Raw genomic sequence first — 72,089 nt, 5'->3', positions numbered from 1 at the left:
GTGATGAGTGTGGGGACAACTGGTGTGTGGTGTGGTGATCAGTGTGCGGGACAACTGGAGGATGTGTGGTGTGGTGATGGTGTGAGGACCACTGGTGTGTGGTGTGGTGATGGTGTGGGGACAACTGGTGTGTGGTGTGGTGATATAGTGTGAGGGGACCAACTGGTGTGTGTGTGTGGTGATGGTGTGGGGACAACTGGTGTGTGGTGTGGCGATGGTGTGGGGACAACTGGTGTGTGGTGTGGTGATAGTGTGAGGACCACTGGTGTGTGTGTGTGATAGTGTGAGGACACTGGTGTGTGTGGTGTGGTGAGAAAGTGAGTGACCACTGATAGGTGAGACAACTGGTGTGTGTGTGTGGCGATGGTGTGCAGATGGTGTGTGGTGTGGTGATGGTGTGAGGGACCACTGGTGTGTGGTGTGTGACAACTAGTGTGAGGACAAATTGTGTGATGGTGTGAGGACAACTGGGTGTGGTGATAGTGTGGGGACAGCTGGTGTGTGGTGTGGCGATGGTGTGAGGACACTGGTGTGTGGTGTGGTGATAGTGTGAGGACTACTGTGTGTGTGGTGGTGATAGTGTGAGGACAACTGGTGTGTGGTGTGGTGATAGGACAGTGTGTGGTGATAGTGGAGACCCAGCTGTGTGGATAAAGAGGAATGGGTGTGTGTGTGGGTGGGATAGGTGAGGACAATTGGTGTGTGGTGGTGATAGTGAGGACCACTGGTGTGTGGTGTAGTGATGGTGTGGGGACAACTGGTGTGTGGTGTGGTGATAGTGTGAGGTGAACTGGTGTGTGGTGTGTGATGGTGTGAGGACCACTGGCGTGTGTGTGGTGTGGTGTGAGGACAACTGGTGTGTGTGATAGTGTGAGGACAACTGGTGTGTGGTGTGGTGATAGTGTGAGGACAACTGGTGTGGTGATAGTGTGAGGACACCTGGTGTATGGTGTGGTGATAGTGTGAGGACAACTGGTGTGTGGTGTGGTGATAGTGTGAGGACAATTGGTGTGTGGTGTGGTGATAGTGTGAGGACCACTGGTGTATGGTGTGGTGATAGTGTGAGGAGAAATCTCTTTGTTGTGAAGAAATACTTTAATGTTGATATTGACTGGCCTGCGGTCGACGTTAGTTGGTTATGAAGAAGCTTAAAAGTGTGAAGATGAAATTCCTGGTCAAGTGATTGAAGAAAAAGTCCATGAGAAAGTTTACATTTTCATATGAAAGTTTATGAGTCAAGGGCAGATGATTTTTTTAATTTATTCCTTGTTTTTGTTTTTAGTGTCATGGAGTTTGCTGCAGCAGTAACGAATTTTACACTAATTTTGGGTTTGGTCGAGAAGAAAAGACACTCTTTTGAGCTGAAGTTTAAAGAAAGAATTCTGTTCACCTGCACTTAATCACTCACTGACCAGGATGTAAAAAGGAAGCGCTGCCAAACTCACCCCTCCGCCTTCCCTTCCTCCCTCCTACCTGGTTGGCTGTTTGCCCTTCACCTATAAATTAAAATTATATGAAAGCTTGCTTACAGCAGCTGCCGAATAATTAATTTCTTATTTCTTATCATTAGTGTATCTAAGCTGAAACGTGAATAACACACATGCCCTGCATAAAATTTCCTCCTCTAGCCGGGAACAAGGGCAACACGGAATTAGACATAATTTGAGTCTGCACAACTCGGCAGCGCAAGCAAACAAAAACAGGTCTCTCAGTGAGTGAGCAGTCATTAATAATTGGAATTCATACGTCTGGCTCTGAACTATAAGGAGGGCGTCCTCTTAGGGTTATAGGTTATAGGTTTAACACCCGAAAGTGTCTCTCACAGTGAGTGACACCTTAAGGAAGAATCTCGTGTGCTGCCTTGTGGGAGGTGGTATGTGACCCTTGCAGTCACCTACATACTCCACCAAGGAACGGCTCTATGCAATGTTGTGTGGGGTAATAAAGAGTTCTCTATCACAGCTTGTAGTCATTTATGCCTTGTTAAATTTGCTTGCATGGGTCGTGGTGTAAATGATTCTTAAGCCTTTGTCATGTGAACCCAGGAGGTGCACCGGGGGATGAACAAATCCAGGATGCTGATTCTTAAACGTTCATAGGTTATTTAATATTCCGCGTAACTTAAAATGCACCGAGATTCTGTCCACGCCAGATACCTTAATTTATTGCCACAAAACTCGCATTTTTTTGTGTGTGTGTGTTTTAACTTCAATTAACAATTTAGGTTAATTCCTGCATCATCAGTTCAAAGTTCATCGTTGGAGCTTTACTCAGACCGCTAATCACACCCGAGTACATTATAGGGAAAACGAAGAACTCAATTGCAAGTGTTGCCAGCTCACAGTGGTGCCTCTTTGGTATTTGTCAATCTTATTTTTAGATTTATCCATTTTTTTAACTATGTTGCTGCTTAAGGTTTAGTAGACATTTGTGAGGAATAGTTCACAGGTTACTTTTTCAAAGGACTGGATGATCTGAAACAAAATATCACTTCGGTCACGCTATAGTTCGTGATTTTAGGGGAAAAAATAGCGGTCTTAACTTGTCACAAGGCAATTTTATTACAATACATGTACGTTAACATTTTAGTTGAACATTATTCTCACAACATTACTATGGGTTGTTTTCTGCTCAGTGTGTCCCAACAAATGGTGTCATTGTCTGCACATTTCCAGTGTACAATTGCTTTAATTAAATTCTGGAACTCTTAAGTGGCAATGCTTGATGTAAACACTTCTTGGCGTTTTTTTGTTTTATTGCTGAAGCAGGTATATACACAGGCACAATCTGAGATAATATATTGTGAATTCTCTCGTGGGAAGTGTTGTGAATAACACTTTGAGATAACACTTGTGTTAAGTGCCCAGCTTCCCTGTCCAGTGGTAGTAAATGAACACCACTGCCTGAGCAAGAGAGAGCGAGCGGGTGTTTGCTAAATCAGTTGACCCTGGCTCACCCCTTACGAAAGATGAAAACCAAGTGATATGTCGTGAATAACATAGTGAATAACTTGGTGAATAACTTAGTGTCATTCATTTGGGTATATTTATATAAAGCAAAGGTGCTGTTACATTGCTCGGCCATAATAAAATCACTCAAATGAAAAACAAAAGGCTTAATTACTAGTTATGCACTAACGAATATATATAGAAGATGTATTTTAAATTTATCTTTCTTTTTTTTATTAAAAAATATATTTTCATCTTCATGAATCTTCAACATCAATTTTCAAAATGACTAACATTTCAACATATTAATTTTCAATGTCAATTTACAGAACTTCTCAAAACAGATTTTCTTCACTTCTTATCTTAATTACTTAAAATTCTGGTTTTCATTCTCTTAGATGACTTCACACATTTTTGTACATTACATACCCTGGGATATCATGGATCATATTTCACACACACACACACACATACATAGACACACACACATACACAGACACACACACATACACAGACACACACAGACACACACAGACACACAAACACACACACACACACACACACACACACACACACACACACACACACATTATACATCTTCTTTCTGTTGTTCAGCTGGTCTCATCTCAGAGATACAAAGTTAACATTTGCAGATAGAAGGTCGCCCACAGACACTTACTTACTGTTCACTAACTTTCGGCTTCCATCTACTGTGAGTGAACAAATAGTTTCTGGAGACGTGGAGTTTCTTGACTAAATTATCCACTACGTACTAACTGCCTAGAGTTGCTGGTATTGACCATATCGATTGTCCCTCCTCTATGTTAACCGATTTCAGAGACATAGCCTCACTCCGCAATGGCGGTTGCTTATTGAGTGGCCTAGATCCAGTACTCGTAACGGGAACGGGAGCTTTTCTAATAGTGGAGGGACAATTTTCTACACCGGGAATGTCCATCCCACAGGACATAGGATCTCTTTCAACAATTCCACAAGAATCTCTTCCCCAACTCCAATCAGGACACACAGCATCGATCATATCCACAGTGACCACCATCCCATCCATATTAACAATTCCATAAACATTTTTTTTTTTTTTTTTTTTTTTTTAGGTTAAGGTGGGGAAAGGATGGAAGGCATGCTGGGGCTCAAGGCACAGCCAGACATGAGGGATGGAGAAGTCACAACATATAGTCGTGGGGGGAAAGGTTGGAAAAGAAGTTTAATGAGTTAAACAGAGGGGGACGACACCCCTTGTTTTACATATTACAGAGTTTGTTGGCTAACTAAGCTAACCTAGGATTTAGAATGAGGTTGCACAATGGTTATTTTAGTAGACAATGACTAGATTTATTTTACACTCACAAGTTTATTAAAATCTTATACTGTATTACGTTATGGACCCACTTGATTGTGACTTGTTAAATGTGAATTTATATCATCTAAGTTTTAATCTAAGGTGGATCACTGTGGCGGACATAGATGGGTCGCGGGTTGGGTTGTTGTAGTGCGGGCAGACTCCGGGGCCACCAGGCGTGGGGTCTCCCTCCGTTGATGTCTTCCCCGCGTAGGTGGTCTGGGCTGTGAGGGTCATCCAGGAGCTTGTCCCAAACCTTCTTCCCTAGGCGATGGAACCTGAAGTTGAGGGCCTCTGTTTTATTTCTTAGGTGGATGGTTTCCACTGTCTCCTGGTAGGGTGGCGCTTGGCCACTGGCTGATCTCAAACACTTGTTTTGGAAGCTCTGTAGTTGTTGTAGTCTAGTCTTCCCGAGTGTGACGAGTGGTATAGATGGGTACTCCAACACAGACCTCACCAGCGCCTTGTACAGGTGAACTTGTATCTTCTCAGGCATCAGTTTAAAACGTTTTAATTTGGCTGCGGCGACTTTGGCTTTATTTAGTCTGTCCTTCACGTAGGGAATGATGCCCGTCCGAGAGATGATGAGGCCGAGCAACCTGCCTTGTTTAGAGTACTCAATCTCTTCGTCGTCGATCATCAATGGCGCCGGCTTGAATTTGGCTATGGGTATGACCTCAAATTTCGTTTTGTTTGTTTTATTTTCCATTTATTTTCATACTCCGAGATATCCTCTATTGCCCGAGCAGTGAGTCGCGCCATCCTTGCTGTGGACCTTCCTGGGCAGGTGACGATCTGTGTTACATCGTCGGCATACATGACGTATTCGCTGCCGACGATTGGGGGTGGCAGGCTGTAGGCTGTTAGCCCTCTGGCGGACGCTCAGCCGTTTTGGCTGCCTACCAAAATTCATCGCCATTGTGAGGCAACTCTACGATGGCATAAACAGCAATGTCCTGTATAGTAGCACCCAGTCTGAGTTCTTCCCCATCCAAACGGGTGTAAAACAAGGATGTGTACTAGCATCAACTCTCTCTTCAATTTTCTTGGCGGGGTGGACATCCAGTACCGGATGAAGGGTCTTTTCAACAAAAGACGAATCCAGGCTGGAACAAAGGTGGAGGCAGCTTTCATTACTAAACTTCAGTATGCAGACAACCTCACCCTAGTCACTCACATTGAACGCGGCCTACAAGAGATCCTGAACACTTACGCAGATGCGTATGCATACTTAAGCCTTGAATGCATGTAAGACTCGGATTTTCTTTCAGACTGTCCCTTGTTCAACTACACCTCCACCATCCATCCAAATTAACGGTACTGCCCTCTCTAATGTTACCCACTTTCAATATTTCGGCTTCCATCTGTCCACCACCGCGGACAGTCATGAAGAGATTCAACATCAGATCAGATGTGCATCTCAAGCCTTTGGCAGGCTCTGTACCCATGTCTTCAGTTGTAGGGAGCTGAAATTATCTACAAAGTTGCACGTATATCAAGCAGTGGTCCTCCCCATCCTGCTATATGGCAGCGAAACATGGGTCACATTCAGGAGGCACCTTAAGGCACTTGAAAACTTTCACCAACGTAGTCTACGTTCTATCCTCTGAGTTCACTGCGAAGACAAAAGAACAAATGCCAGTATTCTCGCTGTCACCAACTGTAGGAGCAACGAGGCTACCATTATCCATGAACAACTTCATTGGACTGGTCATGCAACCCGCATGGACGACATTACACTGCCAAGTCAGCTACTTTACAGTCACCTAACGAATGGTAAACGTAACGCTGTAGGGAAACGGAAAAGGTATAAGGATAGTCTTAAGAAAAACTTGAAAAAATGCCAAATCGACCACCTCACCGGGGAGACGATCACACTGTAACGCTTGGAGGAGCACCATGTGAGTAGGTATCAATACTTTCGAATTAGTCCGACTGCATACCGAAGCAGACCAGCACCAACTACGGAAAGACGCTCCCGCCGCCCCTCCTGCACTAGATGTAGCCCTCCACACGTGCCACATTTGTGGATAGTTCTGCCGGTCCCGTATCAGCCTCTCGAGTCACCTCAGAGCTCACCAACGAAGGTGACATCCTTAATAACTCATATCATTGTATTATAGCCGGATGATCGTCATACTCGATTCCGAGTATGGAGGTGCTATCCAAACAGAAGCAGCGATTCCCGGGCCGGCGGAAAGTTGTTTGGACACTCTTCCTAGCTCCCTTAGTCTCTGTTCACCTAGCAGTAAGTAGGTACCTGTTGTGAATCGAAAAGTTGCGAATTCGTATTCAGGGAAAGTTGTTGGAGCTTCTACTACTTGTATCTAACACAATCCGGAGGAGTGGTGACCCGAGGATCACACACCCAACACAGACAAAAACCCAATTCGTGCTCTCTGCGCTAATAAATCAAATATAACGCAGTCGTGTAAAGCCACGGCTCTATCTCTCCCACTACAATTCCCTTCCTAACCCCCTGCGTCTTCCTCTGTCATCTTCCCCGCTCTGACTTTCGCGACCAACAACTTTTTGGAGCTTCTATTACTTGTATCTACTTGTAGCAGCCCAGAAGTTATGTTACAACCTGGATGAGATGTCGACTGTCCTTCACTCTCCTTAGGTCGACTTTTCTCTGCCTCAGGGGAACGTGAGCATCGGCCCCAAAGCCAACAACAGTTGCAGATATTGACTATGAGGCAACAGTCACTGAATGCCGCATAGATCTGCGGCTCAACAACTCAACACAGCTATGATAGCTACTTATGTATTTGGATATTTTATTTTAAGGTAATAAAATGGCGGCGAAGGTAGGGCTATAAGGGGAGGATGGAAGTCATTAAAAAAAAAGTAGTAGTAGTAGTAGTACTAGAGCGTGTGCGCGCGCGCGTGCGTGCGTGTGTGTGTGTGTGTGTGTGTGTGTGTGTGTTTTCTGGTGGAGATTCAGTTGGATGGAAGCCAGCATAGTGCACTCTCCCTCAAGCTTACAAAATATGGTACGAATTAATTAAATGCCAGGGTAGAGAGGTACAGTATGTAGGGGACAGTGAAAGTGAACGAAAGCTAGTCTAAAATGCACTGCTCTCTGTTCATGTGGAGGGAACTGTTATTATAAATAGTTACTGTCAAATTACGCATCTTCATAAAAGTTGAAACTGGTTCATGATTATGATATATGTTTTTTTTTTTTTTGCAATTTTAATGCTGAGTTGGAAATTTTGCAAGCAGTCTGAAGGATGGTAGTGTCCATGGCTTACTTGTAAGTTCTCGTGTCATTAAACGATAAATTGTTGAACTAGCCTTGGGTGTGTCAACAAAAGCATAACCCTAGAGCTTCATTTTTCTGTGTGCGCATGACATGTCATCAGATTATTGTTGATATACATTTTCATCATACAATTTAAAAAATAACATTCTCTATAATGCCTTGCATAATATTTAACATAAGTTATATACAGGGTATGTGCTCAAAAATTCAAAAATTTGCATGGACCTTTGTGGTTTGTTATTTTATAAATGTTTGGTACTGACTCAAAGCCCATGGACAAATGAAATAACGTAGAAAAGGTGATATGATTAAATCGTAAGCAAGTATGCAAAAAAAAATCAATGTAAGGTAGTTCTGGTGGAAAAATAGAAGTGGTGACTGATGTCATGGCTGCCCCGGACGAATAGATCAACAGCCACGCAGCCGTACAAAGTGCAAAACAAAGTGTGCATGTAAGGGTGCAAGTTTGTGCTACACATCCGGTGATGTAACTCCATTTGTAAGAGGCAAAACAGTTATGTTGTTTACTAATTATCTTAATTCCACCTTATTTTGTCTTTATATTCTGTTCTGTGAGTTAATCTGGGAAAACTACATCATTGTACATTGCTATGCCTCCTTTCAATTATTACTTACGTGTCAGAGCTGCCACCACCCAGACTTATATTTAGAATATAACACCAACAATAAATCCTCTCAATTAACATGGTAGCGTGGTATGGCATGAGAGGTTAGGCAGGTGAGTGTATTTTCAGGGATGGCAATTATTAGAAAAAAATGTGCGGTGATACACTTATTATGCTGAAAGATTATTTATTGAATATAAATATTAATACCGTGACATTTTTAACCATCACTCATAACTAAAAGAACGTTAACTTAGGTTCAATTAATACAGGATAATTTTACTTTAACACTGAGACAAAATATAAACTGACCAATGGGTCTTACTTTATGATTAGAAAAATAGATATTTCAGCTAACAGTTACAACACTCAATAATGGTACCGACTTAAGGGTAATATTACACAACAGTGATACCAGAATGATGGTTACTCTTTACACTTTTCAATAGCACATAATAATGTTATTGCTTATTGCATTATCAAGTACCTGGGCTCTAAATCACATAGTAATTAATTAGTACACGTGGAAATAATCAACAAAATATATCATCTGCAAATTCAGTTAGTTCATTCAACATCCATAACAAACACTCATCCTATCTGTTGTGATCTGTACGGCTTCAATAAGACCTGGGACAGTTATACTCCTGGTAACCCACCCACCATGATACATTCTAGAGACTTAACACATACCAACACACAGCTCAACTTCACCACATGAGAGTTGGCCTATTCTGTAGAACACACCCAGGGTTCAACATTCCTAGTCATCTCAGACTTTCACTGTAGGTATAATTGGTTATCCTACATCGGTTTTCGTTATGGATACCTCTGGGGCAGCTCCAATCTTGCATGCAGTACCTGTGAGGCACGGTGAGGACAGCATTCAGAATGACTCTCTTCTCGTCATCCACTCTGGCGCTGACACGGAATGTATCAAACTAGAACTTAAAGGGGTAATTATTGACGACTTCACCGCCTCTCATTTTTTTTCGAAAACGAATTTAAAGCCGCCGCAATTTCACTGTCTTATAAAATACACTGCAATATATGATGTAAGTAGAAGAGCTGGACAAGACTGTGACTCTTAAAGTATAACCAAATATATTCTTGTTAAATTACTGGGACTACAGAGTTGAATGGATTAATAATAACTGTATTGTGCACGTAACATAATTAGTAAACACAAAACAAAATACATTGGAATCTCTCGAAAAATATATTGCTGGATGCTCTCTAACCAGCCTCCCCCAATAGCCATACCTTAGCCACCATTATATTACCGTAATATTAAATATCCTAATACATAAGTTGCTATCCTAGCAGTGTTGAGTTAGTTGGGCCGCAGATCTATGCGGCATTCAGTGACTGTAGCCTCATAGTCAATATCTGCAACATTTGTCGGCTTTGGGGCCGATGCTCTCGTTCCCCTGAGGTACAGTAAAGCCTACCGAAGATGAGAGAAGGACAGTCGACATCTCATCCAGGCTGTAACATAACTTCTGGGCTGCTGCTTCTGTTCGGATATCACCTCTGCTAGTCTGTCGTAGAAGCAACTTGCACTTGGTCCCATCCCACCAGAGGTTGTGAACACTAGAGGAGTGAAGCTGCCTTGCTCAACGTTCTGAATTCTCTACCCGTATGCCCTTAACTTGTCGTTTAGTTCCTCCTCTGTTCAACATCGAGAGAGCTAAGCTATGCTGACATGGGGCCATGGGATAAAAAATCCTGATGTCGAAGAAGGCTCGCTGTCCCTGCGTCCACAATCCTCGAGCACTGACGTCAACACGGGCTTCGTTGGATGTGTTTGAAGTCCTATGTTGGAAAATCTCACCGTCCAATGGAATGAGGGTCGGTTCTACCTTGACATCACGGCAGATTTCCTTCAACATATTTGCTGTGAGATCCCTTACTTCGTCATGCCGCATGCATATGAAGCCCCCTTTCTTACACACAATGGCGTGATCGACGTCATAGGAAGAGCGACACACGCATTGGAAGGGCAAGCCTTCTACTAGCCTACAGTACCCTAGAGCATTGGCATCTGTAAATTCTTGTTTATTGAGACTGAAACCATTTGCCATTATCGGTAATGCAGTTAACCAGTTCGAGTCGCCCACCTCCTGCGCTATAGCTACTTTTTTTTCTTCAAATTCTCTGGTACTTGCAGCAACAGTTGCTGCAACTTAACACTTTGGCCGTGCTGTCGTTCTATCATAATGGACCTTCGAATCTTGTTTACTTCACTGGTAATCCATCTCCCCTATTGCGTTCTGAGCTATTATGTGGTCCATGAGGGCTGCCGTGAGCTTAACTGAGTTTTATGTTCGGTGGCAGCAATCTCCCCTGGATTGGTCAGTCCCATTCCTCCCAGTCTCGGTGGTAGTGAAAGGAGTGATCTTTCTGCTGGGGTTAAGTGAGGGTGTTTCACTAATTTGGGATTGAAATTGATGCTGATAGCTTCTTCCAGAGGGTGGAGGAGGGGTCCGATATCAGGGATAGTGCGCATCAGGTAGTTCCAGCGATGCTTGGCTCCATGGGTGAATGCTGCAAAAGCCGGATGCGGCTCTGTTTTAGCAATCTGAGACAGAGCTTGGATTTCCCTAACCCACTCATTCACTTTTCCCATTACGTACTCGGTCTTGAAGTCCGTCGTGACGATTTCTGGGCCTAGGTGTCTTTGGCCATCCTTTATTATTTTGGCCTCACTTCCACCGAACACTTCCATTGCCCGTTCATAATGATCTGGCTTCACAATGAGGAAGGACTTGCTGGCGTTTGGGTGGTACCCTATTTGTGGGCCTCGTGATGTTACCAGGTCCCACCACTTTTTGATGTCCTCCACTTTTCCTGCTCCTGTAAGGTCATCAGCATACGCCACTTGCTTGACCTCAGTTGTTTCAAATTTTATTGTGTGTTGCAGCACGGATAGGCCTATTGCGTACATTGTCATTGCAACAGGGTCCCCCTGCAATGTTCTCTCGGTTGACTGTATGATGGTATCACCTCTTAGAGCCTTGTTGTTTACTATATAAAGGTCTGATGGATTCCTATAGGAGTTTTCAACTTACATTGCAAAGCTTGGACACTTGATCTTGATGTTGTGCAGTGCGGCCTTGTGGTTAAGTATGTTGAATGCATTTGAAGCGTCCACCAGGAGAACGGCCTCACAATCGCACTGCTCATATATCGTTCTCATGGCGTGAATGGTAGCTTCCCCTCGAGCCTGGTGGCCAGCACAAACTTGCAGGTTCCCTGCTGCTGCACTGACATCATCCTTTACTACCTCCATTATGCATTTTCCGATGATCCGCCTCAGCACTTCTCCCACCCAGTATAGGCCTACATCCTGGATTCTTATCCAGGGGAATGAGGCAGCAGGCCGTCAGAGCATGGAGGTGTTAGCAGCACGAGGATGCCAGCTTTCTTGCAAGGACGGCAATGGCCGTGCAGAGATCACTTGCTACGGGGCCAAACTTGTTAGTGCTGAGGATGACTCTCCAACCGTTTGCATCCAGACCTGAAGGGCCGGCACCTCCCTGAGCCTTCAGTGTCTTTTTCCACACCATCCCTCCTGTTATTTTCTCGAACAGGACAGCATTTGGTGGGATATAGTCACCCTGGAACCTGATGCCTTCGTCTTCACTTGCAGGGGGATGTTTTTCTTTCAGTTGTTTTAATGTCTCTCTGTTTATTGGCAGAACCCCACCTGAGGATTCCTCTGTGAGAGATCTTGCCGCCAAAGACACTTTTCCCACACGCATTTTGTTTCCAAACTTTCCTGCAACGTCATCGATGTTTTGCTTTCCGTCTCCTATAAATTTTAGTCTCTCCTGCAGTGTTCTTGCTTCACATAGGAGATCATCAAGGGCTCCATTCTGCCACATTGTCAATCTTCTCTTCGTTGCTGCCGCATTTTCTTTGTGCTTGGTCTTTGTGTGTGTGTCCTCTGACAGAATAGATGTGGTATTATTGCCAGTATTTGAAGAGCTAAAGGGGCAAGGAAGCAGTCCAGAGTGTTCTCAGTTATGAGGCGAATCATCTCCCGAATCATTTCTTTGGTGGCCGCACACTTGGGTGGTTCAAACAGGTTAGCTGGCGACCACCTGACAATTTCTGAATAAGTTTCTTTAACCCATTTGTCAGCATTTTCCATCGACATGCCATTCCACTGTGGTGGTTGTCTCTCATTCACCTCTTGAACATCTGATACTATTGGAGCAGCGTTTATTAGTTCTACATTTTCAGGTTGAGTAGACTCACTGCTATCATTTAGGATATCATTGGGTGGTTGGGTCCCGGCGATATCCACTGTGGCCTCCTGTGTCGGCTCCCTGCCTTGTGGGTTCCGGCAATTGTTTCCCTTTCTGCAAACCACACATGGTCGGTTGTTTCTCGCACAATCACAGCTGGTGCAGTTTTCGTACTGGCTAGCACAGACGCAGCAATGTCTGCTACCCGGCATAGTGTTCCGCACCTTGGGCGACAGTTACGTCCGCCTCTGACATCTGCTTTGGTCCCACACAGAAGAAGAAACTAGTTCTTATGAGTAAAAGGCAGAGAGGTGACAGGCTGGACTGCTGTGTCCGGGCAGTAGGGGCATACGTGCGTGCGCGGGTGTGTAGGCCACCCCAGTGTGGGCGATAATCCACACATCAGAATGATACACTGGGAGCAAGAATTGTCACACCTAACACTTGTTTATATATCCTTGGCAGAAATAACCACTATTTCTATGGTCGCACTGATGTAATATTAGTTATATATACTCACTTGGTCGGCCGACACTACATGAAGTGACCGTTACTTGGGGGTGGGGCGACCGCAAGCGTAGAACACTTGGCCCCATAAGGGCGAGAGTCTTGATGCCACCCCTGCCAAAGTAGGCCTATCGACAGTGGCACTGGCACCTGGCACCTGCAGTAGCCGTCCATCCAAATACTCACAAACTCGCTTGGCGATCGTCGGTGAACACATGGAATATTTGCAATTAATGCCGTAAGAGATGGGAAGAACCTTAGGTGACGATGCTTAGGGTGACATCCAATATTCACCAACACACTGAAATTCTCGCTCCCACACTCCGAATGTGTCCCCTCCAATAACACTTTAGATCAGGGAGGACACTCACCCACGCCGCGCTGGCCCACTGCTGCTACTACTACTACTACTACTACTACTTTTTTTAATGGCCTACATCCTCCCCCAATAGCCATACCTTCGCCACCATTTTTATTACCTTAATATTAAATATCCTAATACATAAGTAGCTATCCTAGTTGTGTTGAGTTAGTTGAGCCGCAGATCTATGCGGCATTCAGTGACTGTAGCCTCATAGTCATTATCTGCAACTGTTGTCGGCTTTGGAACCAATGCTCTCGTTCCTTTGAGGCAGAGCAAAGGCGACCGAAGGAGAGAGAAGGATAGTCGACATCTCATCCAGGCTGTAACATAACTTCTGGGCTGCTGCTTCTGTTCGGATATCACCTCCACGAGTCTGGGGTAGAAGCATCTTTCACTTGGTCCCATCCCAACAGAGATTGTGGACACTAGAGGAGTAAAGCTGCCTTCATGAACGTTCTGAATTCTCTACCCGTATACCCTTATCTTGTCGTTCTCGTTCCTCTTGTTTGCAGCATCGAAAGCTAAGTTACGGTGAGATGCTGCCATGGGATAAAAAATCCTGATGTCGAAGAAGGCTTGCTGTCCCCGCGTCCAGAATCCTCAAGCACTGACGTCAACACGGGCTTCGTTGGATGTGTTTGAAGTCCTATGTTGGAAAATCTCACCGTCCAATGGAAGGAGGGTCGGTTCTTACTGACATCACGACAGATTTCCTTCAACATATTTGCTGTGAGTGCCCTTACTTCGTCATGCCTCATGCATATGAAGCACCCTTTCTTGCACACCATGGCGTGATCGACGTCATAGAAAGAGCCACACACGCATTGGGAGGGCAAACCTTCCACTAGCCTACCGTACCTTAGAGCATTGGCATCTGTAAATTCTTGTTTATTGAGACTGAAACCATTTACCCTTATCGGTAACGTAGTTTACTAGTTCAAGGCGCCCACCTCCTGTGCTATAGCTAATTTTTTGTTGTTGAAATTCTCTGGTACTTGCAGCAACCGTTGCTGCAACTTATCACTTTGGCCGTGCTGTCGTTCTGTCGTAATGGACCTTCGAATCTTGTTTACTTCACTGGTATCCACCTCCCCAATGCGTTTTGAGCTATTATCTGGTCCATGAGAGCTGCCGTGAGCTTAACTGAGTTTTGATGTTCGGTGGCAGCAACTCCTCTGGATTGGTCAGTCCCATCCCTCCCAGTCTCGGTGGTAGTGCACAGAGTGATCTTTCTGCTGGGGGTTAAGTGAGGGTGTTTCACTAATTTGGGATTGAAATTGACGCTAATAGCTTCTTTTAAAGGGTGGAGGAGGGGTCCAATATCACTACTACTACTACTGCTACTACCACTACTACTTCCCTGTCACTCGGAATCGAGTATGACGATCATCCAGCTATGATACAATGATATGAGATATTAAGGATGTCACCTTCGTTGGTGAGCTCTGAGGTGACTCCAGAGGCTGATACAGGACCGGCAGGACTATCCACAGAAGTGGCACGTGTGGAGGGCTACATCTAGTGTGGGAGGGGCAGCTGCAGCGTCTTTCCGGCGCTGGTGCTTGTCTGCTTCGGTATGCAGTCGGGCTTATTCGAAAGTATTGACACCTACTCACATGGTGTTCCTCCAAGCGTTACAGTGTGGAGTAATCGTCTCCCAGGTGAGGGGGTCGATTTGGCACTTTTTCAGGTTTGTCTTAAGACTATCCTATACCTTTTCCGCTGCCCACCAGCCGTACGTTTACCATTCATTAGGTGGCTGTGAAGTTGCTGTTTTGGCAGTTTACTGTCGTCCATGCGGGTAACCTGGTCACTGGCCACTAAAGAAATGATTCGGGAGATGACTCGCCTCATAACCGAGTACACTCAGGACTGCTTCCATGCCCCTTTAGTTCTTCAAATACTGGCAATAATACCACATCTATTCTGTCAGAGGACACACACAAAGACTAAGCACAAAGAAAATGTGGCAGCAATGAAGAGAAGATTGACAATGTGGAAGAATGGAGCCCTTGATGATCTCCTATGTGAGGCAAGAACACTGCAGGAGAGACTAAAATTTATAGGAGACGGAAAGCAAAACACCGATGAAGTTGCAAGATAGTTTGGAAACAAAATGCGTGTGAGAAAAGTGTCTTTGGCTGTAAGATCTCTCACAGACGAATCCTCCGGTGGGGTTCTGCCAATAAACAGAGAGACATTAAAACAACTGAAGAAAAACATCCCCCTGCAAGTGAAGACGAAGGCATCAGGTTCCAGGGTGACTATATCCCACCAAATGCTGTCCTATTCGAGAAAATAACAGGATGGATGGTGTGGAAAATGGAACTGAAACGTCAGGGAGGGGCTGGCCCTTCAGGTCTGGATGCAAACGGTTGGACAGTCATCCTCAGCACTAACAAGTTTGACCCTGTAGCAAGTGATCTTTGCACTGCCATTGCCGCCCTTGCAAGAAAGCTAGCAACCTTGTGCTGCCAACAGCTCCATGCTCTGACGGCCTGCCGCCTCGTTCCTCTGGATAAGAATCCAGACTGCAGGCCTATAGGGGTGGGGAAGTGCTGAGGAGGATCATCGGAAAATGCATAATGGAGGTAGTAAAGGATGATGTCAGGGCAGCAGCAGGGAACCTGCAAGTTTGTGCTGGCCACGAGGCTGGAAGGGAAGCTGCCATTCACGCCATGAGATTGATATTTGAGCAGCGTGATTGTGAGGCCGTTCTCCTGGTGGACGCTTCAAACGCATTCAACATACTTAACCGCAAGGCCGCACTGCACAACATCAAGATCAAGTGTCCAAGCTTTGCAATGTATGTTGAAAACACCTATAGGAATCCATCAGACCTCTAAATAGTAAACAACAAGGCTCTAAGAGGTGATACCATCATTCAGTCAACTGAGGGTACAACGCAGGGGGACTCTGTTGCAATGGCAATGTACGCAATAGGCCTATCCTTGCTCCAACACACAATAAAATTTGAAACAACCGAGGTCAAGCAAGTGGCGTACGCTGACGACCTTACAGGACCAGGAAAATTGGAGGACATCAAAAAGTGGTGGGACCTGGTAACATCAAGAGGTCCAAAATTAGGGTACCACCCAAACTCTAGAAAGTCCTTCCTCATTGTGAAGCCAGATCATTATGAACGGGCAACGGAGGTATTCGGTGGAAGTGAGGTCAAAATAACAAAGGATGGCCAAAGACACCTAGGCGCAGTAATGGGCACGACGGACTTCAAGACCGAGTACGTACGGGGAAGGGTGAATGAGAGGGTTAGGGAGATCCAAGCTTTGTCTGATATTCCTAACACAGAGCCACATGCGGCTTTTGCGGCATTCACTCATGGAGTCAGGCATCGCTGGAACTACCTGATGCGCACTATCCCTGATTTCGGACCCCTCCTCCACCCTCTGGAAGAAGCTATCAGCGTCAATTTCATTCCCAAATTAGTGAAACACCTTCACTTAACCCCAGCAGAAAGATCACTACCTGTACTACCATCGAGACTGGGAGGAATGGGATTGAACAATCCAGAGGAGATTGCTGCCACCGAACATCAAAACTCAGTTAAGCTCACGGCAGCCCTCACTGACCACATAATAGCTCAGAACGCAACAGGTGAGGTGGTTCCCAGTGAAGTAAACAAGATTCGAAGTTCCAGTACGACAGAACAACAGCACGGCCAAAGTGTTAAGTTGCAGCAACTGATGCTGCAAGTACCAGAGAATTTGAAAAAAAATAGCTATAGCGCAGGAGGTGGGCGCCTTGACCTGGTTAACCACGTTACCGATAAGGGCATATGGTTTCATTCTCAATAAACAAGAATTTACAGATGCCATTGCTTTAAGGTATGGTAGGCCAGTGGAAGGTTTGCCCTCCCAATGCGTGTGTGGTTCTTCCTATGACGTCGATCGCGCCATGGTGTGCAAGAAAGGGGGCTTCATATGCATGAGGCATGATGATGTAAGGGATCTCACAGCAAATATGTTGAAGGAAATCTGTCGTGATCTCAGGGTAGAACCGACCCTCCTACCATTGGACAGTGAGAATTTCCAACATAGGACTTCAAACACATCCAACATCCAACGAAGCCCGTGTTGACGTCAGTGCTTGAGGGTTCTGGACGCGGGGACAGCGAGCCTTCTTCGACATCAGGATTTTTTATCCCATGGCCGTATGTCACCGTAACTTAGCTCTCGATGCTGCACACAGGAGGAACGAGAATGACATGATAAGGGTATATGGGGAGAGAATTCAGAACGTTGATCAAGGCAGCTTCACTCCTCTGGTGTTCACAGCCTCATGTGGGATGGGACCAAGTGCAAGATGCTTCTAAACCAGACTCGCAGAGCTGCTATCCGAACAGAAGCAGCAGCCCAGAAGTTATGTTACAGCCTGGATGAGATGTCGACTGTCCTCTCTCATTAGGTCTGCTTTGCTCTGCCTCAGGGGAACGAGAGCATCGACCCCAATGCCGACAACAGTTGCAGATATTGACGATGAGGCAACAGTCACTGAATTCCCCATAGATCTGCGGCTCAAATTACTCAACACAGCTGGGATAGCTACTTATGTATTAGGATATTTGATTTTAAGGTATTAAAATGGCGGGGAAGGTGTGGCTATTGGGGGAGGATGGAGGCCACGTCTAAAAAAAGAAAACAAAATTAGTCCACTACAGGACAAAGGCCTCTCCCAACCTTCTCCATGACCATGTATTGCTGTTTATGACCAGATAGTCTTTTGTTTTTTTGACCATTTTGATGCAGTTGACTGCATAAATATTATGTACTGAGACAAAGGTTGATGTAATAGAGTGGGGGTATTGCGTTTTGTGGCGTGCAGAGGCGAGCGAGAGCCAGCAGGCGCCTGCAGGCGAGTACAAGTATGTGCCTGTCGCCGCTGGGGGTGGAGTTACCGCGGTGGTGTTGTGTTGTCGCAGGATGATGACAGATTTTTGCAGGAATCGGTTGGATCCTCAACACTACATGCGAGTAGCGCTCAGCACCAAGACGCCAAGGTTCGATGCCACCATGGAGGAAAAACAATAGCATCGAAGTCACTTAGAAGTGGTGCGCAAGCATAATCAATTAGATTCATCCGCAACAGACCATGCAAAGTGCTAGCAATTGTAAAGTAATTTTTGCACATTTGTAATTATCTGAATTTTTACAATGTATCATTTAGTTGTCAATTGTGTATTTTTTGCATTTTGGTAATTCATTGCATTTTCACTTTTTATTTCCGAGTTGTTAATATAGATAACAAACCACGATGGATCTGTTATTAATTCCCACGACAATATGTTCTTTCATCAATTGGGGGGAGTGGTGCGAGAACGGCTTGGCGGTTTGGAACGGGTGCGAACATGGAAAAGGTTAATAATCACTGCACTAGCGTGTCATCCCAGCAGGTTCTTGTGCGAATCCTGTTGAATGCTTCTATGAAATCCATGTCACACTTAATGTCCCTATCGCTTCAGTTGATCTATCGCAGTGGTTCCCAAACTTTTTCACATGACCCCTTCTGTTGTTTTTTTACCAAACCTTACGCCCACGCCCACAGTTTTTTTTAAATCAATTTTATCAACTTTTAATCAAATTTACACCGTGTACTAATATTTACATTACTTTCAAGATCAACTAACACGTGCATATGGGGAAAATTGAAATATACTAACACAACAAATTAATGTTACATAATCATATTGAAAACTTCTTAAAAGGGGAAAAAATAATATCAATATACACGTTTACACACGGAATAACCCCCCCCCCCCATTGGTCTCCCCAGTTTGGGACCACTGATCTATTGCATAGAATACTATACAGTATTTTTTGTCACTAAACAGGTGATGTTGCATCATAGTATCATAATTTTCAAACCATGTAAATGAAAGTAATATTCGTTGGGTAGTTTGGTAATTCTTAACCACGTGCTAATGATTATCAGTAACGTTTGCTCATAAAAAACCGTCTCTTTCACTTGCCTAAGGCGCGAGTATGAGGACCCAGATAAATTAGTCTCGATCTTTATACTGTAAGCTTCTCACTGATGAAGTGGTTTAGTGCTTCCTCAAGGTGTTTGGACTCTGTCAGTTTGGCTCCGCGACAACGACACAGTGTTACCGTTCAACTTATTCAATACAAACTTTCAAAATGTCCTGAGATTTGATTTGAAGGATTCATCTTTCTGTCACCATGTAAATTTTGTTTCTATGCCTTGTGAATTATTTAAACTTTTTTCTAGGTTCCTCGTTTAAGTATATTTCTGGTTATATCTGCAGCTCTCTCTGGTAACTTGAAATATCTGTTTATCTAAAGAGGAAATATCTTATTCATGGCGTGGTGTTATTCCAATGAGCGAAGTTTCAGCATATAGCTATTCCCTGCGTCTCAACATTCTACAGTACGTGAGCTCACTTGGTTGTCCTGATCGATCTCTCAAGTTTATCCTAAGTAAATCTTAACCTCTTAATTCGTTGAACTTCTTGTGCAGCCTGTCTTTTGTGATTGTTAAGGGATTGAATTTAACCACAATCACATAGCTGTCACTCTTGCCCAGGGATGAGGGAGTTGGGGGGGGGGGGATTAGTAATGCTTCTCGTCTGATATCACTTCCTCCCTCCTCGTTATGTCAGTAAGAGCTCCAATAATTCGGCTAATTTATACCTCTGCATATAGTATTCTCAGATAATGTACTGTTGTTCCCTTTTGTATTTATAGATCTGAACTCGCCACTTTCTGTAGCGACACGTGTAAGGTTTTGTTATTTGTGGTCCTTGTCGGTGAGTTGTTCTTCTGCTGCTCACACTTTTTGTTAAAGATGAGGTTGACTGTACTGGTGGCTGAAGGTGTAAGGCAAGTTGCTCTACCTCACATGTTACTCTTGGTTCAGGATTTTGATTTAGTTCTATCTTCTCTTGGCATTGTCTCCTCTCTTTCATTCACCGGAATTATAGTCTCTTACTTATAGACTGATTTTATCTGGGGGAAAACAGCAAATTGTTTTCACTAATGAATACTTGTTGAAAGTATATATAATTTCTTCCACTTTCAGTACACGATAATAATAAAGGAAATGGACAATTGGATGGATATGAAAATACAATATTCCCAGCCATATATTTATTAATACAATATATTCTGTTACAGATCCATACATACACTTTGCGACATTTGTAGTACACAAGGAATTAAAGTAATGAGCTCGGGTGTGAACTAAGCTAAACAAATCCACACATTAAATATTCTTTCCCTGTTAAGCAATAATGATGAATGGTCAGCAGTGGTTGGTATTGACTAGGTGAAAGTACAGTGGGAAAAAAAAGGTCCAATTTGGTGTGTGTTACCCCATGGCCCGTCACCACGTATCCCTCTACAGTATATTATTGATGTAACCCACGGCCGCGTTAGGACTCACCCCCTCTGGAAGGTTAATCCCCAGTATGGTTGATTGTATTAGGTTTTGGCATGTAGTGGCTGGAGACTAACATAGCCTGATCGAGTGGGTGAAGGAAGTAACATGTGACAATTATTACCCGAGCTGTTTCATGTTAGTGTGTGTCTGACTTCATCGCTTCGACTCGGTAGGATGGGCATCGAGTGACTGTACAGGTAATAATATGGGACAATATTACTCCCGGTCAACCGCTCCTCATCTCCTTGTGATACTACAATAACCCGTACTAAGATTATAAAGCCTCATACAGATACACAACAAGAAGGAAGAAAAAAGAGAATTAGTTGATAAAAAGATGATAAACAATGATCAGGATGGAAATATTGAGGGATAGTGTAATTTGTGGTAACAAGGGTGTTATGATGGCACTATGTTCACCAGGAACATAGTACCGAGCCACAGGTGTTACTTGTCGATGTCGGCAGGTTGTTGGGTCATCCTCTACATGAGCATGTTGCGGCCGAGGGGCTGTAAAGTCACCAAGCACATACGTCAGTCGTCTGCAGTTTATTGATGAGTATTTATATCACATGTCAGAACAGTTTGAAAAGTCTGATATTTCATTTGTTTGAAGCAAATACATGTGATATGTCTTAGTAGGAAACGTTCATAGAGAAGAATAGTAATTTGTGTCTCATGGAAAAAGGAAACCAGTGTATTTCTATATTACGACCAATACTTACACTATGTCACTAAGTTGGTACTTAGAGCTGCTGAAACAGAGGGTGGAAAAGTATTAGCTAACATGCTTGTCTAATGTAGGAATGTGACGATATAAGAGAATATAGATTTTTCTCAGTAAGCACAGTACAGTACATGTAAGAAGAAACATATGACTCAAGTACTGGATCACATTCATCTAGCAGTAAAAATCTAGTAAGAGACGGTAGTAAAACTGATAGTCTACTCGAAGTTGAACTTTAAGGGCAAAGACAAAATGAAATAAAGTTAAAAGTTTCAGTCGAGTAAGAATGAAAGCCATGCGAGCAAGCGCGGGTAATCAGTGAGCGAAGTAAACAAGTGGTCGGTTAGTGATACAAGCTGCCACACCTCACTCTGGTAGCTTCCCACTTAATCATTAACACGGTGATGGTAATTTTCTTGTAAGTAATCTGATTCAGCAATTGCAATGATTATTTATGAAACTGATGAGTTTGGCATTGACTGTAGGTGTTATAAGTAATTTCTGTATTAGGTTTTGGATTAGTATGTATTCGTTTAGTTTGTCAAAATTATTGGTGTTATATAAAAGTACAATTATGATTGTATTGTGAAATTATCTTTGAGCAAAAATTATTGTTAAAAAAAATCAATGAAAAATTAAAGCTGAAACAATCCTTTAGGTTGTGGTGATTGTCCATCATATCCTGTGTGTTATTAATATTGGTATTGTGGGTACGATGACCTTACCTGGGGGGACATTCGGGCCACAGAACCGGCACGTCCCTTCGCCTTTGCCTTACTAGCGACTTGTTCCGCATTGTCAGCGCGCTCCTCAGCTTCCTCCAGCTCCTGCTGGGCCTTGCGGAATTTGGCCAAGTTGAGGGCAGCGATCTCTTCAGCCTCCTCGATCTGGCGTTTGTAGGTCTTGATCTTCTGCTGGAGCTTGTCGACAAGGTCCTGCATCCTCTCGTGGTTCTTTTTGTCCTCATCAGACTGGAAGGTGAGCTCCTTGATGCGCCTTTCGCACTTCCTCAGGTTCTTCTGGGCATCAGCATGACGGCGAGCCTCGTCGTCGAGCTGGGTTTCCAGTTCACGGACGCGGCTCTCCAACTTGGCAAGAGCCTTCTTGGTAGCCTTCATTGCATTACCCTCAACTTCTTCGAGGCGAACCTGGAGCTCCTTAACAGAGACTTCCAGAGACTTCCTCATCTTTTCTTGATTCTGTGCGTGTTCTTGTTCGGCGCGGAGCTCGTCAGCAAGGCGGGCAGCGTCAACCATAGCCTTCTTGGCCTTTTCCTCGGAATTCTTGGCCTCATTCAGCATCTCGTCAAGATCAGCCTATGGGAGGAAGAAGAATGCAAGATAGGATGTATGCATGTATGCATGTATGTATGTATGTATGTATGTATGCATAATAATTGGAATATAACCTTTGCAGCGTATTTCTGAATTAATATGTGTATAACGAGATTTGGGAAAAATCTTACATGCAATGTCTGCAGCTCTCCCTCGAGCTTCCTCTTGGCCATGGTGAGAGATCCGTTCTGTGCATTGAGGTCATTGAGATGGTCAGTGGCCTCTGCAAGATCAGCCTCAGCCTGGCGACGACCACGGTCGGACTGCTCAAGAAGAGTGCGAGATTCTTCAAGCTCTCCATGAAGAGCATTGGCGCGACGCTCTGAAATTCCGTACTGCTCGCGGTACTCTGAGGCGAGACGCTGTTCCTCCTCCACACGAGTCTGGAGCTCCTTCATTTCTCCTTGAAGCTTCTTGATGTGTTTCTGCAAGTCTGCATTGGCCTTGTTGGAGTGGTCAAGAGCAATTTCTAACTCATTAATGTCGGACTCGAGTTTCTTCTTCATACGAAGAGCCTCAGCCTTGCCCTTAGCTTCAGCCTCAAGGGAAGCTTGCATGGAATCGATGGCGCGCTGGTGGCACTTACTGCAAAACAAAATATGATAAAAGTCAATTAAAGTATATATATATATATACTGTATATATATATATATATATATATATATATATATATATATATACTGTACATTAATTATTGTTTTAAGGGGTGAATACACATTTCAGGATAAACAAAACATTATTTACCGGGTGTTGTCAAACTCCTCTTCCTTCTCCTGGATGCGCCTGTCAATTTCTTGCCTAACTTGGCTGAGCTCAAGCTGAGCACGGAGCACCTTGTTCTCTTCCTGTTCAAGAGCGGCCTCAGCTTCCTCGAGAGCAGCTTGGAGTTCTTCCTTTTCAATTTCAAGGCGTTTGCGGTTCTTTTCGATCTCGTGAATGGATCGTCCACCCTCGCCTATCTGGTCCATCAGGTCCTTGATCTCGTCAGCAAGGTTCTTGTTCTCGCGACGAACAGAGTCAAGTTGCTCAAGATTCTCCTCATATGCGGCCTTTACGCGGAAGAGCTCAGTGGAGTAGTTCCTACATTCCTTCTGTGAAGCGTCAAGCTCAGCAGCGAGGTCATCAACCTTCATCTTCCATTCGGAGATGATCTTGTCAAAGTTCTTCTGTTTCTTTTCAGCAGCGTTAGCGAGAGTCTGGGCACGTTCAACCTCAATTTGCATATCCTCAAGCTCAGTGCAGATGCGCTGCTTGGTTTTTTCAAGGTTCATGTTCTTGACATTGAGCTGTTCAATCTGTTGTTCAGCTTCTTCAAGGCGGGCAGCAAGTTTCAAGCGGGCAGCCTCTAGCTCTTCAGCACGGGCGACACCCTCTGACTCGTATTTAGCACGCCACATCTGGGCCTCTGCATTGGACTTGGAAAGCTGGCGCTGGAGATCAGCCTTTGCTTCTCCTTCTTCGTCAAGTTGTTCACGGAGACCATCGATGTCATGCTCCAAGTTACGGAACTTTCCAAGAATAGTAGCACGTTCCTGTGTGGGGTAAAGAGAAGACAGTGTAATTGTGGTAGAATTGCTAATTGTATCATAATATACCATAATAGATTTAATACCATCCGAAATTATAAACAAATACTATCATAGTACTTTTACAGATAATCTCCCTAGTTACCCTGCACTCATCATCCGCAAGCTTTCTGGTGTCTTCGAGTTGATTGGTGAGGGACAGTTTGAGTTTGGATAGCTGGCCGATACTGCTTTCGGCTTCTTCAACTTGGCGCAGGAGGTCAGCATTTTCAACAGCGAGTTTCTTCTTGGTGGCATCAAAGTCGTTGAGGGTGCGGTTGGCTTCATCAAGTTTAGACTGGATTTCGTTGCTCTGATGCTGGAGCTGTTTGTTCATCTTCTCAGCAGCAGCCTGGCGTGGGGTGGGAGGATAAGAGGTCATGGTGCACTCCTTACCTTATATTTTGCTTTTAAATGGTTATTGCTTTATTGCAATGCAACGATATATCATGATATGTGAGGAGAAATTTGTAATTACAATTTAATATTTCCTGTTATACCGAAATAATTTTATTTTAGGATATGCCGTCAAAATATATAAGAATTCTGCAAGAGACCACAAGAAAACAACTATCATAGACAAAGAAGACATTATTGTTGATGAGTAGTGAAGAAGTAGCAGGTAAGGAGCCGATTTAAGGTTTTGTTTACCTGGCCCAAATGTGCACTCCACCACTCACATCCAAGTATATTCGATGAATTTGAATATTAGTGGACAAGAGTCAGTTGTCAAAGCTACATATTAGGAGACACTATATGTGACCTGACTGTGTATACATTTTGTTGATCAAAGTTGTACACGGTAAGTGCAGTATAACAGTGCACTAAGTACCTTATAATCACCCTTTACAATATATACTGTACATTTGCCAGTCTGGTCACATAGAGGAAGATACAGTTGTACTTGGTGTGATGTAATAGGAGATAAAACATGCAGTTTGGTTACTAAGCACATCGCAGGTGATTTAAATTTTCTCAACTTTGAGTTGATTGTTGCGGCAAATGTGATAATCTAGTTATTAAACAAATCCTCAACAACTGGGACAACAGTCATGTGCTCAGGTTCCTTTGTCAACAAGAGAGACATTTTCAGAACACGTTTTACATATTTTTAATTCGCTTACTAAACATCACGGCGTAGTTCAACAGTCTAGAACAAATATTCACATATTCTTGATTAGCTCTATACCTAGCGGATTGTTCAACATACTGAACAATCATCTCACATATTCTTGATTAGCTGTATAGACACGACGTTTATATGTCTAATAGTAGCAGTACTGCTAATATACAAATGTGTTTTACCTTGTCTGCAGTCATATGATCTGTAGCAAGCTTAAGATCATCACTCTGATTCTTCAACTGATTCTTTTCCTTCTCAAGCCTGTTAGGATAGTTTGTGTTAGCAGTGGCAGAAGTGGCACAGAAATCAACAATTTAGAAGTGCTTAGTTAATTGCATAATTTTATGGATGGCATCTGCTGGTTCATACTGGTTATTTGTCATCCATAAAACTTGAAAATGGCCGAAACCGCACGAGAAACTGTAGTAATCCATTAGCTGAATTAGTGTGTAGAATGTGTGTGGTCAGCCTTGTGGTTTACCTTCTCGTTACTGAGAATATCTGCAGCAGATCGAGCATCATTGAGTTCCGAGGAGAGTGTTGTCTTTTCACGCTCCGCCCTGTAGTGGTTCAAGAGTAACAACTAGATATTCTTCAGGAGGGGCTAACTCCGAGGAATATCCAGATTTACTTGGAAAGGGAAGGAATAACTAAATAAAAGGTGAACAAAATCAAAGAAAGCAAATCCAAGTCTATGAAAAGCGTCCCACAGCTTGTAAACCAGAAAGTATGGGTAGGGAACTGACTGTCCGGGTGTTGCACACGGCAGCGGCCCTAAACTAAGGAAAATAAAGAGTAGGTTGATGGTGGTCAATTGATTTTACCTTATCTCGTGCTAGACCGTCCATGGCAGCCTTAGCATCATCAGCATCACGCTTCAAGGAGTCCTTATCCTTCTCAATCCTATTTATGAGAGGTTATAGACCACCAAATGAAAAACAAAATAAAAATCAGAGTATGAGCAGCGCTTGGTTATCAGTTAGCAAACCAGAGAGAAGAGGAAAGTATGCTGATTATTGTTCTACAATTAGCATGATTAGTTAACCTATAAAACTTGCTGATATCTGGAGACTCATAAGAAAGTAAACTGATTATAAATAAAACAATAAAAGTTGGCTAGTTTATAGTTGTACATGATTAATTATTTGCAAGAAAGTATACTGTACTCACAATTATGAACTTAATGGAAAAGCATAATAATTTCAGTTTGAATCACCATTGCCTTATCTATTAAACCATTTCATACATATGTATTACTAACCTGGCCTTCATCTTGTTGAGGTGGTCGATCTGTTCTGACATTTCAGCGACGGCATCATTGTGTTTTTTACGGAGGTTAACGAGAGCACCTTCATGCTGGATGTTGGACTCCTCTAGATCACGGCGGAGTTTGGACAACTCAGCTTCGCGCTTTTTGTTCAATTCAATCTGGGCAGCTGTGGCACCACCAGCTTCATCCAGACGCTCTCCAAGTTCTTCAAGCTCACGGCCAAGATGAGCCTTTGACTTTTCAGCCTTAGCACGAGCCTGGCGTTCATGCTCGAGCTCTTCTTCGAGCTCCTCAATGCGAGCCTGAAGTTCCTTGATTTGCTTTTGAAGCTTGGAAACAAGACTCTGTTCATCCTCAAGCTTAGAGGCAAGGGATGAAACTTCCTTGTCCTTACGCTGAATAGTCTGTTCGAGTTCCTTCTTGTTGCGCTCTAGATCTGCAACGGCTTCTTGTGTCAGTTTCAAGTCACCCTCAACCTTCCTCTTGGCCTTGTCAACTTCACCACGCAGCTTCTTCTCTCGCTCAAGAGAATCTTCGAGCTCATCAAGAGTCTGTTCCAGTTTAGCCTTAACTTTGTTGAGGTGATTGCATTTGTCCTCAATACCTTGAAGGTCTTCAGCTGTCTTCTGGTTACATTCCTGAAGGTGTTTCTTTTCCTTATTAATCTTATTGATAAGCTCGTCTTGGTGGGCAATTTCGTCATTGAGGTTGCGGATCTGGTGGTCCTTGGTTGCCTTGTCCTGCTCAGCCTTTTGAAGTGCAAGTTCAAGGTCCTCAATATCCTTCTTTAATCCACTGATTTCCTGATCTATCTTCTTTTTATTCTGGAATAGCTGGTTGCGGGCTTCCTCCTCCTGCTGTAGGCGTTCTGTGGTTTCCTGAGGGTGGGTAAGATGCCTTGGGTAACCATTCCATAATTATAATCAGGACTTATTTACAAAGAACACGGTCACATAACACTAAGACACAAACACTGCTAAAACTATCCAACACGACACTAGGGTTTAGGAAATCGTGGTAAGTCCTACCTCCACGATGGAGTGGGGAGCGTATAAGGAACCCATGCTGGCTACACCTATAGTTTACAAGGGAAGTGAACAAGGGGAGGGGTAGGGGCTACTCGTTACAGATCGTACACAAGACCACAGAGAGAAGCTGGGTCGTTCGTATGTCGCTGCCTGGGCCAGACTGGATGTAGAGACTTCCCTCAACCCCACCTCAGTGAGGTTGAGTCACGAGGCCACACCTGGCCCAGCTCATCACCACTTACGTAAACAACCCACCCACATCAAAGTCTAAAATTATACCCCCATATTTTTGCAAAGATGAGTTCCGCGTTTTACAAAAACTTCAAGTTAGCAAGTGAGGGCAAATGCCGATATTAAATAAAGAATTATATTATGGTATTCAAAGGTGGCTATGGGTGCAAAATTAAACATGACTTCATACTCCCTTCAACGCTGTTTACCAGGGGAGCTAAATAAAGCAAGGAGTGTTAAACCGCGAGGGCGTTGACGTGACGAATGTCCATGGTGGAGAGCTTGTGTGGGGGTTAATGAGATCTTACCTCTTAAGGGATTGCTTGTTATATACATTAAGGAATTATTGAGTATTGGAATTCTGCTTTAAACAGGTATTCTTCGCTATACTTACATTGAGTTGAGCTTCGAGATCGGCCTTCTGGCTCTGAAGTTTTGCCTGTTTGTCAAGGAACTCGGATACATTTCCTTTGGTGGATTCGAGAGCGACCATGAGATTGTTCTTCTCTTCGAGGAGAGCGAGATTTGCAGCTTCGAGCTCCTTGCGAAGCTTAGCCTCACGTTCGTAGTTTTGTTCAGCCTTTGCTGCCTTCTCCTCGAGAGCGCGGATCTCGTCCTCGATGCGGGTAACGTTGAGAAGGGGCTTGACCTTCTGCCAGAGACGGTACCAGGGCCAAGTGCGGAGTTGCATGAACTTCCTCAAGTTGCGCTGGACGACAATAAGGGCAACACGCTGTTCCTGGAGCCTCTTGTATGCCTTGCGGCTGGTGTAGCCTCGGATCCAGGACTGCAGCCAGGAGATGATTTTAGCCAGGCGGTCGTCACGAATTTCCTCAAGAGCACCGAGGACACCAGCACGGAAGAAGACCTGAGATAGTTAAGAATATTTTCAGACAAGAACTTGGGAGATAAAAATACTACTTAATATTTTGAAACTTTTATCACTTTATTACTGAGCAGAAGAGAAGTTACTTTACCTCTAGCGTACTGTTATTTACACTGGATTGCTGAATATGAAACTGAAACTTGACTTACCAGGTGAGTTAGAAAGCGAGACCCAAGATACAAGCGCGCGCTTCAGCTGAGATGCACGAGAGCAACGTACGCAAAAATATATATGACCATCAACACAGAAGGGAGGTGCACAGGGTATACAGTACATGCGGAAGGGAGTGTTGAGGTGGACATAACCAATGCCTTGTATTCACCGTCTTAGAAGAACTTGGTCATTGATCATTGGTTTAAGAATAGACAAATTACTATTAATGTTCTTGGTGGAGTAGTTTGTATCACCGAGTACAGGGAGGGGCCAATGAAAAAACATGCCTCCATAGTGGTGGCTGGAGAGGTTAAGGTGAAGGCCAACATGAGGAGGGCATCTTACAATGCCTAACTTTCCTTAGGCCGTACAGGGTTGGGAGATACATGGATAAAGAGGTGTTTAACAAAACGGAACACCTGGAACGAACAGGAAGTACATGTATGGCGTGAAAGTAAGACTTAGAAGGTAATAACTCCGGGCAGGATCAAAGTGTGTATCAGAAGACAAAGAAAGACGGACGCACATTAAAGATCCTTGTTGGCATTTTGCTCCTCTTGATACTAAGTCTAATCTCATAATATTCTTGGCACCACATTTTGTCTTGATACTAAATCTAAAATACTTTAATATGCAACACCACATTTTGTCTGTTCATCTACTCTATTATCACACTTCATAATGCTCACTAATAAATTCTATGGGAAAGTCGAGGTTGCTTTGATTGTATATGCATTGGCTTCTCGTCCATCTTAACGTAGAGGGATTGTTAGGTAATTTGGGGGATAATAGGTGCTGACGATACCACTAAGATAACTTTGATACTCAGCAAGTGGGCGTCCCGTCAGCACCAACCAAAGATCAGTTAATCACACCGACAACATGAAGAACAGGACACAAAGAGGGTAAGACAGATGATTACTACAAGGAACAACGAAGATACATGACTGTTCGAAAGTGACTCATACAAAAATTACAAAAAAGAATATTAGGAAGAGTTTCAACTCGGACTAATAGGATCTACTCTAAGCAAAGCTCCTTCTTCGGTTGAGATTCCGTAGAAGATGAAGATAGGAAGGAGAACATGCCTTGGTGTGGCCCATGCGGTATTTCTCTGCTTCCAGGGACACTTCGGTGAGCAGTTCTTGGGTGGCTTGTTTGTAGTCTTCCCCAAGATTTCTGGTTACTTTAGGATTGAGGATGTTGTATCTAGGGATTTCGAAGAGGAGGCAGTGTGAGTTTTCATGTCACTGTACAAACTACGAAAAAAGAATTTGGCCTATCGAGAGACATGCTAGTCAAAATTATAATAAAAACACGAGGTAATCAGACTTCAGGGCAGGGTCCTTCCAGCCAAGTCTTAGGAATGTGGGAGTATAATACAGGAACTTGTCTTTCGAGTACCTTATAAAACAGTGTAGGGGCAGATGGAGAGAAAAAAATAGATAGGGAAGATAAATTTCCGGTCTGTATTCAATCCAGAAAGGAGAGAAGGGAGAGAATGAACACACTGGAAATCAAGATGGTGAGTGTTTAGGAACTAAGTTAAGACACTTATTACAAAAAACACCATTCCCTCGTTCCCTTCTGTGGGTGAGGAGACATGCCTTGGTGTGGCCCATCCTGTACTTCTCGGCCTCCAACGAGATGACGTCAAGGATGACCTGACTCGCTTTCTTTTCATCTTCGGCGGCAGCTGCAGCCTTTGAGGCAAGGATGGAATATCTGTTGGACAGATTGTTGTGCTACAATACGCCCCAGAAGTATGTTATCTAGACCCTTGTTCAGTGGACCATACAACGTCTACACCACTATTCACAATCTCGTTCTGGTGTCTATTCTACTTCCGGGAGCGTGCTAATTCTTAGGGTATACTACAAATGGGTAAAATCTGACTCATCTAACCGGGATGACTGAACCCGTTTGACAAAATACAACATGGCAGAGTCACTGGCTGCCCGGGGATGCAATACACCTGGTGTAACTTACTCGGCTCTGGTCTTTGTGCAGGGAGATATAACTGGGCTAGAGGAATAAAGACTATTGAGCAAATGTATTCTCTCTTTAACTCGACCATGCACCAGGGAGTGGGAGGGTACAAGCAAACCTCATCCCCAACTATTCAACCTAGGGGAACGTGCCTTCGTGTGACCTATTCTGTATTTCTCAGCCTCGAGTTCGATGATTTCAAGGATGACCTTAGCTGCCGCTTTTTCATCTTCTGCTTCCGCAGCGGGTTTGGAGGCTAAGATACAATATCTGACAGGCGGAAAAAGCAAATGTAGGTTAGACAAGCCATTAGTAGCTGTGTAAGGAAGGTGATTCGTGAGGTAGTGTCCAGCGATAAAACTCTAATTTACCTTATTACAAGCTTTTAGTTTAGTCAAGGGACGTATTATAGTTCAAGGAATACAAACAATTTGACAATGAGACTTTAATATGGCTTTAATTAACTAACATTATATATATATATATATATATATATATATATATATATATATATATATATATATATATATATATATATATATATATATATATATATATATATATATATATATACATACTTATGAAACTATAGCTAAAGGAGACATTTGGTTCTCGCTGGACACAACACTTGGTGACCTCTCAGACACATGAAGTTACCTCACGAGATACATGTTCATGTTATATCAGGGGGAACAGTTGATCTCAGGAGACATTGTTTATTGAGGGAACACTTGGTTACCTCAGGCCACTTACAGTTACTGTAGGGGACACTTGGTTACCTCAGGCCACTTACAGTTACTGTAGGGGACACTTGGTTACCTCAGGCCATTTACAGTTACTGCAAGGGACACTTGGTTACCTCAGGCCATTTACAGTTACTGCAGGGGACACTTGGTTATCTTAGGCCACTTACAGTTACTGCAGGGGACACTTGGTTACCTCAGGCCACTTACAGTTACTGCAGGGAACACTTGGTTACCTCAGGCCACTTACAGTTACTGTAGGGGACACTTGGTTACCTCAGGCCACTTACAGTTACTGTAGGGGACACTTGGTTACCTCAGGCCACTTACAATTACTGTAGGGGACACCTGGTTACTTCAGGCCACTTACAGTTACTGTAGGGGACACTTGGTTACCTCGGGTCACTTACAGTTACTGTAGGGGACACTTGGTTACCTCGGGTCACTTACAGTTACTGTAGGGGACACTTGGTTACCTCAGGCCACTTACAGTTACAGGAGGGGACAATTGGTTGTCTTGTAAGACGTATATCATGGTTATTAAGACAGAAGCATAATATTATAGTATAGGACACAGTTATCTTGCAGAACATATACAAGTAAACATATATCGGACGTACACAATAAAATTTCAAGTGTAGTACGATCAACCCGGCGCCATAAGTAAAACAACTATAAAAACAAGGAAACCGATAATCGTAACTTCGAGTAATCCGGTTAACCATAGCCAAAGGGCGAAGCAATAGCAGTAACGTAGTGAACCTGTTAAGTGAACTGTCAAAGGAAATGTCGTGCGCCCGACCCGGTTAGGTGAAACATTCAAAGTGAAATAATGGACTGGGCAACCGAAATGACCAGGGCAACGTTGTGACCCTGGCATCGTAGGAGAGCCAAAAATCTTACAACACGAGAGGATAGAACAATACTGTAGTATGTAGACTTATCACCTGTATGCACCGGCAGCCAGCCATCCTAGTTTTCCTGTACTGCTTCACCTCTGATCGACAACAGTGATTAGCAGTAAACGGGTCTATTTATTTAATTCCTTCGGTTCTTCACTGCAAGTCATCTTTTAGGAACGTAGTTCGCACAATATTTGGTCTGCCTTCTTGCTGCTTAAAGTAGTCATTTAGTTATAAAACTCCCAAAGTTTAGGTTAACCTAATTTGGTGACGAATTTTAAAAAGCACAAAGGAATAAGGTAAAATCCTAAAATGTCTACAACTGACCGAAAATTACTTCAAACAACGTCATAGCGAACTCATATTTAAAACCAATTGAAATTCTTGATATAAAAAAGATTTCTTTTTGCTCCCTCTCACACGGGTGACTGCATTTATAAGCCTAAAAGTGTAAATAGGATGCCAAGTGATGTCAGTAATGATTAAGGTAAACAATTTATATTTACTGGATGTTAATTTGATCTTTGGTATCGTTTTCTATAGAAAACATATATTTGTCATATTAATATACTAAAGTGTACTTGGGTACTTGAATATGATGAACTGATTTGCATATTAGAACTTTAACACCTTTAGCCAGAATATAAGCGTCGAGTGATTCCTACCGACACCGCTATTGAGGTGAAAACAGCAGTTTACGAATAAAAGCAAGAACAAGGTTACTGTACTAGAGGGTAAGAGTGCATCACTTGTTTCTCTGAAGACACAGTTAAATTGTCAGTGAAATAAATACGGTATGTAAATTATTTGTGTTATAAACAAAAGCAACTATTAACTAATAATTTATCCTAAGCACAGGATTTTCAACAAATCCTAAATTCACAGTATTCAAACATGCGTGCGTATACTGTATATTTTAAACAACTGAATAGTGGTTATCGAAAATTTAAAAAAATCGTCTTGATGATATTAAATTGCATAAAGGTACTAATCTTATTTCACAATATTTCACAAAATGGCGGTGCGCCTCAGCTTGTGACAAAATGGTTCATCTTACACCTGATGCGTCGTAGGAGAAGCGCGCGATTCTTCAAGAAACCAAAAGACTTTAGCGTAAAATTATTTTGAGTGTAAAAACGGTTCAATATCCTCTCTTTCTGTTGTAAAACCTTAAGGCCGAACGACAAGAGAAATACTGTATATTACCAGGACAAAAGACGGTTTACCAAGGAAGAAATTGAACACAAAGAAAAAACAAAGATAAAGGAAAATGGTCACTGTCGCTCGCTTGTCTGGTTTATCACCTTCAGGTTCATCAGCAACTGAACACAAAGTTGTACAGTACCTACCCGTTCAAGCCCTTTGTCAACATCTTGGGCAAGTAAATGTTATATTAACATGCAAAAAGTGTTAGAATATAGGTATTATAAAAATTAGATATTGGAAATTGATATAGGAAATCATAAACCGAAAAGAAATAATAAATAAAATATAACAGAATTAGGTGACGATATTGTTGGGGCTAGAGAACGTGTTGCTGTCTTTATATTTTAAAACTGATAAAGTGTTGCTGTAGTATGTTTCATGTTGACTAATTTAAATTACTTTATCTAAATTAAACATGAACCGAGTAGTCTGTTAGAAATTACACCAACTAGAATTTTGAGGAGGTAAGTCTTGATGCATCATTTTGGTGAAGTATATGGTCATCTGATCTTGCATTTTGATGTTGTCTGGGTTGCAATAATCTGAGCGTGTTGGTAAATGAAAATGAAGAAAGCCAACTGTTGATTGTGGATGTTTAAATGAAAACCGAGGGAATAGGATATATATATATATATATATATATATATATATATATATATATATATATATATATATATATATATATATATATATATATATATATATATATATATATATATATATATATATATATATATATCACATTCTTCCACAATCAAGCATTAAAATCATTAAGTGTTTGAGTTGAGAGCATGTTACTTTTTCCAAAGATCTGATTATCACTTGTCAGTAAACGAAGAAAAGGCCTGTGTAATAACTCAGGTTGGTGAAGATAGAAGATGACCACACGAGAGATCGAACAGTCCCTGTCTCCACTGGGACTGATGAAACACGAAAAAGACGAAAAATATTTTAACTTAGTTACCAAATCCAGTCATAATGTTAGTGAAACACTTTCTGTCTTCCATGGCGATAAAATGGCCATGATGTGGTATTTTAAGACGGAAAAACATAAAATAAAATTGTTTAGACGATAAAATGGCTTTGGTATGGCCATGATGGGGTAGTTTAAGAAAGAAATACAAATGAAAAAGCAATGTTTAGTTATTCTGAAAATGGGTTGCATCTGTGTGAGGATGACCCACGCCAACATGCCTTGGTGTGACCCAAGCGGTACTTCTCTTCATCCATCTTGATAGAGTCCAGGCAAACCTTAGTGGCATTCTTTTCGTCCTCAGCGTTATCCATGGCCCTGGGAGCCAAGATCTTGTAGCTGAAGAAGTATCATGTTAAGATGATGATGGGTGGTGTCACAGGACCATAATCTCACTACCTTCACCTTCCTCTGCTCTAACACTTGTGTGTTTAATATTATATTGTCGGCACTGTGGTAAGGTATGTACTTGCCTTCGCTTTGTGGATATTTCTTACTGACAAGCAGTTATCCATGTTCTTACTTCGTCTATATGAGTACACAAGTTGTTGGTCATAAGAGATCACTCTTTCTACCATACCCTTTTCTTAATTGTCTCATTAATATAAATCTTAGCAATTTATTTTATAATTTATCTAAAGACAACTTTTAATAGAAGTCTCCTAACGTAGTAATAATTGTGCTGGCAATGACGGGATCACTCATTTGGCCGTGAGGGAGCAACTTGTTATAAATATTTCGCATCTTAAACAATATAATTATGAATTAACCATGTTGAAATATTGACAAGAAAGTTTAGAAGCTTGAAACGGTTCATAATGTTCCAGAGTAATGCGACTCAGCTCTAAGCATCTGTACAATAAACAAGACCATGGAGGTACTATAAAGATGGTATAAAAGAAATTGGCCTTAACGGAAAATTTCACAAGAAGCATTTAAAGAAATTTCTCATTGCTTTTAAGAAACAGTAATATCGAAACTTGGAGAAATTATCCATCTGATAATCTGTAAACATGAAAAAATTGTGTTTCATTAGAGTAACTCGCAAGAGCCTGAAAAAAAGTACAAAACTCATTGATTATGGTAGTGAGGTGTTGTGAAGCCTGAACACGTGAACATAACGTAGGAAATAACGATAAAGCCGCGGCCTGGAAAAAAAGTTTCATTTATGGTTTCATAGTACAAGAATTTTGTCTTATGTTTATATAATATTTTTTAACATAATATTAAACGATCTTGGTATAAGATGTTTATTATTCTTACACAATCTCCCTATCAATTAATTACTCTGAGAGCAACACTCTCATTAACATTGAGTTTATATATATATATATATATATATATATATATATATATATATATATATATATATATATATATATATATATAGACTGAAATTATTATTGTTTATTTGTTATTTCTTTTTCCAGGAGTATCTGGTGAACTTACCGATGCTTGAAGTCGGGATAGACCATCCTGTTAGGGAAGCCCTTGCGACAGATACGGATACCCTCAAGCACGCCGTTACAGGTCAGCTGATGCATGACCAGTGCAGCGTCGATCACACCTGTTATGGGATAAGAAAACGGCATCACTTGTATGTGCTGGAGCCCCTGCTGAGCCCAGTAACGCCTGAGGACCAGGAGATCACCTTCTAGTTCAAACAACTAGGTGGCCCAGCAGGGGCGGTTCATGGATGTGAACTGATGGCAGCACCAGACGGCGAGTCCCAACACAGGATACATTGACGCCAACTGTTACTAGTCTGACAGAGGAGTGTGTGCAAAATACTACGATATATTCAAGGTAAGACTGGATAGGAAATATCTGATAAAATACATTAAGATTAGATGCTTAATTGTCTCAGCTAGATTCTTTAATCTGTAAGCAAAAAACAGCTTTTATGACTACTAATTATGACAGAAAACTTGTGTCACTCAGACGTCAAATTTAAGCTTACGGAGTAGCCGAAAGGATGAATAAGAATCTTGTAAGAGAATATTAGTAAGACGGAGGTAAAGTGAGTATTTAGTGAAGTTGATTTTTTACCATACTGAATGTAAAGAGGGAAAGGGTGGCAGGATGGTATGTTGGTTGTATGGCCAGTGGCGGCATATCTTACCAGGTTCCTTGATTTCGTTAGGGATGATGCAGCGCACGAAGTGTGGTGAAGTACGTCTCAAAACAGTCATCAGGTTGTTAAGCTGTTCCTGAAGAATGAACGATAACACAGACTAAGACAGGACCTACAAGGACACCAAAACCCAATAGCCGGGAGATGGGACACAGCGGGTCACCTGTTGCGTGGTGTGTAACCGCTCTACCACACTGCACACACATTAAACTGGGGTTTGTATTAGGATGCAGCAACATCACATTGCATACATATTTAGATGTTGGAATGAACAAGATCAAGGCTGGTGAAACGAACAAAACATGGGAAAGGTATCAAGAACTAGAGACTGAAGGCGACAGTAATGATTAACATAGTTTAAGTGGAAGACATTCACAGTAGTTTAGATTCATATAAAGGGAGACATTCGGGTATCCACTCCAGTTAATGTGGAGTTAAGAATACTCTGGTGGACGAATAACAAGACATTGATACAGATTCGGACCAACTAGGTCCTGTTCAATTAAGTGTTTGGGTTTAGGCAACACTGGGACCTTACCAGGTGCCTTAATTTCATTAGGGATGATACAACGGATGAAGTGAGGTGCAGTGCTCCTGAGGACAGTCATCAGGTTGTTGAGCTGCTCCTGGAGGAGGGAAGGGAAGGAAATATTTAGAAAGGAAAAGTTCATAATACCTCCTTTTCCATTAGGGTTATAATATTACGTGGTGTCGGGTCAGTCTCAGGTCCCGTTGAGACAAATGGAGTTATACAGTTTGTATACAATAGTTCATGGTTTTTTTTGTCCTGTTGAACTATGGAGGAGGCGAGTTTCACTTATCCATTTAAGGGGCAGGTTGAAGGGAGGATGGAACCAGTTGTCAGATGTAAAGACAGTGGGAAACCGACCGTCAGGTTAAGGTAGACGGGAACATAACACCAGATAGACGGATGAAGGAACAATTTGGACAGAAAGGGCTACTTAATTTGGGAGATTCAAACTTGTTAATACGTGTGTCTGGGATAACCTTGTTCAAAAAGGTGTTGGGTAACTGTGTTTAACTTAGCTCTAATTAGGGACCTTACCAGCCGCCTTCTGTTCATTAGGGATGATACAACGGATGAAGTGGGGGGCTGTTTTCCTTAGCGTTGACATCAGGTTGTTGAGTTGCTCCTGAGAAGGACCACAGGGGGCAGTTAGGAATATGATTTTTGTGATGGACAACATGAGCTAAGATTTATGGAAGTCCTTTTTCCAGTGTTGGGAACGGCATGCGTGTGGATGATTATAATGATAGTGCTACTAGGAAACATGTCATGTTCCTTTAGAGGGTGATGTACTGGGCTCTACGAACCTTTGTTCCATAACGGTTCGAGATAGAGTAATATTTCCTAATCTAATATCGGAAGAGGGTTTACCACATTTCAAAGTGGATTATATTTTCAATGGCCAACAACTAATTTGCCAGTGCGGCCAATTAAATCCGTTTAAGTATGGATTTTGTAGAGGTGATGAAGGGGTAGAGACACACATATACAGGCAGCTCTCCTTGCAGGTTTCGTATCTCAGCTACCCTTGTAGAAGATCACGTCAATGGTCGTATACTGGTTGTAGAGGGGTAGTGGTTTAAATGAAAGAAGGACACAAGATATACAAAACAAAACTTTACAGGGAATCAGAAAACGTAAAAAGTCCTCCGGGAGGTACTAGGGAGGACAGGGGGTGCACGGTGGGGAGGGGAGTCATCAATCTTACCAGACTGCTTCATTTCATTAGGGATGATGCATCGGATGAAGTGGGGAGAGGTGCTCATCAGGGTGGTCATCAGCTTATTTAGTTGCTCCTGGAGTTAAATCGGGTAAAGGAAGAAATGGCACCAATTAATTTATAGAAAATGTGTGAAGAAAGGATCCCCAGAGAGGGAGGTGAGTGTGAGGGGGCTCATGGTGAGTGTGGGTGTAGTGAAAGAGGTGAGTGTGAGTGTGGTGGTGGTTGGGGAAGAGTGAGTGTGGGTGAAGTGAGAGAAAAAGAGAGTTGAGTGTGGGTGTTGTGAGAGAGTAAGTGCGGGTGTAGTGAGAGAGAGATGAGTGTGGGTGTAGTGAGAGAGTATGGGAGTGGGTGTAGTGAGAAAGAGTTGAGTGTGAGTGCTAGCAGTATTGGCATATGCAAAGTTTAAGGATATCGCAGCTCTTATAGCAGGTTGTGAAAATGAATTACAAAACTGATCAAAATATTAGTGGAAAAAAGGTGAAGAATATTGGCCTTAAAGTAATGTAAAGACGGAATTAATGGTTATCCACAACTTAAAAAATAAATCAATTATTGACTAAAATTAAGGCAGCAACGGGAAATTGAACAAGTGGGATATTTTTGTATTTTTTGTTGTTTCCAGAAGTACTGTACCATAAGAAGTAAAAGTTAAATTAAGTCAAGAATAAGTCAACCGAATACATTAATTAATAATATTAGAGATCTGCTGAAAATAGATATTAACTTTGATATAAATGATAGAGTGGGGGGGTTGCTGAAATGTAACATATGGTCAGTACTGTACTTTCCTAAGGGTAAAAAAAGTGGACACTTTTAGGAGACACCAGACACTTCGAATGTGGTGCAACAGAAGAATGCTAAAAACAATTTATAAAGATAAAATAAAACAAACTAAAAAGAACTTTGATTGGTTAGAGCAACGAAATTGATGCTGGAACGCTATTGAACAAGAAAAATGAGATACTTTAGTAATATAAGTAAGGTTGAGGGGATAATGGTAGGGATACTAACAGGTAAAACTGAGGGTAGGAGGGCCAGGGGAAGGCAGAGACTGGAATGGATAAATGAAATTAAATGTTGGGTCCCCGGAGAGAAGCAAAACCTGGAAGGGTTGGTGAAGACTTTAAAAGTAGACGGCCAATGTCACCAACCCCTGACATAATGATAAATATTAATTATTGATTGGCAGAATATCCAGTAATGATAATAAGAAGACTTTATGCTGTAAATGGGATAAATAAAGCCAACAGGGGTGTAGTGTTGCTGTGAAGGGACGCGTGTTGTGGAAATACATCTGTGTCAACCAAAGATATTAAAACAGACATCACCATACATAATCCTTTGATAAGTTAATATTATTATTCGCATCAAGATACTTGATATGTTAGATGTGGGAAGATCAGCCTTCTTATGGGTGTTGGTGGAATGGTAAAAAAGACAGGCAGTTACTTGTAACGGGGATCAGGTGAGGACTGCCAGCGTCCCAATGGGTGTGTATGAGGGCATTTTTACCTATTCGAAAATGCTGGTAACAATACAACCGACTGTAAAGATGTTTAGTGATGCGCAAGTGAATGGTTGCTCACGAGGGAGACGCAGTAGGTCAGGTCATGTGACATCACAGCTAATTCAGCTTACATAACAGGTTAAAGATTATCAGAGGACACTATGCTGAGATGATGTGGTTGGGTTTATCACGATTAATAGAAAAGGGTGTGATACAGGCGCCGCGTGCTTAATTGGTTCCAATAACGCCCGTGGAAGTACTACTACTGGAGAACAGGGGATGGCCTTCCTGCAGCCTTCTTTCTCTTTGTAACGCTTTACTTTTGCCTCAGTTACATAATCACTCTCAAACTTAAAAAAAAATCTTCAGCATTTATTATATTCCCCTTTTCTTTTTCTCTTCATTCACATTCTCGTATTATCCTTGCACTTTTCCGCCCAGATGAAAAGTATGTGAGCTGTACTGGCAGAGGGTGCAGATCATAAACATGACTCTACAGCACACCTGTCTCATAGTACAGTAAGTTTACCTAAACCTCGTAATAACAGACAGGGAGGCGGTCCAGACGGTAGACGAAAATACTATAACAGGTTTCCCAAGGCCTCTGCCTCAGCCACACCTTATTCATCAATCGATCTAGCCGCTTGGTTTGTATTTTTATCACACATCTTTCCAGCCATTTAGCGTCATAACGACAGGAAACATCATAAGAAAATCATCAGTGCAACAAACATTATCCTCGGTCCCCAGCCATAATCCTCAACCACCTTCAACAATATTATTACACTTTGGTAATATATGACACAGCCACACTAATAAATTATATTCATTTTCAAGTTTCCATATTCTGTTTCTTACAAAATCTCAGCAATTTTCCATCTAATGACCCCAGTAACTCTAATTCCAACATACTCGTACGTTCATCCCTGTCTTCTTCCACCATCAGAGCACCTGTGCCTTCATCCGAGCACCTAGACCTAAACAAAACCAGGGAACCTGACGTCATCCCACTCCTCAATCTCAAAATTTGCTGAACTTGTTTCTCATCTTACTAAACTTATAAATCTCTCTTACTCCTCTTATACTCTCCCCCCATCTTGGAAACCCATTCCTTACAAAAAGTTGTTCCACCTTTTAACGCCATCCACCGTCCTACACCGTCCACCGTCCACCGTCCTATAACATTTACTTCAATTATCTCCAAAATAATGGAATCTGCCATAAACAGACAATTTACTCCAACAACTTAAACATTACCAACTCCGGACTGACATTCACTGCGGTTTGCGCACCACCACACGCCTGCTTCCTTTCCCGACCCAGAACCTTATCTGTTGCACTTGATAGTTTTAAAATTTCGATAGGATATGATATGAAGTTCTCCTCGACAGACTGTCCTCATTTGGCCCTCCTGATTCTTTACTATCTTAGATTTCCTCCTTACTCTCCAACCACCACCTCCGTGAAGTGGTGGACAGTTCACATTGTCACTGCCTGCCGTTGAGTGCTGAAGTACTCCAAGGGTCAGTTCTTACTATTATCTTGATATTACTTCAAGTGTATGAACTATTTGCCATTCCTACGGCAGGAGATACTCCTTTACTGTCGATCAAAAAACCTACACGAAAGTTTATCTCATCAATATTATCGTGACCCAGGCAGTATTTTAACAGATCGCCTAAATATCACAACTACTATGAAGATTGTTGTTGTTGTTGTTTGACAGCGGGGCCCAAGCAACTGAGCTAAATTGCTCAGTGCTGTCAAAATTTTAACTTTTGTTGTCTATTATACGCAAGATTACTCATTACCAGCTGTCACTTTCCTGCAATTATTTCTACACTAACTTGTAACCTCTGCCAGAATCACCTCGTTTCTAACATTACCCCCCCAAAAAACCTAAACAGTTTTAGGTTCCTCTTTCTAGTTCACCTCATGAGACCTTCTTACTCCTATAAAAGCTCACACATCGAGTCTGTCTGAGAGTGCTGCAGGATGGTCACCTTGTAACAAGTTTTTACACCAAATGGTTGCCTCAGTTTGTCCATTAATGGAAAAAACAAAAAAACAAAAACAAAATTAAAACAGGACTGGAGTTGTCCTTTAAGGCTGTGATATATAGGATAAGCTGTAATACATTATACTATACATGAAATACTTCATCAATTATATTATGTGCATTAATGTATTATTATAAGCATTGTATACATGTAATACATAACGCGCAGCAAAGGGAAGGGACAATGGGGGGGGGGGGAGTATGGCCTTTATATTTGTCCAACAATAGTGAAAGGTGGAAGGGCTGCGTTAAAGTGGGGAGTGACTGTGGAAGGGGGTGCCTCCATGGGTCAGGCATGAACATTTTGAAGACGCCTGCCACGTGGAAGGAGGAGGGGAGGTTGAAGGAAGACGGGAGGTTACGCAACACAGCACTAGTGCACCTAGACACAGCATATTTACCTTGTACATGCCGGACACTGTCTGGAAGCCGGAACCCTTTGCGCGTTTGCCGCCTGCAGGAAGAACACAGACGAGGTTCATCTAAGGCGTATTAGCATTATTTTATCACAAGACAAACATACAATTTAGCTTTTATGGATTGTGTTAGCTGTCAGGCGGATCAGTGTGGGTAACTACGGGTTACTGTATTATTCTATGATCTCTAATTTTATTTTTGGAGAAAGGAAACTAACTACGAGACACTGACGTGGACGACACCCAACACGGAGGCGTTCTACCTTGGCGTGGCCACCTACGCGCTTTCTGCAATTTGCAACATTGGGAAATATTTACCCTGTAAAGCCCGGAAACTGTCAGGAACCCAGAACCCTTTGCACGCTTTCCACCTGTAGGCAGACAACACTCTCATTATCCGTGGCTTAGGACGAGAGATTCCAACCTGGCTCTTGAAGGCTGTCTACTCGGGCTGGATGGTCATGCGGCCCCGCCACTCAGTAACCCTTTACTCGACTGGCGTCGCCTCAAGTCACAAGTGAGACGACTCCAAAATGAATATATAATGACATACTCATCAACTATATAATAGTTATATACAGTAGATAGGGTGTGTAGGTAAAAATATATTTACTGTATAGTTGTCAATCAAGGTAAAAACTAATTGTTGGTTGCAGGCGACATGCAGCAGTGGCAACAATTGCCACTGTAGGGAACAAGCATCTTTGTCCTGGCAAGTTATACTGTATACAGGATTCACCTTCACTTAGGTGTTTATTAATATTTTACGTCTTAATCCCTAACTATATAAAATATTGAGTTTTAAAATTTTTAGCATTACTTGATTAAATTGATATACTTCTAAGAGAAATGATGACAAATCTATAATAAATGCTATATAATCATGAGGAAGTTTTAGAAGGTACAGGTGCACATGTTGCAGCAAGTTAAGACTTGTTGCACCAGTTATTTATTGAACTACTCTTCTCGTTAATATTGTTATAAAATTCACGTTATATGTCATCAGAAATGCAAAAGGAAATTCATGGTAAAGACATTACTAGTAGAAAATTATGAATGAGAAACAAAAGCGTAAAATGAGAGTCAGAGAATATCTCAGTTCCTTCATCCCCTACGTGAACTTCACTGTGAAAAATGTAGGGCGTCAGCTAGACGATAGCACGAGGCTGCAGCCATACTCTGTGGGGGAGACACCTCTTGTGAGTTTGTCGGCCCTTCATTCATGTTTATCACAATAGTTGAAATAAATAAAATGGATATTGCACAACGTGATCTTAATTTTGTTTTAATGTTGATAGTTCTGTCTGGCAAGAATGTGAACGTATAAGTACAGTATTTAGCCAAGTACGACTCCTGGGTGTCTTATGTACATAACCTGTGTCAGTATTCTGTACTCACCACCTTTGCCGCCGCTAACATCAGCACCACCGGACTGGCCGGCGTGATCGAAGAAGATTTCAACAGATAGAGTGTTGTTAGCCTTCTTGAGCTGGTCGACGACGGTGTCGTTGAGGGGATCCTTGTTCTTCTCGAGCCAGCCAGTGAGGTTGTAGGGTACGGTGCCAGCATAATGAACAATGGCGAAATGAGCCTCGGCTTGACCTGGCTTGGGAGGCTTTGGCTTGATGAAGTTGGGAGATTTGCCAAGATGGTTGGTCTTCAGCTTTTCCTCGAAGGACTTGTCAGTAGCCTTAGGGAACATAGACTCCTCTTCAAGGATGGAGAGGATGCCTAGAGGCTAAGGGGAAGCAAAGAACACAGCATTAGCTAAGGCAAAGCGGGAGACGCAGGTCAATTCCGTACATAAGAAATAACAGTCTTGGAACTACTGTACAGTACATTGGATTTTGCATTTTAATACGTACAATCAAGTATTTATGTCATTAATTACTTTCATAAGAAATACATTACGGTACATGAAGCAATGCCAGTGATAAAATTGTGTTGAGCTTACCTGGGAGTCTAGTTCTGAAGGGGAAATACACATAAGAATTCTTAAAATTAAATTTCAGCTATTGGGTTAAAGTAGCAATGATAACAGGCTAAGTTGTACCAAGAAAGAGTGCATGGAGATTGAAGAACAAAGCGCTTGAGATGTAACAACATTCAGTGCCAACCTATGTATCTTACGTTCCATTGCATACACTGGAATCTGGTAGCATGAGTTGGCAGACGAGCCAGCAGATAGGAGTTGGGGACGCCGGGTGGATACAAGTAACAGTGAAGCACAATAATTAGTTAGTTACGGGTGTGACGGTGAGACAGCAGTGTGACGCGCTCAGTGATAATGATTCTAGCATGATTACTTGGTCACGTCTGTTGGATAGTAAATGGGATGTACAGATGACCATGTAAAGGTATATTATCACCAAGAGCATCACGGGGAGATGGATTGCGCACATGGACATGTGTTCCCTCTTACTGTTTTGTGGTAGAGGTTACCTTCTCTAGGAGGTCAATACAAGCCTGGAGGTCAAGACCAAAGTCAATGAAGGTCCAGTTAATTCCCTCCCTCTTGTATTCCTCTTGTTCCAGGATAAACATATGATGGTTGAAGAACTGTTGTAGTTTCTCGTTTGTGAAATTGATACACAGTTGTTCAAAACTGTTGAACTGGAGGCAAGGAGAGGGACTTCACATCAGTATTGTACTATGTAATGTAATATACATAAAGGAAAAACAGAGTTAGGTTTGGGGACAAAGAACAGTGGCCGTCGTTGGGCAAGTTGTTCTGTGACAGTACACCGAAGAAAATCATGGGGGGTCACGTCACGTTCACAGGGGTTATAATTACGAATCAAGGTAAACTATGGGACACAGGGATGGTGTCATAGTCACCACTTGACCTGGTACACTGAGGGGAATATAGGATGATAACGGACAAGATAGATAACATAGAGATCCTGCACATCCTGGTGAAGACCTAACAATGGACTCTAAGATTGGCACTGTCGTTTTACCTTCTCGATTAGTTCAATGCACGCCTGAAGGTCCAGACCAAAATCAATGAAAGTCCAGTTAATGCCCTCTCGCTTGTACTCTTCTTGCTCGAGGACAAACATGTGATGGTTGAAGAATTGCTGCAGTTTTTCGTTGGTAAAATTGATGCATAACTGCTCAAAGCCATTAAACTGGAAGGTGGTAATAGATGTACGGGGATTAGGAAAGTTAAGCTACAAGATGCAGACGGGAGAGATGGTGCCTGGCCTCGTCATAGATGGCCACTGGGTAGGGGGAAGCTGGGAAAGGATTAAAAGTTATAAGTTCACAGTGGTATGGGGTCCTGTAATGCGGATAGAGACCGTAGATCCAGAATTATTTTTGTTTTGCGGAGGATTTTGTTGTGGTTCTCCATAATATGGGAATCCACGAAATTATAGAGGATAAGGAAAGCTATAGTGGACAAAAAGAAACCAGTCGTACACGGTTCTCTGTTGTGAGATCCATGCTAAGGAAAAATGCTGAATTTGTAATTTTTCAGTAAGGAGTACATGCGTGTGAAGGTAAGGTGCCCGGTAGTTACCTTCTCAATAAGCTCAATGCAGGCCTGAAGATCTAAGCCAAAGTCAATGAAAACCCAGTTAATGCCCTCTCGCTTGTACTCTTCTTGCTCGAGGACAAACATGTGATGGTTGAAGAACTGTTGTAGTTTCTCGTTGGTGAAATTGATGCATAACTGCTCGAAGCCATTGAACTAGGGAAGTCGAGATCATACACGAGTGTAAGTTTATACACACAACTCAATGATATCATACCGAGGGAAGATTTGGTTATTCATGTCCTTTCACCAAAAGGGGAAATGAGTAAATGGTATAATAAGGGCCAGGTTAATAAATCTAAAACCTCCATGTAAGAGAGACTACAAATCATGGGAGTCATGTGTGATGGCCGTGTCCCAAGGCCAGGGAAAACACTATGGTACATTAAGAAAGTGGAAAATGGTCTGCCAGTTGAATACGCAGGGTGGGAATTATACATTGAAAAGAGGGGTTTATCACTTCATATAGAGGGAAAGTCGTACACGCATCCTGGGAACACGTGCCAGGTACTGTACATCAACAACCTGAGACAATCTGAGGGTGAGGGTAGGCGTTCACTAGATACCATTTTCCGTAAGGTTCTATTGCTGGAAAATGGCGTTGGAAGAGGGAGATACATTGTCCTTCATATACGAGAAGACGTAAAAATGACCGAGAGTTGTTACCTTCTCAATGAGCTCAATGCAGGCCTGGAGATCTAAGCCAAAGTCAATGAAAACCCAGTGAATGCCCTCTCGCTTGTACTCTTCTTGCTCGAGGACAAACATGTGATGGTTGAAGAACTGTTGTAGTTTCTCGTTAGTGAAATTGATGCAAAGTTGTTCAAAGCCATTATACTGTTGGGGAGAGTGAAAGACATAATCTATACTGCGTTGGGATCTTCCTGTCTCGAGTGCTTTATCCTCCCTCTTCAGTAGTTGGACTATTATGCTTACAGCGACACCCAAATCATTAATGGTGATGGACTGCCAGTAAAACACTGCAGTTTAGTGAAATTCCTATTTAATAGAAATAGTTCTTAAATTAAACGATTCGGTCAAAATGGAAAATACTTGAAGTATTATCGAATTAAATCAATCCTCGTAGACATTGTATAACAGAATATATCAAAGGGGACATCCTAACGTACGGGGGGGTGGGGGGGAGGGTTGTTGAGACCAAGAAAATATATGTTTATTAGTCAAAGATATTAAATACACGTATAAAGAAAATGACAGACGGACCAAAGCTGGAAAAAATTATCTCGTTGTATTGGATTGTTTCCAGTTTTTTTCCCAATACAATACAATATATGCATTAAGATGAGGGACTAGTAGGGAGTAGTGGGGAGTGGTGGTGGCGTGGCAGGTTAACAACAACATAAAGAACAAAACGAGGGAAACAGTGTTGATGCTGCATAGTCGGCTGACCTCCGCCTTCGCTGCTCAGAAAAAAGGTTATTGTCATGCAGTGAGGGAGGTGGGAGGGAATACTCAAATCCTCGAGGGCAATACATTAAAATGTTAGTATCATGGTAACTCCCGACAGTGAGCCTTCCGGATGCGTTTAGTATATGGAAGCTTCTGTTGACTGTACTTTATGTTGGGAGTTGAGTTGGAAGTCTACTAACGGGAAGAACTATGATACTGATATTTTCTGAGGAACAGTTCACACAAAAAGTTTTCTCCAGGATGGTGCCAACTCTACCTAACAAGAAGCTGACTATCTATACGACCTGGCCAGCACACGTCTTGGGCCACACTTCTCATGAAAATATTTTAGTGGAAATTTTGTACATCTTATGGAAGTTTCCGTAAGTCCACTTTAATTATTTCGTGTATTTATTAGTCGAGCACAAACATAAGGTGATTGAACACCTGTTTATTTGTTTTATAAATATATTTGTTTAAATTTACTCGAACCTGTTTAATGTATGAAAAAGGAAAGGCAGAAGGAGAGTGTCATGGTAGGGACCGGCAGAGGAGGAAGATTGAGGGAGTAAGGAAGAGAAAAGAAAATGAAGATGTGTGGCAAAGTATGGAGGGGGAGAGAAGGAGGGAGGGCTATGACCAATTAGTCTCTCTAGAGATTCAATAAAAGCCATCCTCATGGGTCCAGTGCTATTTAGTACGGGAGGAAACCGCAATGCACGTGCGATGTTCGGAAGGTAACTTTCTTACATATGGTGTAAGCGGGAATTGAACCCGCATTGCGTTGGCAGGAGGCAAGGTGTGTGCGACATAGTAATGACAGTATGAGGAGGAGGAGGAGGGTATGTGATATATTGGGAGCATTGAAAGAAAGAAGAAGAGTTGTGACATAATGGGGACGGGGAGAGGAAGAGGGGGAGTAATAAGAGAGCTAAACCTCTCATCTCTGGTTTCTTCACCTATCGACACCGACTACAGAGAACTTATGTATTAGCAGGGATAAGTAAGATGGGCAGAAGGTATCACTCGGAAGATGCTGCAGCCTGGAAGAGAAGGGCGCTGGGCTGGTAAGGAGGTGGGGGATCATCCAGACTGTACTGTCTTTTAAAGTCGGAATTAGAGAGCGGAAACGTTGTCTTGGCTCAGTATAAGGGTGGTATCAAACTGGAGCAGCTAGTGGTGGTAAGGAGATAAGTCACTTCCAGGTGTGCAGTACTGGAAGAACACACTGAGGGACGTGCGTGAGGGGGCAGGGGGGACATCTCATTAGCCTTTGGGGTGAACTAGTACCTCTCAAAAGCTTAATACAAAACTTCAGATCCAAACAAACTCAACAGAGATACAGTATGTAGAAACTTGCCGAGAATTCTCATTAGAGCAGCTGGTTCAGATCTGCTCCAAGTCGTGGTAGTGTTTACGTTAAAACGGGGAACATTGTCATCACTGGTGGGGAGGGGCAAAGAATGGGGGTGTCAAGAATATCAGAGAAAAGTGAGGGGCGGCGCCATGTGTGGCGCCAAGTCTGGACAATCTTGCCTCATTCTTTGAACACTACACTGACCTGACGGGTCTTACAAGGTGCAGCTGTTGGCCAAGTTTGTCCATGCTTACAAGTCTCACAGGATCACATCAAATATTAAGTTCTCTAAAGTTCTGCTGAAAACAATATCACGATTTTATATCAAAGAGAAAATATGATTAGTTATTTCATGGAATCAAATGCCGTAGCTTGTGATCTATTGCAGTATTCAGAGTATATCATAGCTAAAGATGGTAAGGAACTTACGTCGAAGATCTCGAAGCCGGCAATATCAAGTACACCGATGAACATGACACGCTTCTGTCCGGTCTCCAGTGTGACGTTACACTTCTTTACCAGCCACTTGAAGGTGCGATCATAGATACCCTTCGCCAGGGCACCCACCGAGTACGTCACCTGATCCTTGTTCCTGCCCTGGGTCACGAACTCGTTACCGACCTTGATCTTGGGCTTGGTCAAGTTTTTGTATAGGTCAGCACCTTCCACACCCATGAGCTTCGCCACATTTTCACCTTCCTGTGGGGGATTAGGAGGTCATCCGCTGACTTTGCACGACCATGTTATCGTGATTTTTATCTTACCAGCACACCACTCGTATCTTATCACCAAATACGTGTTCAAGATTAAGCGACACGAAACTGAAGTGTGACCTTACCGCTGTGCCGTCGGCCTCAGCCTGCTCCTCGCGACCCCTCTGCTTGAACTTCATCTCACCAAAGTGCATCACAGCGGCGGTCACCTTGTACACGTTCTCTTTTTCTTCGTGCGAGAAGCCGAGCACGTCGAAGGCCTCCTAGGATATGGGAATTAAGGTGTCAGGAGGAGATAATTAAGGACGGTAGTCTTCTTCGTTATTTAATTTACTGTAAATTTACTTGCAAAATATAAAGCGATCAAGAAGTATTTCCATAAAAGAAATGTTAACATTGTCAAACATTACCACTAAATTATTATATATATACATATATATATATATATATATATATATATATATATATATATATATATATATATATATATATATATATATATATATATATATATATATATATTTATATATTACAGAAAATATGTACTTGCCTGAGTGGAACAGCCAGTGGTTGTAAGCATGCAGGATTACTTATGAAACTGGACTACAATAGAATTAGTGCATCAATTATGTATTCTTAGTGTAGTTAGAATGTGGATGAGTATTAATACAAGAGATAGGTGGTGAGAAGGACCAGTATGATGAAACAGTGTGAAGGTGGCGGTAGACTCTGCAGATGCTGCTGGCGAAGAATTTAGTGGATAAGTCACTGGCACTGGGACAATAAATGATACCTCTACTGAAGGGACAAGAAACTGAAGTTAAACAGTTTATCGGTGCTTATAAAAGATGTCTATTTATGGAAGAAAGAAACAAGATTCGGGGGTTTTTGTGGTGATGTTCACACATGCTGCGATAACCCTTAAAGTTATGGAAAGATTATTAGAAGCAAACAGTACAAGTCAGCCATAAACTTTTAATGTGACAATACATTTAATATGTATATTATATAATGGATTAAAAATTGCAGTAAATATATAGGAAGAAGATACTAAGCAGATATGAAAAGTGACTCGATATATGCATTTACTCGAGGTGAGATACATTAAGCAGGTTGTTGTGGACAGTCAGACTTGGATAAAAGGCTGTCCTGGACGGACCTTCAGCCTGGCCAAAAAGCTCTTGTAGGGGAACGGTAATGACAAGAAGCTTTTGAAAGGGTTAACAACGTAGCTCAGTAAGCCGAGAGAAAGAGCTTTATTTAAGCAAATACACTAGCATGGCTGCTAATTTAGCTGTAATATTCAAGAGTGAATAACAATCTATAATTCTGTCGGAAAAACTGGGTTTGGACGCTTGGTGTTACAATCGTTACCTTAACTATAATCCATCATTCTCACATCTACAACTGGTCACTTGAACAAACGAACCAACCCCAGATTTTCATTAAAGACAGTGTTCCTGCCTGTCTGGGTATAACAAGAGTCGCCACTTACATCAGTAAACTGCATGTCCTCTTTGTCATCAATGGAGGCAACAGTAACCTTGCCTTGTGATACGAAGTGATAGTCGTGGATGTCGTTGGACAGTCGGCATATTGCTAGAAACAACAAGGAAGTTTATTGATAAATAGAGTCGTCATACCGGTGACCTGGGGAAGGGAGAGACAGTGCTTTCTAGTGACTAAACCGCTATAGGTCTGCTTGAAAAAGAAAAATTAGTAAATATGTGGAAAATATGATGTGAATAAAGAATACAGAGGATGTATGATGTGTTTTTAAATACGAGGACGGGGACAAAGGTAATTGATTGGATATTCGTATAGAGGAGATAAGAGAATACTGGGAGAGGAAGAGTGTAGGTCTCCGTTTGCCTCTGTCATCCCAGTTAACTTGAGGTTTGGGAAAAGGGTGTCGTAACTATGTGGTAGATACGTATGGCCCGCACCAATGAGGTATAGCTTGGGGCTAGGTCGTAAGGAGTTGATGGTGGGAAAGATGCGAATGAGATGTACTGTACATATCACGAGTTGAAAGATATGCTTAACTGATTTATAGGTGAATACAACCTATGTCGCGATTAAGACTATTCCAAATATGTGTATATTAGTAAATGATAAGGGCTCGTGTTGTCCTTGTTGAGCCCGTGGGTTTTAGAATATCATCTAAGTTAATTTTTACCTCTATTTCTATATTCTGTAGGAGAACGTCTCTGTAGCTCTTTGAAAGGTTGTTAGAAACATAACACAGTATACTGTACTACTGAATAATTTAGATATAATATTGAAGAAGTCTAGATTATTTCCTCGTATGAAACAAGTTCTAGATCTTCAACGAAATCGTAAAAAGAAAAACGAATGATTGCAGGCAGTAAACGACTGTTGTCTACGAGGGTGTGGGAACCAATCCTCAGATCCTCCTAGTGACCGAGGCTACACACGCGCCTCGATCTAACTCACTTACATCTGTGAATTGCATTTCCTCGGCATCATCAATTGAGGCCACAGTAACTTTACCCTGACTCACAAAGTGGTAGTCATGGATACTATTGGAGAGCAAGCACGCAGCTGTAATGGATAAAGGTACCGTTATATGAGACACTGCCTAAAATACTGTGAAGGAAGAAGAAACTGATCATAGACGTAAGAGAAACAATTATTTTCACCTTCTGGGAGGGGCGTATCATGCATATCTTTTGGTAATAGGTCTTAATTTTAACATTGGCTAGAGCCCTAAGGATATGTATGGCAATGGTTTAAGAATTAGCTTAGAATTCATAATATCTGAATAGTGAAATATTTGTTGAAAAAGAGATTGTCCACATATTCCTTGTTGTAAGAAGGAAGTATGCACTACGCCTTGTAAAATCCACGTGTCTCAACATGATCTTTATTTGCATGGTTGTGGGCATTGTTGCCGTGAGACGTAGAACGTTTCTGTTAGTCTTCGCACAGGGGATGAGGGTTGAATTTCTGTGTCGTGGTGGAATGTGGCACTTTCTCTGTTGTGGCGAGACGTGGCCTTGTTTATATTGATATGGGAAGTTAACACTTTCTGTATTGTGTTGGGACGTGGCATTGTGTACGGGACTTTGTACTGTGTTGGGATGTGACACTGTATACTGTGGTGGGACGTTGCATTGTGTACTATGTTGGGTCGTGGCACTGTGTACTGCGTTGGATCGTGGCACTGTGTACTGTGTTGGGACGTGGCACTTTGTACTGCGTTGGGACGTGGCATTCGTTACTATGGATCTGGAAACACTGTAAACCTGTGCCTGTTGTGATGGAACGGCATCCATGAGAATATTACATCAAGTATTAATGTTCTTTGATATATCTATGCAGCCATTAGTGGTGCATTTGAGTAACTTGTTACCAATGTTTTTAACACAAAATAATAATGAGTGTAAAGAAAGTATATATATATATATATATATATATATATATATATATATATATATATATATATATATATATATATATATATATATATATAAATATATATATACACTAGCGGAATCGCCGCCCTCTGGGCGGCTTATTCGCTGGGCCACGGTGGAACGCCACCCTCCGGGAGGTTCCACATTGTCTCATTGTAGTGCATTAAGGTGTCTGCTTTGATCCTGACTTTGTACTCGTCATAAGGCATGTTTTCCAGGGCATTTTTAAATGACTGTACATACGTGTTGCGCTCATGAGGCATTTCTTGGATAGATAGGACAATGTCATGTCTGACACCTTGAATGTTGCCACACCTGATAGTAGTCTGCTTTTCATGATCTCCCGTGAAGTAGATTTGAAGGAACTTTGCCTGCTCATCTTCCAGTGGTAAGAGAGATCCTGCTTTATGATAGACTTGACCCTGGACTTTGAATGTGGGCATGTATCCGTGCTCACGAACTACTCTGGTAGCTCCAAAGGATGTTATCTGGAAGCATGAATTGTACTTCCGTATATTTTCCAAGAAGTGTTTTAACTTGAGTTTTGTTCCCAGCATGAGAGTCACCAATGGTTGTGGTGGTTTTTCCAAATTTGGCAGTCGTACTTTCCCATGAGAGCAGTACAGTCCAGCAGATTCTCCTTTGTACTTCTTTGCACCGCAGTATTCACATTTCTTATCCATGTTGCCAATGACAACAGAGGGATTCTTTTCATATTGTATATATAACATCATCCATCATCACTACATATAACACCATCCATCATCACTACATATAACACCATCCATCATCACTACAAATCGGTAAAGTAGTTTCCAAGATTCGCGTGCGGACACACAGACAAACAGACAGACTTCTTTGTTTTATATAGATATAGATCATCACTACTTATAACACCACCCATCATCACTACATATAACACCACCCATCATCACTACATATAACACCACCCATCATCACTACATATAACACCACCCATCATCACTACATATAACAACATCCATCATCACTACATATAACACCACCCATCATCACTACACATAACACCATCCATCATCACTACATATAACACCATCCATCATCACTACTGATCGGTAAAGTAGTTTCCAAGATTCTCGTGCGGACATACTTATAACTATCATGGTTATTTTTTTTTTTATGCTTAACTTATAATATTTTACCTTACCCTTAAGGTAAGGTTAAGAATTCTTCACTGTGTCTTGTTACTGAATATTGCAAGTTGTGACTAGCCTCTTGAGGGTACTAAGTTGATCTGTGATAGTGTATCTCCTAGACTGCAAATTTGATACAGTCGTTTTGCAGGGCCCTCCCGGCGACCTGGTAATTATGAGGTAAATGTATTGTAACAAGACAAATGAGATACTTACGTTTGATGGTCTTGATCTGATCGGACATAATTTGATAGAAGATATGGTAGGATCGTTCCAGTGTCTGCTGAGAAATGACACGGGCCTTCTCCAGCAGGTAGGTCTCGATATCAGCACCGGACAGCTTGCCACTCGGACCGAAGTGGATACGGATGAACTTACCCTGTGGAGGACACACTGACGTTGTTATCCAGTCAAGCGAAAACAATTGATGGCATAAATTTTTACGAGGAGAGAGTGTAGAATAAAGAAAAGAGCGACATTCCCTTAAAGAGAATAAACTTGTATTATTATAGACTACAAAAAACAGACGTGTACACGCAGTTGCCTGATTAAAGTTCTTGGATTAAACGCATAACTTAATTGGACAACGAAGACGACGACGCCGGGCTTGTAACAATATTTCTTCTTATTGAAAGAAAAAGTGTGGGAGCTATAAATTGTAGCTAACTATATAAGAAAATGAATTTGAAGAAGATAGCTTGGAGTCTCTACCTTAATGTATACGTTACTGTTGTGATAAATAAGACAAGAAATACTTACGAATCGCGAGGAGTTGTCGTTACGCACAGTCTTGGCATTACCAAAGGCCTCCAGTACGGGGTTGGTTTGCACGATTTGATCTTCCAGGTTCTGAGGGGAGTGATAGAGGGCGTCAGTAACTGTGGTGGAGAAGGCAACACCACTCAAGAGAAGAGCTTCCTACTAGGTAATCCTAATATCAGGGACAAGTTATGTAAGGCTAATAAGTGAAACTATATCAAAATGACGTTCTTCAAATATTAACGAGCAAGAACTAAAATAGACCTCAACATATTTATTGTACTATATAAAATGCGCCGTCCAAGAATGTAAAGAAATTGTTAAAAAGTTATGCACTCAGATGTTAAAGCTTATAACATAAATGTGTGATTAGTAAACACTGATAATGTGCAAATTGCCAGGTGTTAAGAGCAAATGTGCGAGGCTCGTGTCACTGCTGGTGTTTAGAGAACAACCCTCGGGTGTTTGGAGGGTGTAACTGTGAGTCACTTTCTAATTTTTGTGGATAAAAAATTGCACCTCCCAAGAATAAAAATATAAACACTACAACAACTTCTTTTGTCTCATTGGAAGTTCAAAAGTGTTCAAAATAATATACAGTAGATTATTATTTCTCCAGCCTCAAGTCATAATAAGAGGCTTTTGGTTCACCAAGTGTTGGGAAAGATTCCTTAGTATGAGGCGTGATGGCCTCTTAGTTCGCTACATTACCTGCTTTCTCTCATCGACCTGCTTCTTCTTGGTGGAGGCGCCGACATTGGCGAAGTAGGCAATAACCTTCTTAGTGTTCTCAGTCTTGCCAGCACCAGATTCACCACTGCGTTAGGAGAACATATTTACATGGTTAGCAGAAGCTGGAGACGAAAATGAAGCGGGAGTGACGTTAAGGATAAGGGTAGGACAAACACGGGTGCTGGAACACTCACAGGGGAGGGAAAACAGCAGTGGTGGACACCACAGTCTGGTGTCAGCAAGGTTTGGCGTAACGGCGTCAACATTAGACATGCGTGTTGCGATTGCAATGGACATTTGTCAATATAGCATAAAAGCTAATACTTGAAAAAAATCGCTGAAGTTTTTGCAAGGTTTTCAATATTAGGAACACAGTGAGTATAAAAAGCCAGATTAGGGTATATTTAGCAGTACAGTACTGTAGCCATCAGAAGTTAATGGTGGCCGGGCGTTAGTCAATGATTATCAGGTTGCGCCCTCCTGAACAAGCTTCGAGGAGCAAATCTTGTAAAGCTGCCCGAGGTACAGTCAAGAATAACAACGTGAGAGTGACATGAAGGTTATGGTTGTACTGTCTTGAGGAAGGGACACTTACACCGCCACTCGAGAACTTGACCGCCTTCTTCTGAAAATCACTTTTCCTGGCGATGCTGGCAAAATACTGGATAACTTTCTTGGTGTTCTCAGTCTTTCCGGCCCCTGACTCCCCACTAGTCAGGTAATGCAAGGAAGGAGGGAGAGGTAAGAGGAGGAGAGGCAACTGTGGTGATGACGGAGTAGAGCACACCGAGGTGGGAGAGGGGCAAAAGCTCTCGTCCTGCTGGAACTTCACCCCTCCCTCTGCCTCACTCACATTCTTGGTAAATAACTTAGGAGTAGAAGATTATGGTTTAATATTTAACGTTACCAAAGAATCTTGATTTCTTGGTATTGGATATTGAAATTAGGTATAATTATTTAATATTAAAGTTTTATAGAGGAAATTGTAAACACTGAATCAGCCATTAATTGACAAGCTATGAGCACTGCAAAATTATGTTTAAGAAAAGGCAAAACCATCAGACCATTAAGAAATTCATGGTATCAGAGAGAAAGTGGAGTTAGTCTCTTTCGAATTCCATGATAAAAAAAAAAACCTGGAAAATGTCCTATAATTTCCAGACACAGAAAGGATTATCTCACGAAGGATCTGGATGAAGTAGGAAGCTAATTAGCATCAATCATAGGAATATATCTCATTCATCTTAGGTATAAACACAATTAACAATAAGAGAAGAGTAACTTTGTAATATATATGATCTTAAGAGTGACTTAACTAAAACTATGGTATAAAACATGATGGTAGTATGTGGTGGTGCAGGGGGCGAGGCGGGTACTTACGTGATCAACATGGACTGGTTCTCGTGGTCTGCAAGGAAAAAATGGAGATTTATTAAAAGCAGCTCACATCTGTTTAGTCATTTCCCGTATTCTCACCCCACAAAGTTCCACTCACCGCCCATCTCTGTGAGTCATTTCCTATAATTATCCTCACAAAGTTCCACGCATCGCCCATCTCTGTGAGTCATTTCCTATAATTATCCTCACAAAGTTCCACTCATCGCCCATCTCTGTGAGTCATTTTCTATAAATATCCTCACAAAGTTCCACGCATCGCCCATCTCTGTGAGTCATTTCCCATAATTCTCAAAAAGTTCCATTCACCGCCCGTTCTGTGAGTCATTTCCTATAATTATTCTCACAAAGTTCCACTCATCGCCCATCTCTATGAGTCATTTCCCATAATTCTCACAAAATTCCACTCACCACCCATCTCTGTGAGTCATTTCCCATAATTCTCAAAAAGTTCCATTCACCGCCCATCTCTGTGAGTCATTTCCCATAATTCTCAAAAAGTTCCATTCACCGCCCGTTCTGTGAGTCATTTCCTATAATTATTCTCACAAAGTTCCACTCATCGCCCATCTCTATGAGTCATTTCCCATAATTCTCACAAAATTCCACTCACCACCCATCTCTGTGAGTCATTTCCCATAATTCTCAAAAAGTTCCATTCACCTCCCATCTCTGTGAGTCATTTCCCATAATTCTCAAAAAGTTCCATTCACCGCCCGTTCTGTGAGTCATTTCCTATAATTATTCTCACAAAGTTCCACTCATCGCCCATCTCTATGAGTAATTTCCCATAATTCTCACAAAATTCCACTCACCGCCCATCTCTGTGAGTCATTTCCTATAATTATTCTCACAAAGTTCCACTCATCGCCCATCTCTGTGAGTCATTTCCCATAATTCTCACAAAGCTCCTCAACAAGACTATGTGCACAAAATTAAAATAATCCGGACAATGACCTATATTTTCCTACTAAAGCCGCGGGTATGGATATATTATGTCTGGGGTGGCTTAGAATAAGTCAAGTTAGGTTAGGTTTGGTTGCAGGTCCGGGTCCAGTGATTCAGGAATTAGTAAGTCCAGGATTATTTCTCTCAGATTCTCATAAAAAAATATTTTCTCAGATAGAAGTAGAAGTGATTTTTAAATGCAAAGTCCCGCGGATGACAAAAGCTAATACATTTTAGTTTCCATGTTGGTCGCCACGCAAAGAAATATTTTATAAGTAAATTTTTGGATAAACTGTCGACATGCAGTATATATATAGTTATATATGAGTTGCCGGGTTCGTTTCTTGACCATATAGGGTGTGCAGTTGAGCGGGTGCCAGTGGGGGAGGTGGGTCGGCTGTGCCAGCCGGTTCCAAAATAACTTCCTGGCTGGCTCGCACTCACTCCCCCTCCATCCCTCGCCTGTCCACCCCTATTTTACACTCCTCCCAATAATGGACGCAATTCCGTTTTGGTTTTTTTCAATATCATTGAAGTGGCACATATACTGTGCTTTGTACCTGAAGGTAAGATATCTAACATTCATGCATATGTGTATAGTTATTTACATTATTATATTGCAGTATGTGTAACTTTGTATCTGCTTGAGCGGATATGCAATCTATATATTTTGTCGTGTATTAATACTGAGTTGCGGAAACGAAAATGCCAATACTCACTCTGCAACATGTCCATGTAGGCACCGTCGGCGATGGCGAAGATGTGGGGTGGAACTTCATTTCGTCTCTTGCTTTGGTAGATCTTGACCACACGGCTGGTGTAGATAGGGTAGCGCTTGTAGGGGTTGATGGCAACGCAGAAGAGGCCGGAATAGGTGTAGATGAGTTTGGTGACGTAACGGCACTTGAGGTTATACAGGACAGAGGCATCGTTAAGGTAGGTCAAGTTGGACATATCCTCGCATTTCTCATATTTGGGGGGGTTAACCTGATTGACGAGGTCCTTCTTGAAGTTCTTGGTTTCGCCACCAGGCACGCCGACAGTGACCAGATCGCCCTTGGTGCCCTGAATCTCGCCGAGGACGTAGCCCTCTTTCTCGCAAGGCACCCAGCAGGCCTTCTTGGCATCGTAAGGTTTGGTTTGGTCAATGCGCTTCTGTTCCAGGGACACGTACAGGAATTCAGTTGGGTCGGGGTCGGGCCCGCTGCTCTTCATAGCAATATGGCCAGGCATGTTGAAGGTTGATGTTTTGAAGCAGTCGAAGTCAAGTCAGACACACAGTACGGCAGAACAGCCCTGGAACTTTCCTGAAAGAGAACACAGGATGTGAGCCACCTTAGCACTCTAAGTGATGATTGATTCAGAGAAATACTGAATTCGTGCACATAAAACTCCGTTAGTGCGAATGTAATGTGAGGCGTCAGTCTGACCCGCAGTACACATTTCAAACTTTGTTAAGGTAACTGTGGATGTAATATACAGTATTATGGTTAACTTGACCAAGGTATCTGCTAACCTTCACATGACCCCGAATGAAATGATTATAATTGTAACACACATCAAGTTACGGTGCAGTAATTATCAAGCCGTGATACTAAACATTGAAACCAGACTTTGAATGTTAAACACTGGATTGTCTAATACACTTATTAGCATTGGATGCAGTAATCCACAATTATTGTCCTGAAACAACCAGCTTAAACATATTTGATACGTAACGCCAGCTCTTTATAGTATTATGGAATGGTAAAATCTGGTGTTACAACTGATGCATTTGATTACGTAGCATGTAAATATACATTGACAAACCTCAACACGTATGAAAAAGGGATTAAAATTACTCTATTAGTGATAAAAAATAAAAAATAAATTTCGATATAAACAATTCCAACAGAAAATGAAAAGTGTATGAATAAAGTTACTGAGCGGAACAAAGAAGTAATGACATACAAGAAGCTTCACAGCACCGCCACTGTCACACGACACTCCCGATCACCCACTACACCACGACTGACGAGGGGGTGCTGGGCGTGGCTCTCATATACCCAGAGCCAGGAGGGGTGTAGGGGAGTGTAATGGGCGTGTGGTGGGTGGGCGACGAGGCCAGACTTGGCAAGGCATCATCGCTCCGGCAACTTGACACCACCGCCAAGCTATAAATATATGTCTTTAGGTGTTAAGGCTACCACCCTTCTACTGTTGGAAGAGGTGTTCCACACAATTGTTGGTAGAGGAGTTCCACACAGCTGTTGGAAGAGGTGTTCCACACAATTGTTGGTAGAGGAGTTCCACACAGCTGTTGGAAGAGGTGTTCCACACAATTGTTGGTAGAGGAGTTCCACACAATTGTTGGTAGAGGAGTTCCACACAACTGTTGGTAGAGGAGTTCCACACAACTGTTGGTAGAGGAGTTCCACACAACTGTTGGTAGAGGAGTTCCACATAGCTGTTGGTAGAGGAGTTCCACACAACTGTTGGTAGAGGAGTTCCACACAACTGTTGGTAGAGGAGTTCCACATAGCTGTTGGTAGAGGAGTTCCACACAACTGTTGGTAGAGGAGTTCCACACAACTGTTGGTAGAGGAGTTCCACACAATTGTTGGTAGAGGTGTTCCACACAACTGTTGGTAGAGGTTCACACAAGGAGTTCACACAACTGTTGGTAGAGGAGTTCACATAGCTGTTGTTGAGTTCCACACAACTGTTGAGAGAGTTCCACACAGCTGTTGGTAGAGGAGTTCCACACAACTGTTGGTAAAGGAGTTCCACACAACTGTTGGTAGAGGAGTTCCACACAATTGTTGGTAGAGGTGTTCCACACAACTGTTGGTAGAGGAGTTCCACACAATTGTTGGTAGAGGTGTTCCACACAACTGTTGGTAGAAGAGTTCCACACAGCTGTTGGTAGAGGAGTTCCACACAACTGTTGGTAGAGGAGTTCCACACAACTGTTGGTAGAGGAGTTCCACACAACTGTTGGTAGAGGAGTTCCACACAACTGTTGGTAGAGGAGTTCCACACAACTGTTGGTAGAGGAGTTCCACACAATTGTTGGTAGACGAGTTCCACACAATTGTTGGTAGACGAGTTCCACACAATTGTTGGTAGAGGTGTTCCACACAGCTGTTGGTAGAGGTGTTCCACACAATTGTTGGTAGAGGGGTTCCACACAACTGTTGGTAGAGGAGTTCCACAAAACTGTTTGTAGAGGTGTTCCACACAACTGTTGGTAGAGGAATCCCACACAGTTGTTGGTAGAGGTGTTCCACGCAACTGTTGGTAGAGGTGTTCCACACAGTTGTTGGTAGAGGAGTTCCACACAGTTGTTGGTAGAGGTGTTCCACACAACTGTTGGTAGAGGTGTTCCACACAAGTGTTTGTAGAGGTGTTCCACACAACTGTTGGTAGAGGAGTTCCACACAGTTGTTGGTAGAGGAGTTCCACACAGTTGTTGGTAGAGGTGTTCCACACAAGTGTTTGTAGAGGTGTTCCACACAAGTGTTTGTAGAGGTGTTCCACACAACTGTTGGTAGAGGAGTTCCACACAACTGTTGGTAGAGGAGTTCCACACAACTGTTGGTAGAGGAGTTCCACACAACTGTTGGTAGAGGAGTTCCACACAGTTGTTGGTAGAGGTGTTCCACACAACTGTTGGTAGAGGTGTTCCACACAGCTGTTGGAAGAGGTGTTCCACACAACTGTTGGTAGAGGAGTTCCACACAACTGTTTGTAGAGGTGTTCCACACAACTGTTTGTAGAGGTGTTCCACATAACTGTTGGTAGAGGAGTTCTACACAACTGTTGGTGTTCCATACGACTGTTGGCAGAGGTGTTCCCCACAACTGTTGATAGAGGCGTTCCACACAACTGTTCGTATAGGTGTTCCACACAACTGTTGGTAGGTGTTCCACACAATTATTGGTAGAGGTGTTCCACAGAACTGTTGGGTGTAGAAGTGTTCCACAGAACTTTGGGGTCAAAAAGTGTTCCACACATCTGTTGGGTGTAGAAGTGTTCCACACACATGTTGGGTGTAGAAATGTTCCACACACCTGTTGAGTGTAGAAGTGTTCCACACACTTGTTGGGTGTAGAAGTGTTCCACACATGTTGGTGTTTGTCACTCTCCATTCTTCTAACAGTATAGGGTAAGGAATAGGGGGGTCATATCTCATCTATGTTATTTTGGAATAATATACAATATTATGCATATGAGGTAGATTGTGTGTGTGTGTGTTTTACCTCCCTAATGAGTTTCCACAGTCTTGACGATAGAGAGCTGAAATTTGGTAGGTCGGTGCGGGTAGCCTAGGAGAAGGTCGTGCACTCCATGAAGGGTGGTTTGACCCTTCATGGGTCGACCACAAAATCCTACCCCGAGGATCAATCAACAATTTTGAAAATACAGTACGTCCAGGGTTTGTTTAACTAGCAACCCAGGCGAAGCTCAGCGAGAGTACGAGTATATATATATATATATATGTATATATATATATATATATATATATATATATATATATATATATATATATATATATATATATATATATATATATATATATATATATATATATATATATATTCGTGTATTCACATCTTCAGGGGTGAGTACAGCTAGTCTGTACTCCCCTGAAGATGTGAATTACACGAAAGCGCTTGGGAAGTGTTTTCTTCTTCCTTGTGGTTATCAGCATATACCTATCACGCACCTACAGTGATTTACTTTGTATATATATATATATATATATATATATATATATATATATATATATATATATATATATATATATATATATATATATATATATATATATATATATATATATATATAAAGAGAGAGAGACCGAGAGATCATGATACTAATTTGGAAATTGCTTTAGGATTAAGTTTGTTGTAATTCATGATCGAAAAATTTTGTTTTTCAGTTTAAAGTCAGGTGAAAATAAATCTCCTAGGATGTAATACATAGTTGCTCTAATGTTAAACAAGTCATCGTCCTCCCATAGACTGTTGTTGTGTAGCGGATTAGACAAGTTTATAGGATGTAGTGATAGAATAATTTTATGGTGTTAGAAATTATATTACAAATAATAAATAATACAATAATGATGAAAAAATTAAAATTAAAACATGGTTGATTTTCACTCACTGTTTTCTACCAACCATTCAACCACTCATGCGCGAACGTTGTTTGTAAACAATAACAATTAGTGTTCGTATGATCGTGCCTGAGGACGGGTGTTCTTGTCCGTGTGTTTCCGTTACTCTATTCACTCTCTCGTGTCTTTGCTCTTTGTCCTCATTTGTCATGTCACATCCTCACCATATTTCCCTTAAATGTCTCCCCCTTCGTGTCTCATTGGTCAGACATCCTCCTTTCTGTCTCCTCTGTCAGTCTTCGTATCTTTCTCCTTAATAGTCTCCCGTCTCCCTCTCCTAACATTCTCTTGCCATGTTCTCAACTCCCATTTTCATGTCGTTCTCCTATCATTATCTCTTTCTATATCTCTCTCTCCGTTTTGTGTCTTCTTCCTCCCCATCTGTCTATTTCATTTATTATTTTCACTTTATCTCTCTTGTCCTTCTTCCACCTCACTCCCTTCATTCGCTGTCCCTCTTTTATTCCTCTATCCATTTGTATCCTGTACATTATCTACCTCATTCCTGTACCTCTCTCTATTTTCCTTGTCCATCTCCCTTGTCAATCATTCATTTTTATATGTTTTCCCTGTACTGTTGTTTCAATATTTATTTCCTGCCCTTCTCTCTATCTATCTACATATCTGTTTATGTATCTAACATCCTTCTCCCTATCTCTCTCCTGTCCTTTTGCCTATTGTTCATTTGTCCTTTCCCTATCTCTTGTTCCAGTCTCTTAGCCAGTCGTTCTGCCAACAGCATCTGGTGTTCCCAGGCGGTCACCCATCCAAGTACTAACCAGACCCAAACTCTATCTCTCTATTTCTTTTCTTTTATCTCTCTTACTCTCACCCGATGTCCCTACTATGATGCTACGTTAGATAGATAGATAGATTTAATATTATTCGGCTCGATTGCAAAAAACACACAAACACATAAATAGCACAAATAATTACACACACACACACACACACACACACACACACACACACACACACACACACACACACACACACACACACACACACACACACACACACACACACACACACACACACACACACACACACACACACACTACAAGTTAACGTATGCTTTCATTAACATACGGAGACAGTGTTGTGTGTTATTACCTTGCCTAATGGCACAAACACTTAATAAATTGGCCTTTATCTTATTGGGTCACAAACTGGGCACCTCCACTATACTGGGTCACAGACTAAGCACCTCCACTATACTGGTTCACAAACTGAGCACCTCCATTATATTGGGTCATAAACTGGATACCTCTACTATACTGGGTCACAAACTGGGCACCTCCACTATACTGGGTCACAAACTGAGCACCTCCATTATATTGGGTCATAAACTGGATACCTCTACTATACTGGGTCACAAACTGGGCACCTCCACTATACTGGGTCACAAACTGAGCACCTCCATTATATTGGGTCATAAACTGGATACCTCTACTATACTGGGTCACAAACTGGGCACCTCCACTATACTGGTTCACAAACTGAGCACCTCCATTATATTGGGTCATAAACTGGATACCTCTACTATACTGGGTCACAAACTGGGCACCTCCACTATACTGGGTCACAAACTGGGTACCTCCACTATACTGGGTCACAAACTTGGCACCTCTACTATACTGGTTCACAAACTGAGCACCTCCATTATATTGGGTCATAAACTGGATACCTCTACTATACTGGGTCACAAACTGGGCACCTCCACTATACTGGGTCACAAACTTGGCACCTCTACTATACTGGGTCACAAACTGAGCACCTTCACTATGCTGGATCACAAACTGGGCACCTCTGCTATGCTGGGTCATAAACTGGGCACATCCACTATACTGGGTCATAAACTGGGCACGTCCACTATACTGGGTCATAAACTGGGCCACAAACCGGGCACCTCTACTATACTGGGTCACAAACTGGGCACCTCCACTATACTGGGTCATAAACTGGGCACCTCCACTATACTGGGTCACAAACTGAGCAACCTTCACTATGCTGGATCACAAACTGGGCACCTCTGCTATGCTGGGTCACAAACTGGGCACCTCCACTATACTGGGTCACAAACTGGGCACCTCCACTATTCTGGGTCACAAACTGAGCACCTCCACTATACTGGGTCACAAACTGAGCACCTCCACTATACTGGGTCATAAACTGGGTACCTCCATTTTACTGGGTCATAAACTAGGCACATCCACTATACTGGGTCACAAACTGAGCACCAACACTATACTGGGTCATAAACTGGGCACCTCCACTATACTGGGTCATAAACTAGGCACATCCACTATACTGGGTCACAAACTGAGCACCAACACTATACTGGGTCATAAACCGGGCACCTCCACTATACTGGGTCACAAACTTGGCACCTCTACTATACTGGGTCACAACTGGGCACCTCCACTATACTGGGTCATAAACTGGGCACGTCCACTATACATGGGTCATAAACTGGGCACGTCCACTATACTGGGTCATAAACTGGGCCACAAACCGGGCACCCTACTACTGGGTCACAACTGAGCACCTCCACTATACTGGGTCATAAACTGGGCACGTCCACTATACTGGGTCATAAACTGCACGTCCACTATACTGGGTCATAAACTGGGTCACAAACTGGGCACCTCCACTATACTGGGTTATAAACTGAGCACCTTCACTATGCTGATCACAAACTGAGCACCTTCACTATGCTGGATCACAAACTGGGCACCTCTGCTATGCTGGGTCATAAACTGGGCAAATCCACTATACTGGGTCATAAACTGGGCACGTCCACTATACTGGGTCATAACCGGGCCACAAACCGGGCACCTCTACTATACTGGGTCACAAACTGGGCACCTCCACTATACTGGGTCATAAACCGGGCACATCCACTATACTGTGTCATAAACTGGGCACATCCTCTTTACTGGGTCATAAACTGGGCACCTTCACTATACTGGGTCACATTCTACTATGCTGGGTCACAAACTGAGCACCTCCACTATACTGGGTCACAAACTGGGCACCTCCACTATACTGGGTCACAAACTGAGCACCTCCACTATACTGGGTCACAAACTGGGCACCTCCACTATACTGGGTCACAAACTGGGCACCTCTACTATACTGGGTCACAAACTGAGCACCTCCACTATACTGGGTCACAAACTGGGCACCTCCACTATACTGGGTCACACACTGAGCACTCCATTATACTGGGTCACAAACTGGGCACCTCCACTATATTGGGTCACAAACTGGGCACATCCACTATACTGGGTCATAAACTGGGCACCTCCCACTATACTGGGTCACAAACTGAGCACCTCCACTATACTGGGTCACAAACTGCACCTCCACTATACTGGGTCACAAACTGAGCACCTCCACTATTCTGGGTCACAACTGAGCACCTCCACTCACAACTGAACACCACTATACTGGGTCATAAACTGGGTACCTCCACTATACTGGGTCATAACTAGGCACATCCACTATACTGGGTCACAAACTGAGCACCAACACTATACTGGGTCACAAACTGGGCACCTCCACTGTACTAGGTCACACACTGGGCACCTCCACAATACTGGGTCACAAACTGGGCACATCCACTATACTGGGTCATAAACTGGGCACCTCCACTATACTGGGTCACAAACTGGGCACCTCCACTATACTGGGTCACAACTGGCACTCCACTATACTGGGTCACAAACTGAGCACCTTCACTATACTGAGTCACAAACTGGGCACCTCCACTAACTGGATCATAACTGGGCACACCCACTATACTGGGTCATAAACAGAGCACCCCTACTATACTGGGTCACAAACTGAGCACCGTCACTATACTGGATCACAAACTGGACAGCTCTACTATACTGCATGGCAAACAGAGCACCTCCGCTATACTGGGTCACAAACTGGGCACCTTCACTATACTGAGTTACAAACTGGGCACATCCACTATACTGGGTCACAAACTGGGCACCTCCACTAACTGGATCATAAACTGGGCACACCCACTATACTGGGTCACAAACTGGGCACTTCCACTATACTGGGTCACGAACAGGGCACCTTCACTATACTGGGTCACAAACGGGGCACCTCCACTATATTGGGTCACAAACTGGGCACTTCCACTATACTGGGTCACAAACTGGGCACCTCCGCTATACTGGACCATAAACTGGGCACCTCCTCTATACTGGGTCACAAACTGGGCACTTCCACTATACTGGGTCACAAACTGGGCACCTCCACTATCCTGGGTCAGAACGGGGTAAACTCTACTGTACTGGATCTTAAATTTGGCACCTCCACTATAATGGGTCACACAAACTGGGCACGTCCATTAGTTTGGGTCTTACTAACAGGGCACCTCTACTATACTGGTGTCACAAACTGGACACCTCCACCATATTGGGACACACAAACTGGGCAACATCGTACTGGGACACAAAGTGGACACCTCCACGGTACTGGGACAATCAGTCTGGACATTTTTGTACTGGGACACAAACTGGGTTTCTCTGTACTGGGACATAACTAGGTACTCCTGAGCACCTTTGTACTGGGATGAAGACAAGCCACAGCGGTACAGGGGCTGCCTCCAGTACACGACACTGTCACCACACACACACACATACACACACAAAGGGTTGTTGCTCACCACAGATCGAAAGCTGTTCTGTTCGGAGAGACGTCGGGTCAGTGTTTATGTACCCCTGCAATGTGATCCGGCATCCCCAGACCCGTCGTGACGTAGCGCTCGAGTCACGCTTTGATTGGTAGGTGAACTGTGCTTTACGCCGTTATAGTATCCAGCAACCAATCACCGCGGAGCTCTGAAAGCAGTTTCTTATGGGTATCTTGTGCACTAGTGACGTAAGCCTCCCCTACCATTTTAGGCTGATAGCCGGGGTTGGAGCCAAGAATCCGGGGCCGAACAAGACTGTGGTGGCACTAAATGGGACTAAGCCACCGGTGCGTACAACACCATATACCCTTAACCTGTTAAAATTAAGCTGTCGCTCCACTCTTCTCCCGCCTGCCTGCCGGTGACCATTATTGACGTTTCTAGGATACTGGAGAACTTAACCTAGCACAGGAAAGCGTGATAGTGTTACCTCAGTAATGCTGGTGAGATATGGGTACCCTGAAGGGGTGTGAGGTACCCGGTAGTGTTGCCCTGTAATCCAGCTCCTCTCTACCACTCTCTCCCCACCAGGTGTCTCTGGTTTACATCGTGAAGCCTCGCACCTCCTCTGTAATCTGAGGTTATCTTACCTACCTCCTACACACTCTGCCTTTCTTTGTAAATACTGTATATGAGGCGTCGTGTAAAGCAGGGGCGTATTAGTGCCAATCTGACGTTTTGAGATATCGGCAACTTTCGGGGATTTATAACCCTGTGAGAACTCGGGGAAATTATTTTACAAGCCTAGCTCTCACAGCCTTCGAGTAAGCTATGAGTGTAAGACGTATACCAATCGACGGATAATTGAAAATAGAAAGTGGGAAAACCCTTATATCAAATTTGCGCATTTCAAGCTTACATACGTGATACATAACCTCTAAGGTGATGTATGAAAAAAATACATTAAGCACAATACACTAGAACCAAGAAAGAAGCAATTGTTTAAGATTTCAAACTACAACGTGGCGGTGGACAGACCACAGTGTACAGTATAAAGTATATTACTACATCAACAATGAACCATAAAAGTAAATTAAGGATCAAGAGAAAAACAAAATATCAGATGTAAACGAGTGACAGTGGATCCCATAGACATGAATACCCAGTATTGGGAGAGAGTGTGGATACAGCACACTGTACAGTAAGCCTTCAGTACTCAAGAGGCAACATGGCCGGCTCAAAGAGTGAGAAACAACCACAACGAGTTGTAGTTTGGAAAATGATCTGAAAGCGAAATTTCGCTGTAGGTTAAGCGAGAATAGATTTGTATAGGTTTTTTTGGGTTGGGTTAGATTAGGTTTGGTTATATTAGTTTAGGTTTGGTTATATTAGTTTAGGTTTGGATATATCAGTTTCGGTTTGGTTAGATTAGGTTAGTTTAGGTTGGGTAGATTTTGTTTGGTTGACTTAAGTTAGGTTAGATTACATAAGGCTTGGGTAAAACCTAGGACCCAAAATTTCGCTTTTTGGTTATTTTGAAAACGTCCACAACTAGTTGTGGTAATCTTTCGTTCTGTAAGCCTAACAGATACAAAAAAACACTCGAAATTGTGATGTTTGGAGGTGTTCAGTAGATGACAACTGTGCAATATTGAAGATTGTAAAACATTACACACACACACACACACACACACACACACACACATATATATATATATATATATATATATATATATATATATATATATATATATATATATATATATATATATATATATATATATACAGTGTCACACACTCACTCACTTTTCAGTGTAATGGACGAGTTGACGGTCGGAATTTTTTCGTAAGATGGCAGGTCAATGGGTAAAGACAACGCTTAGATTCACTATGGTAATGATGTTTTTAAATAAATTGGGCCAAAGAGTGTAAAACATAAGAGTTAAAGTTGCTTAAAATCACGTGACTGTTAAAAGCGCTGTGATTAGTTGTGACGTCACTGACTAGTGCGAGCCGCAGAGCTGGAGCCTCGAGGCAGCTAGTTGTGGTGTATGTGTTGTTACCAGAAGAATTACAGGAATTGTGGCCATTTCTAATGTTGATATACACAGGCATTCCTTATTTTTAGGTTAAAATAAATTACTGCTCAAGTATCATCGTGTGTATTTACTTGTTGGGTGCCAAAATGATGCAAAAGACCGATAACTCCAACATTGAAGTTTTCAGCACTGTTCTCTATTTCATGTCTGGAAAATTTAAGTTTTCGTCACTGATGTCTATATTTAATGTTGTAGAAAGACTATGGACGACCATGGCCAAGGAATGGGATTGAGGTGATCAGATGCCAGATGTAATTTAACGTGCTTCATAGCTGGATGGCCGAGTTCTTGATAATACTATCATAAAGACATCTACTTTTGGTAAATTTCTTTCATCTGCCTTGGTGAACCCTGGAAGTAGTTGTCCAACCTTCTCGGCTGATCGGCTCTGTAAATTAATAAAATTAGACAATTAATTGTGCTTTACTGTGCAACACAGTAATGCTATACTGAATATATGAATATTACTAAGCACATTAACTAATTCAATGGATATTAGCTGTCCCTACTACAAATTTCATAGTATAAACATTCCAAATAATATTGGTATTATGTTGGTTTTGGTCACCTTGGGAGCCTTAAGATCCTAACTATGGGATTAAGTACCAAACAATAAGACACATTATCTCTACGGGATATCTCTCGCAAAACACTTTTCGATAACATAAGAAAATACAAGTCATATGTTAGGTCAGGGTATGATGAGTTATATTACAAACTATAAGGTTCGCTTAACATACACCGGTAAGGGGGGTAGTAACTCAAAACTAGAGATTTCCAATATAAATGAAGGTCTAAATCGTTCATAACGCATCGCAAACCATCAGAATAAACAGTCTGTATGTCTAAGTACAGGGATGACCAAAATTTAAAATTTACCCATTTTAGCCTATCTCGAATCTAAGCATCCAAATACTTATGGTAGTTAAAGTGAAATTTTACCCATTAATTAATATAAATGATGATATATCCCAGTGGTTCATTAGTGAATCATCAAAACAATAACAGCACTATGTTGGCATGTTTATCTAGCATCAGCCATTCCCAAAACAAAGTCCAAACAATGTCATTACTTCTAAATTGACTTGTATCTCCATCCGTGCGTCGTCTGCAGGGTAGGTGGTGACGTCATTGCAAATGGCGGCCCTGTTTCTAGAGAAATAAACTTATCTCGACTATTATAGCAGGACTTTAAACTTTTATTACAAATTATATATACCGTATCACTCTATGTACGAAGCAGAGTGTACTTCTTGTGTTTACCCAGAACCGTCAACTCGTCCATTCAGAGTACTGTTGTAGCGTAGGCTATGTAGGAGATCTCGCACTAAGAATGGAGGTGAGAAGGGAAACTCACAATGTCGTTTTCTATAAAATATATTATATGTACAATGCAGTGCTAGGGAGTTGCTGTGTGGTGAGAAGCTTGTAGAGAGGAGGTCTTGTCTGTTTGAGAGCGTTGAGTAGAATCCTCTTCATGATGATGATGATGATAATGAAGTAAAGTTGCAAATGACTTTGCACTGGGAAAGGAGAGGAGAGAGAAGTAAAGCATAGAAACGGGAAGAAAAGTAGGAGAGGGAGATAGCATGTGGGCTGTCCACCTAGCTGAGACGAGTTGATATGTTGGCCACACGCAGCACACGCCCGCCCGCTCAAGGGAGGCAGGTGGAGGGGGGAGGAAGCTAGCTAGCTAGGTATTCATTATTGTAATGGGTGTTAATTTATGTTTGTTCGATGGTGGTGTTATTTGTTCACATATATGTGTAAAGTGGGTCTTGTTCTGCTATGTCAGCATGGAGGCTCTTGGGCCACCAGCTGTGTGTTTTAGTAGTTCCTTCTTCTTTTAACTGGGAGAATATTGGGTCCTCCAACTCTTCAAGTTTGCTCCATATTCTCTGCGCTTGGCTGTGTGTACGTGTGTTCAGTGGTTCGATATTGTATAATTCGTGAAGTCCTTGTATTTTGGTGGTGT

General features: G+C 42.3%; 2 protein-coding genes across 48 annotated transcripts; both read right to left on the bottom strand.

Moving 5' to 3' along the window:
* Positions 1 to 20,432: 20,432 nt before the first annotated feature.
* LOC121880079 (myosin heavy chain, muscle-like) lies at positions 20,433 to 68,095 on the bottom strand. 47 transcript variants are annotated; one of them, XM_042387123.1, is made up of 24 exons: positions 60,151 to 60,248; positions 58,920 to 59,507; positions 57,238 to 57,265; positions 56,453 to 56,567; positions 55,126 to 55,215; positions 54,583 to 54,745; positions 52,216 to 52,319; positions 49,880 to 50,017; positions 49,471 to 49,740; positions 46,260 to 46,430; positions 44,138 to 44,474; positions 42,722 to 42,774; positions 38,740 to 38,827; positions 36,319 to 36,436; positions 30,145 to 30,265; positions 28,412 to 28,885; positions 26,750 to 27,636; positions 25,970 to 26,048; positions 24,472 to 24,717; positions 23,545 to 24,332; positions 22,932 to 23,385; positions 22,192 to 22,782; positions 21,465 to 21,494; positions 20,433 to 21,249 (listed from the first exon to the last, which is right to left on the bottom strand). In XM_042387123.1, the coding sequence occupies exons 2-23, from the start codon at positions 59,431 to 59,433 to the stop codon at positions 21,486 to 21,488; spliced, it is 5,838 nt and encodes a 1,945-aa protein (XP_042243057.1). In that variant the 5' UTR covers positions 59,434 to 59,507; positions 60,151 to 60,248; the 3' UTR covers positions 20,433 to 21,249; positions 21,465 to 21,485. The 47 variants fall into 47 exon arrangements, with proteins under 47 accessions (XP_042243057.1, XP_042243058.1, XP_042243028.1 ...); XM_042387124.1 differs by having other exon boundaries at positions 21,465 to 21,491; XM_042387094.1 differs by lacking the exons at positions 21,465 to 21,494; positions 60,151 to 60,248 and adding an exon at positions 68,049 to 68,095.
* On the bottom strand, positions 60,394 to 61,971 carry LOC121880187 (probable maltase-glucoamylase 2). The gene has a single exon (XM_042387316.1). It carries the CDS (start codon positions 61,969 to 61,971, stop codon positions 60,394 to 60,396), a length of 1,578 nt encoding a protein of 525 aa, XP_042243250.1.
* Positions 68,096 to 72,089: the final 3,994 nt, after the last annotated feature.

This window comes from Homarus americanus, unplaced genomic scaffold, assembly GCF_018991925.1.
Source record: "Homarus americanus isolate GMGI-L3 unplaced genomic scaffold, GMGI_Hamer_2.0 scaffold30108, whole genome shotgun sequence".
Taxonomy (NCBI): domain Eukaryota; kingdom Metazoa; phylum Arthropoda; class Malacostraca; order Decapoda; family Nephropidae; genus Homarus; species Homarus americanus.
The sequence above is the reverse complement of the archived record's forward strand: the minus strand, read 5'-3'. Positions and strand labels throughout refer to the sequence as shown.

Coding starts and splice junctions, on each gene's coding strand:
- LOC121880187 (XM_042387316.1), bottom strand. CDS start 61,971: ATGTGGAACACCTCTACAAACAGTTGTGTGGAACACCTCTACAAACAG.
- LOC121880079 (XM_042387094.1), bottom strand. CDS start 59,433: ATGCCTGGCCATATTGCTATGAAGAGCAGCGGGCCCGACCCCGACCCA. Junction 28,886..30,144: donor ACCGCATGGGCCACACCAAG/GCATGTTCTCCT, acceptor TAACTATCTCAG/GTCTTCTTCCGTGCTGGTGT. Junction 23,386..23,544: donor GAGGAGTTTGACAACACCCG/GTAAATAATGTT, acceptor TTTGTTTTGCAG/TAAGTGCCACCAGCGCGCCA.